This window comes from Saccostrea echinata, unplaced genomic scaffold, assembly GCF_033153115.1.
Source record: "Saccostrea echinata isolate AGI-Se365-2 ecotype Australia unplaced genomic scaffold, CSIRO_AGI_Sech_v1 ptg000038l, whole genome shotgun sequence".
Taxonomy (NCBI): Eukaryota; Metazoa; Mollusca; class Bivalvia; order Ostreida; family Ostreidae; genus Saccostrea; species Saccostrea echinata.
In genome coordinates, this window is record NW_026889787.1 from 2,602,897 (window position 1) to 2,674,985 (window position 72,089).

Sequence of the window (72,089 nt, forward strand, 5' to 3'; positions counted from 1 at the left end):
CACATCATAGATATCTCTTACTTAACAGGTATATAAACTCAAACATGAATAAAACTTTATAACTCTAAGGAAATAGGCATATATATATATACTAAGCCAGTAAACAATATAGATTACATAGACCCTTATGCACCTATATAAATTTTGTCCCAAAACAATGAACAACAATATAGGTAAATCTGACCCTTATGTACATAAAAACTCTAATCCACAAGAAAATGTGCTTCATAAGAACCCAAATGATTGTCGCTATGAACAATAAACAATAGATAACTGTGACTCATTGGTACCTATAAACTCCGTAACAAAACAATAAACAATATGTGTAACTCTGACCCATAGTATCATTAAACTCAGTACCAAAATATTAAACGGTTATGGGTAAATAAAACCATAAGTGCCAGTCAATCAGCTCTGTTATTAACAATATGGGTAACTCAGATTCATTGGTACAAAAACTCTATCATTCATAACAATAAACCACATGGATAACACTGACCCATAAGTACATGAGCTCAGTAACACTAGCCAATTCATACAAATAACTGTGCCAAAAGACAAATATGCTACATAAGACGCCATTTGATTGTCATTATGAGCAATTAACAACAAACAATAAGGGTAACTCTGACCCAACAATAAACAAATATGCTATGTAAGATGCCAATTGATTGTCATTATGAGCAATTAACAAAAAAAAAGAAAACAATATGGGTAACTCTGACCTAATAGGTACAAATCTACTGTGTACCAAAAACAACAAACAATATGGGTAACTCCGACCCATAAGGTACAATCTACTGTGTACCAACCCAACAAACAATATGGGTGACTCCGACCCAAAAGGTACAATCTACTGTGTACCAACCCAACAAACAATATGGGTAACTCCGACCTAAAAGGTACAATCTACTGTGTACCAACCCAACAAACAATATGGGTAACTCCGACCCATAAGGTACAATCTACTGTGTACCAACCCAACAAACAATATGGGTAACTCCAACCCAAAAGGTACAATCTACTGTGTACCAAAACAACAAACAAATATGGGTAACTCCGACCCAACAGGTACAAATCTATTGTGTACCAAAACAACAAACAATAGGGGTAACTCTGACCCAACAGGTACAAATCTACTGTGTACCAAAACAACAAACAATATGGGTAACTCCGACCCAACAGGTACAAATCTAATGTGTACCAACAACAAACAATATGGGTAACTCCGACCCAACGGGTACATATCTACCATGCACCAACACAATAAACATATCAACTTTGTACCAAAACAATAAACAACTTGAGTAACACCGACCCAATAAGTACATCTACATATACTTTGTACCAAATAAATAAATTTAAACAATGTAGAAAACTTCAAACAAATGTTACATGTATACAAACTCTGCACCAAACTGTGCAAACAATAATGGGCAATCCAAGCAAAAATACCACAGTATATCTGTACATATGAACCATGCATAAGCTTGAACCAAAACCCTTCAACTCATGAGAACACGATATTGTTATTAACATGATTAAAGTACACATTGGTCAACTAACCTACATTACCTATTATCATATGCCTTTGGGGGAAGGGAGGGAGGCAAGTGTCTAAATATTGCTGCTTGTTATACATGTTAAATGCAAAACTTGAAGCATGAAAATTATTATAGATAATTCTCCTTATATTCAACAGAACTGAATAACTTTTGCATAATAATGCTATCTTAAAAGCTTACACAATGGCTATATTTACCAGTTAACTTGATTTGAGTGAAGCAGTGCCTTTGTTTGCAATAAATGAAAGTGATAACTTATAGACATAAATACCATTAGGAAACCCAAAAAGGTTCATATGTAATATAATGCACCTATATTTAAGAGTGAACATGCCTTAGTCAATTAATTCAATGTGAACAGGACACTGGTGACGGCAAACTTCCTTATGCATGTGGTAAAGCAGCACATGTGTACGCCATCTGGACCTAGAGCGCCCAAGTCGTTGAGGTTCAGGATCACCCGCTGTGGCCCCAGATGTGAAATAGTCATGCTTGTAGCCGAACCTTGCAGGATGCTAAAGGCAAAGCAAGTTAACACAATTTCTTGCCGATCAAACTCTGTGTCCACTGATCATGCTGGTCGATAAAGAGATACAAATGTCTCCAAAAGTTTCGTTCAATCAGTAAAAAATACTCTGAGTGAAATCATTTCCAAATCTCGATCTGGAGGGAAACTTCATTTGGCGACGCAATAAAATAAAGCTCCGTGGAATATTAGCACTCTTCTAATGAATCTCTGTTCATAAGATCGCGTGGAGTGCACATAAACACAAAATGAATAAAGTTCATATCGTCAGAAAAATACTGATACACCAGATGCATCATATAGTAGGGCCTAATATCTATGTAAATAACCCGCGGACATGTACCACCGCACCATAGGCCAAGAAAACAATAATAAATAAAATCCACACAGCACAAACTGCTCTTCACAACACGTTGTTGTTTCCTATTCTTTTGAAAGAAATCCAAAGCACGTCTAGCTTAGTTAAACAATCATAGAAGTTGTAACATCTTCAAAATAAACGTGCCTCGTGTAAGCGGTGGTCAGCATGCGGGTATCAAAATACAACTGAATGCCTCGCTGTTTTGACCACGTGACCTTACACCATCATTGGCTAAAAGCTATTGATACATCAGCCAGGGCGTGGATCTAAGAATTTTCACAATTTACAAACATAAAATCCTACAAAAAAGCTCTAAATGAATTACCGCATTAAATACATAAATTCAATTATTATTCTAATAATTGTTGTTTTATTTTAAGCCACTGATTGATGAAAACAAAAATCAAAAGTAGAAAATGAAACAGATTGGGACTTTTAAAAAAGGTCATTTAAAAAAATGGCTTGTAGAAGTTTTGGTCAGGTGCATTTTAAGTGGATCAGTAGGCAATTTTAGGCCTTACTGAGTCTTCTGTTCAAGTGAGCTAATAAATCTATAAAAACCATATCTTGTATATGTAATTGCACTATATGCAATTAACAATTGTTTCAATTTTGAAAATGCAATAGGAAAAAGAAATCTACAAAGTTTTAATGGAAGAAACCATTCACCAGTTTCGCCACTTCTGTTATAAAATGGATTTCTGTGAACGGTTTGACGGGCTTGATGATGGTTGCAGTTGTCCTGCATGTTATCAGGTACATGGTTCTACAGTACACATACTTGATTGATCTATCATCCAACTGGTTATTATATTTTTTACTTATTAGAATATTGTTTAAATTAAAATTTTAAATTAAATTTCACCTTTTGTGTACAGACAGACACTCCATTTTACTATTTGGATGCAGATTTCCAGCTTGTTAGGAAAACCTCATCTGGGAAAAGCTGGCTCGATCCAAAGCATTCCGAAAACTTTTTTGTGCAGCAAGATAAAGTTGATGACTTTTTTTTCTTCTTATGAGGAAAAGACTGGATATACTAAAACCAAGGTGTGGAATGTTCATCAATCACTACTGCATCTTGAGTTACAGTTTTATTGATCTTTACTGGATACTGTGGAATCATTTTAATTCGTGGGGGTCAATGTTCGTGGGCAAGCAAAATATTACTTGTTCGTGGGGATGTAATTTCATGGGTTACTCGTTTAAATGGTAGATTCAATGAATTAATATCTTTACAAAATAAACGTTCGTGGGGATGTAATTCGTAGGTAAGGGTGACCCACGAAATCCACGAACATTGGTCCCCCACGAACAATGATGATTCCACAGTATATGAAATTCTCACTTGTAAGTCATTGCTATTACTGTTATGAATCTTAAATGCATAATGTAAACTGCAACCCCAAACTTACGCTTTCAACTTGTTCAGGACTAGTGGCTATAATGGTTTGACTCAAGAATCAAGATACAAATATATATATTGAATTCTAATGCTTACTGTAATAGTCATGATTTTAAATTGATTTTAATTATAACAACAATTTTCTTTCAGATGCCATTGAAAGTTATGAAATAACTTTCAATAATAAACTTGATTTAAAATAAAAATGTTTTATTTAAATATTAAACAGTTAAATAAATTTATAACAACTACCTCTAATTAAAGTCTAGAAATCTCTGGAGTTCTAAAATTACAGTTAAACTCTTAACCTTGAATAAATGAATAAGTAAGAATTGCCATTGGTTAATATTTTCCCACCAAAACCTTTAACCCCCTTTGTCCAGAGTGTCCAGATAATTACTATACCTAGGAGCAGTCAGTGTGTAATGTTGTATTTTTGATATTTGGAGTATTTTATAGACCACTGACAATATTAAATCCATAGCAAGACATATATATACACTGTATTAGAAATAGAGATGGATTCATACCCATAGTTAGAATCTGGTACTTAAGTATATAACCCATGTAATAAACATCACACTGATTTCAAAACCATCTTGTCTTGATTGCTGCTCCGCTATACTTACAAATAACTTCAATTCATAGTTTCCATATATTTGTAAAATTCTATACCCTTATATATATATATTCTACCATTTCACCTTGTATGGAGAATAAAATTGACTAAAAAAAATAATATACTATTCATCTGAAGTTTGCTTTTGTTTTTTTTTTTTATTATCAAAGTTTTCCCAAAGGATAATATTTCAAAAAAAGTTGATCATTGTCAGTGATATAATTATATGCTTTTAAAAATGTTTAGAACTACTCAAGTAATTCTTATAATGCTTATAAACAGCAAGTAAAGGTCAATCATGTGTTGCAGTAAATCATAAGTCATCTTTATCTTTAAAGTTAAAATTTTATCGACAACCAGTCTTTTTAATCTTACCTCTTCACATCTTGTGTACTATTATTAGGATTGCAGTAACTTCCAAGCAGGAGATAACTTACGATCTAAGAATAAAAATGCCAAGCTGTCTGAGAAGGCTGTTTTTGGGGCTACATGTCGCCATGATTTCCCTCAAAAATTTTTCAGCTTAAAACATGCAGAAAGGTATTTCTAAAATTAAAAAAAATATATTAAACAATCTTCTAACAATGATATGAAAAATTTCTACCTGCACTACCAGGTATACATTATTTAAGAAGATTATTTTTGTAATTTTCATTAGCTGAAAGTACGTCACATGATATTTATCCATTTATGTTATTGACCCAAAAGCATGTCCGCAGAAACTGATGTCGCATGACTCGATTTTTTGTCTGCATCAATGTGACGTTAAAATATAATAAGCATGTTTTTACCATCGTGACATAATGGCAGCCCAGGCTGTTCAGTTAGGACTGTGTCATTCTGTTAGAATATTCACTCTTAGTGATTATATGATACAGCTATAATGGACATCAGTGAAAAGTCGATCAATATGTGGTTATAAGGACCCATATCAAGTTATATTGACCTCAGACATGCAAAATGATAGCAACCTCCCAAGCTCGGTCTCTGTCACATTTTGTGTCTTCTGTCCATATCACTTCATATGGTTCCTTATAACTTAATTATAACCACATATTGACCGACACTGGAGTCCATAATTTTATAAGATATACATACATACATACATACATATATATATATATATATATATATATATATATAACTCATAAGCTTTCAGCTCAGGTGAGCCAAAACTTTTAAACCAGACACATTCACCAACAGACAGACAAACATGTGCAAGAAATATGCTGATCAGCAAACTTAAATGCAGCCTTAAATGCATTATTACCTAAATAACCTCTTTCTTTGTAGATTAGGATATGCTGTCTTCCTACTAGAAATGATTAAAGAAGAGCATTCAGGGAAAAAAGTCCATATTTCATACGATATTGCCTGTTTACTAAAGAAACATCTGGAGGTATATTTGCATTAAGTTAGCTACCCCCTTGTCTTAGCAAATAGCAAAATGTATACTTATTCCTTATATATGTTTTTAGTTAATATTCTTATATTATCAAATTTATTTTGTAAATTTTCCATGAAATAACTATACATGGATTCTTTCTGTGGAAGATCATGAAAAAGTGTTGATGATGCCAAGTTTTAATATGCCAGAAATTAGCTTTGATTCCTTCCCAAAAATGAAAATGTTACTAAAATACCTATTCCTTTTTCACAGAAAACAGGCAATATGGATTTGCTGCAAACTTTTACTTTCTGTGTTCCAATATTCCATTCCTATGGTCATACAGCTTCCTGTCAGGCAAGAAATAATCATACAGTTAAAAATGACCGAAGTTCTTTAAAATGACTTTAATTCTATTACATGGATTACACCAAATAAAAACTTATTTCATTCACGATTGATGCCAATTACTTGGTAAATACTTTTATGTTTTTATTTTAGTTTTCTTTTATTCAGATGATCATGAGTCCATGTCAAACTCCAGGGAATGGACTAACTGATGGAGAAGGGATAGCGAGACTTTGGTCATACTTGGGCCATTTCTCCTCTATTACAAAGGAGATGACTCCCGAAAACCGAACTGATCTCCTTACTGATGCATTAATACATTATGGTCAGAAGATTAGAGAAAAGCAAGGTACAAAACCAGGTCATGAGTGCATAGAATATACTATTGAAATTTCAGGTGTCAATGAAAATTTTGAACCTAGGCCCCAATGCTATCGAATCCTTTATGCAATAAAAATTCCTTATGTATTTTCAAAAATTCTAAAAACCTGTATTTTTAAGTGGAAAATTCAAATTAATTGTGATAGCCTATGCACATCTTTTGACATGTACAATTCTCTTATAAGCATATCAGTACTTATAATTGACTTAGGAACCCTCATTACACTGCACACTTAAAAGAGTTATAATTTAGTGGTATTTTTATGTAGTTAGAGTGATCTGCCTTAAGATCTAAAATAAAATAAATTGAAATCCACAGTTTATCAATCAATTCTTTTAAGCAATAGATTTTAACATTATGAAAGGCCTAGATAGATTAATTCAAAATTTATGCATGTTTTTATTGACTAAGTGTGCAGGGTATGGAGAAACCTTAAAGTAATATTTTTCTATATCGATCTCTCTTAAGCTTACCGACTAAGATTTTATATTCTAAACTAGACTTTTGCTCAAATTATAAGGCATCATGAGTTATACAATATGGTATTAGGAAAGAAACATAAAATGTTCTACCGTTTGGTTGTGTTTTTTGGAGAGGGTCATATCAAAATGTCCAAATTAAGCTTCCTGAGAATTGTAGATTCTAATGGCCTCCCGGGGTAGGGGAATGCCACAAAAGGGATTCAAAGTTTTACACTGAAATATAGTATATAGGAAATTATTTGTAAAAATCTTTTTCTCAAGAAGCACTGTGCCAGAAAAGCTGAAACTAACACGAATGTTTCCTGGGGTAGTGTAGATCCTAAATTGTTTAAATCCCCCCTCCCCCCCCCCCCCCCCCGGGTAGGTTGGGGTCACAAAAGGGAACAAAAACTTTACATTGAAATATACATGTATAGGAAAAATGTTTTAAAAATCTTCTCAAGAAGCACTGTGCCAGACATAAAGATTTCGTTGGGTAGTGTAGATTCAAAATTGTTCAAATTGTGACCCCCAAGGTAGGTCAGGGCCATAAAAGGGAATCAGTTTTACATTGAAATATATAGGAAAAATCTTTTTCTAATGAACCACTGGGCCGGAAATGCTGAAACCTACATGAAAGATTGCTGGGGTAGTGTAGATTCTAAATTGTTCAAATCATATGACCTCTGGGCTGTGGAGAGGGCTCAGGGAATCAAAGTGTTACAATGAAATACATAAGTAAAGTCTTTAAAAATCTTCTTCTCAAGAACTGCTTTAAACCAGAAAAGCTGAAACTAATGTGGAAGCTTCCATAGGTAGTGTAGATTGCAAATTGTTCAGTTGGTCCCCAAGGGTAAGGTGGGACAACAATATGGATTACATAGGGGAAAATCTATACAGAGCTATGATTAATTATATAAAGTGGAAGCATCCTCTGCTTGTGTTGATTCATTTTTGCCCACTTCATCCATAAACACGTCAAATGAAGGATTCAATTTAAATGTGTAAAAGATGATACTGAAAAGAGAATTTAAAAAACTGAACCTTTAAAATTCAAAAATATCTTTCACAGAGTGGAGCATGACCCTTGCCTTGTTCTCCTCTATTCCTTCACTCTGATTTATCCTGACAAATTGGTATATATAATTAGCAAGAAGTTATAGCAATATTCAATTCCAGCGATCTCAAAAAGTTCGCTTATAATGCCAAATTAAATCCAAGCTAAAAATTCTGTTTATACAGTATGACTTATCGTGATTATGGTTTTTTTTTTAAAGAAAAAGATTTTTACAATTTTTCTTTCTATAAATGCCAATGCTAAATCTCCAAAATTTATTTTGTATTCCTTTCTATCCATAATTTTCCAATTTTGAAAAGAGAAATCGGTCAGTTTTACCATATCAATCTTATTTATCTGCATAGGGGAAGTTTTAGTAAGGAAATATAAAAGAGCTACAGATTTGAAGGAAACCAACCAAAGGGCTCTTGATGATATGTTGGAGAAATTTGAAGGTAAACTTATTTTGATATCAAAATTCTCTTAATTTGTGTCTAGAAAACATTTTAAAAGATATTTCCCTGTATACATAAATTGTCTAAAATTCATTAAATTATATTTAAATCAGACCAAAACTGTAGAAAAAAAGAAGCGTTTTGAAAGTATTTCAAACTAATTTTTATTTTTAGTAACCATGCCAACAATGCTCACAAAAAAGCAAAAATCTATTTTTAAAAAAATATGTATCAGCAGTGATTAGTCATAGTGTGGAATCATCATTGCTTGTGGGGGACCAATGTTCATGGATTTTGTGGGTCACCCTTACCCATGAATTTACATTCCCGCTTACATTTATTTCATAAACATATTGATTCCTCAAATCTACCATATGAACGAGTAACCCACGAAAATACATCCCCACAAACCAAAAAAATTTTGTTTGCCCAGATTGACCCCTTGAAATTAAAATGATACCACAGTATATGGAAATATATTCAGGGAGTGAAGATTATCTTACTCCTGGATAATATTTTTCTAAGGGAGCTTTGCAATTGTGATTATATTTATGTTTTTTACCTTTAATTATCTTTAGATGTGTTGGATTTAAACAAAGAAAAAAAAAAGTTAATATGAAATTTTTACTATTTGTCCGTATGGAGGAATGGGGTGATTGGTCATGTCATATGACAATGACAGAAAAGATTATCTTCCCGCTGTTCATTAGTTTTATGACTGTGAACTTGAAACCTTTATAAGTGAGGTTTAAAAGAAAATACTTTCATAAAAAAATTTGGAAAAAAAGTTGAGTACCCCAACACTTTCGAAAAAGTTGCCGGACAGTTTCTTTCAGTGATGATCTGTCATCAGATTTGTTGGAAGAAGATGCTACAGTTGAACTTGTTTGCTCTAAAAGGATAACAAAGGGATTTTGATTTAATGCAAGATGAGCAAACGAAATTCCAACATAAAAAATTCAAACATAAATAAAGATTGGCAGTGTTTACTGTTCAGAGTATATAAGAAGAAATTTTTCGAATATGTATTGATTAATTCAATTGTATTCTTTGGTAGGAGTATATCAACTTTGGAAAATCTTTAACAGCTAGGCTATATAAATTATATTCTCTGGTTCTCAGGCCAATTTTCTCAAAAAAAAAAAAAAAAAAAAAAAAAAAACAGATGCGGAAGGGAGGCTTCTTCTTCTTCTTTTTTTTTTTTAATCATTTTATTGGTGATAAAGTAGATGAGGGAGAGATATTTTTAATACCTGAATTTTCTTTAAAACATTGATAAAAATTCTTTGTTCATAGATATACTTTTCATACTTTCTATGTCTGATCAATAGGTTTGCATTATCCATTCCTTATTAACATGATTAACATGTGAACATCGTAGGCATTATCAGGTCCTCGAATGTATTTTTAAACAAAGTAGCCAAATCTCTATGAAAATGGCTACTGGAAGTGATAAACGAGTACTAAACTGTGAGAAAATGAGGGTGGACTTTTTTTTTCTAGATTGGTCTCCGCATTACATTTACCAATTTTTTATTTTATCAAAAGTACGATAAAATTTTGAATGCGGCTACCTCAAAACAGATGCGTGCTGGCCTGAGAACAGTAATTTCAATTTTATGTGGACTTGTCCAGACTTAAAGGTTATACCGGTAATGTAACAATATACTGAGGAATGAAGAATGTAGTTGTAAGAAGTAGATGATGAAAAGTTTACTTTTGCTTTGTTGATGTACTGCTTAACATTTGGGGTATAATCCAAGTGAGGATACTTCTGTAAATTCCAGGTAATAAGGATTTAACGTACATTCCCCCTCCTTAACCCACCTTAATATTCCAAGTGAAAGTGGGGGAGCAAGGGAATACACCTTAATGGTACATATACAAGTATCTTTGCAGTGGTTCTTGGATCATTTAAATGTGTCAATTCTGACCATGGTACAAGGCAGCAATTTCATTCAAAGAAGTTTAGAAATTGTTTTCATGTTTGATGCCAGTGAAGCCTTTCAGGCTTTTGATTTTTTGAGGGGTGAACTTCCAAGGGAAAGAAATACAACAAACTTAGTTTTGGTGAACATTTTATTTTTTTTTTCTACAGAGGTGTATCGGGATAGTCTTTAAACTAAGTCTTGAAAGCAAAAATAACTGGTCTCACCTTTACAAACACATCTGGTGAATTCATCAAGTCTTTCAGTGATGAAATCCACTGCATTGGATGAGCCCATGATGTGGGGTGGCTCAGAGCCATTTGATTTTATCGCAACAGTAACTATTTGGTACCCAAGGCTTCTCAGCTGTTCACTCTGAAATCAAATTGTAATGTGTTTATGAAGTAATTGATCAGTGTGTATACATGCGTATGTGTTGTACTTATTCATATATGTATCTCTCTGGGGTTCAGCTGTAATCAATAGTTTGGCCTTCAACAAAACATCTTTGCCAATTTTAACTTAAGTTGTGACAAAATCAAGCCAGTAGAGCTTTTGTATTTGGAAAAAGTCATGGCTTATAAAGATGATATACTTACGGACTTTTTCATCTGAAAGAAGTGATGCTTTGATGCATTGGCCTCTGAGCACGTGCACCCTTTAAGTGGATCTGATCTTATATCCCTGGCTTTCAGGAGATAGGTGGATTTTCTCTTCCTCTCCAAGAGTTGCCCATTGATGGGCAACATCCTTAAATTGTTGCTCGCGCGATTTATCACCTACAAATAAATAACGTATGTATAGAGAAATTTGAAACTTTAATAAGAAGGTGAATTTTCAAAACAGTTTAATTGTTAAAACATTCTAATTATATATATATATATATATATATATATATATATATATATATATATATATATATATATATATATATATATATATATATATATATATATATATATATATATATATAATTATGAAAGGAAATAATGTATGGTCCAGAGGGGGTATTGTGTAAAGGGATTGTCAAAAACCAGAAAATGACATAGCATGGATATATCTGGTTAGCAACTATTGTGTGTGAGGGTGTGTGTGTGTGTTAATGAGGTTGTGAGAGGGTGAGGGTGTGTGTGTACGTGACCTCATATTGTGATAATTAAAATCAAATATATTCTGGCAGGAATTGGACAAAACACTTTTTACATAAATTATGTAAAACAAATATTTTTCATGTTGATCGCTGTGGCTTTGGCTGCTTTAGCCTTAAGGTCTTTGTTGATAATAGCATGGAAGCAATGATTTTATCATTCATTTAGTTGTCAAATAGAGCAAGTGATGCCATTAATTATCCAAAAATCCAGGTGACAGAGCATGCGTGACGGGGAGTCGGCGGTTCTTTGTTTCCATCAAAACTTTCTCTGACAAACTCATGTACCTGCGATCCTGTTTAGTATCCATCGATGGATAACAGACTATTTAGTATCCAGATCAAATGTTGACCATGTATAAATGTTTGATTTTCAGGAACAGAATTTTCTACATTGAATGATACGTATAATCTACAACCGGAAGTAAACAAAACCACTTTCACTTTAATTTCGTGAATGAAAACAAAAATGAAAACAACATGGGTAACATAGTCATAATTATTAGCTTAGCTATTATATCAGCACGAACTATCTTATGTCAAAATTATGAAGAGAACTATGAAATTGTGAGATCAGCGAATTATCATAATTTCTATATATGTGCCAGCATATTCCCTTGTCCAGTAAGTATTGTGGAGAAACATCAGTTCAAAATGACACCTAAAAAGAGTTTTGAAAAGCAAGCCCTTCTGTATTTATTTGCCCTCGTCATGTTAAATGCAAATGACTGCCACCCAAATCCAGGACCCAGACCACCAAAATTTCCATGCCAAATATGTGGCAAAGCGTGTAAATGGTCAAGAGAGGTTCATTCCATAGCATGTAACAACTGTGAATTATGGTTCCACAGGAAATGCTTAAATATGAACACCTGTGTTTATGAAGCTTTTGGTAAGACCGACGTAAGCTGGTATTGTTGTCAGTGTGGGCTCCCAAACTTCAACACTAGCCTCTTTGAGGATACTGATTTGACCAGCATGGAAAATAGCTGTGGCACGCCGTCGCACTCATCACATATTTCCATGGCGTCTGACTTTGACCCCGACACGGTAGGACCACCTCAACACACGTCGTCACCACAAGCTTCTAACAGAGCCATCAAACATGAGTTTGACAAAAGAAAGTTACGTGTTATAATTGTCAACTTCCAAAGCATCAAAGCCAAAAGAGAGTCTCTATGGAACTTACTGTCGGATATTGACCCTGACATTATTATCGCCACAGAGACCTGGTTACATGAGGGAATCACGGAAAAGGAAGTCCTCCCAGAAAACTACCAGTTCCTTGCTAGGAAGGATCGACTAGGCGACCCACATGGAGGTGTGCCAGTCATCGCCAAATCCAACATTGCTGGGGTCCAAGTTGATACAGACACTACCACAGAATTTACAGCAGCTGCGATCACCTGTAAGCACAGTAAAGATCCATTGATCGTTGGTTCGCTATATCGACCACCAAGCAGCAAGGTAGAATACATAGAGGAGTTGTGTTTAGCTGTCAGAAATCTTGCCAGGAGATATCAAGGTTCAGTCATGTGGATTGGAGGCGATGCCAATCTGCCCGACATCGTCTGGAAGTCTTCCAGCACCTCTTCTCATTATAACCCAGCACATATCAACACCACTTTTATCAACACTATATTCGACATTGGAGGTGAGCAGGTGGTAGACTTTCCTACTAGAGGTACCAACACCCTAGATGTTTTCATCACGATCCGCCCCTCCTTACTAAACAGGTGCATACCATGCCCGGGCCTAAGCGACCATGACATGGTCATGATTGACACAAACATAGTGCCGTCCAGACAGAAACCAGTCAGACGCCTCATCCATTTATGGAAGAAAGCCAATGCATCGAAGATGACAGAGGATCTCGACCATGACTTGGCACACTTCCTTGACAACTCAACACATAACACACCCATAAATGATCTTTGGACCGCCTTCAAGACCATCTGCCTCAACACCATCAGAAAACATGTACCAACCAAATGGACCTCAAGTAGATTTAACCAAACATGGTGCAACAGGAAAATCAAGCAGCTTTCTAGACAAAAGCGAAGAGCCTTCAAAACATATAAAAAATCAGGCAGGGATAAGGACAGACAGAGATACAGGCCCCTACAGAAGTCAACCCAGCAGGAATGCAAGAGTGCCTATGACACGTATGTATCTGACATGGTGCAGGAGGATTCCAACAGCAAGAAACTCTACTCCTTCATCAAGAGTAAGAAGTGTGACAGTGCTGGGATTGCTTCACTTCGCTCTGACGAGAATTTCCATGGAGACCCACAAACAAAAGCTTCTCTCCTGAACCAACAATTTTCGTCAGTGTTCACCACAGAGGATACATCTGACATCCCATCCCTAGGTACTAGTACCACCCCATCGGCACCTGATATCAGAGTCACGGAGAAGGGCGTGCTGAAGCTCTTGCAAGGTCTCAACCCTAACAAGGCGTCTGGCCCAGATGAGATCTCCACTAGATTTTTGAAAGAGATGGCTCATCCAGTTACAACAGCACTCACCAAGATTTTCCAGGCATCCATTGACCAAGGTCAAACACCAGAAGACTGGAAAACAGCAAATGTCTCGCCGATATTCAAGAAGGGTGACAAGAGCAAGCCTGCGAACTACCGTCCAGTGTCCCAGACCTCTGTGTGTTGTAAGGTAATAGAGCACATCATCCACAGCCACCTGATGAATTTCTTTGAGAGTCACAACATCCTAACCGACTACCAACATGGGTTCAGGAAGAAGCGATCCTGTGAGTCCCAACTAATAACAACAATCCAGGACCTCGCCATTAGTATTGAAAACAACACCCAGGTTGACGCAGTGCTGTTGGACTTTTCCAAAGCATTTGACAAGGTCCCACATGAGAGGCTGCTCGCCAAACTAGACCACTATGGCGTACGTGGCAGTCTACTAAATTGGATCAGGAGTTTCTTGTCTGGCCGAACTCAGAGAGTACTGGTCGAGGGACATTTCTCACCAACCGCACCTGTTACATCAGGAGTGCCCCAAGGAACGGTCCTCGACCCACTGCTTTTCTTAGCATATATCAATGATTTACCCTCCAGAGTGAGATCAAAGACCAGGCTATTTGCAGACGACTGCCTTCTGTACAGGGTCATCAATACAGAGGCCGATGCCAGACAACTCCAAATGGACCTTGACAATCTCCAAAAATGGGAATCTGACTGGCTTATGCATTTCAACCCAGACAAGTGTGAGGTTATCCGTATCACCACCAAACAGAAGCAACGCACTATCCATATTATATCCATGGGAAAGAGCTAGCCGTTACCACCAAGGCCAAGTACCTAGGGATTAACATCTCCAACAACCTATCGTGGAACCATCATATCGATAGTGTTTGTAAGAAGGCAAACAACACTACCGCCTTCTTACGGAGAAACCTCTCGTCCTGTCCAAGGAACATCAAGGACAAATGTTATAAGACCTTAGTAAGACCCCAGGTAGAATATGCATCCACCGTCTGGGACCCTCATACAAAGAAGAACATTGATAAATTAGAAGCGGTGCAAAGAAGGGCAGCTAGGTTCGTGACTAATAACTACAACACCACCAGTAGTGTCACGAGAATGATCGACAGGCTAGAATGGGAGAGTTTACACCAACGTAGAATCAAAGCAAAGGCTATAATGATGTACCGTGTTGTCCATTCCCTTATTGCCATAGACCTGCCTCCCCAATTCAGCCAAACAGGAGCAGCCACAAGGGGACACAAACACCGATACAGGATCCCATTCTGCCGTACCAACATCTACAAGGAGTCGTTCTTTCCTACTGCCATCAGGATATGGAACCAGCTACCTGAAGACACCATCACGGCCATGTCCCTGGAGTCCTTTAAGACCAGGATCCAGGGATATAAAGCACCTTAAAGGAATGCAGTACATGTTTTTATCCGTTTTTTTAAATTGTATATAGATGCGTGAACTCCCCCTCCCGCACACGTTTTTAAAACATAGTGAGATAATGCCGCAGTAGTGGCCCTTCACTTTAAAGGAAGAAGAAGAAACTTGTTTATATTTTGATCTATATAGAGCTGAAAGCTTATGTGAGCTTTTGTGATCACATTTTATCTGATCTCAGTCCAACCGTCTGTAAACTTCACATTTTCAGTTTCTTCTCCAGAACCACTGGGCTAGGTTGAACCTCACTTGCTACAAAACAATTCTTAAAGAGGAATCAAGTTTAAACAAGGGCTACACCCTCATTCAAGGGGAGATAATTAAGAATTAAAGAAAATTTGATAGCATCTTTTAAAAACAAGAACTGGTCCAGAAAAGTTGAAATTTATGTAAAATTTGCATTACTCGGTATAGATTCAAGTTTAAAGTGTTACCTATGTGGGTATGGTGCGACCATAATGGGAGATCAAAGGTTAACATAGGATTATACTGGAAAGAATCTTTAAAGGTCATCAGAATGACAAAGCCATTATTAATCATATTGATATGGAGCATCCTCAGGTAGTTTCAATTTTCAGGATTCAATTTTGCTCAAATCATGACTGCGGTGGATAGGATGGAGCCACAATGTGGGGTACAAATTTTAAATAGGAATATATTGGAAAGATTCGAAGACACGAGTATAAAGTCATATAGTTTTAAAAGTACCCTCATGTAATGTGATTCAAATTTTTTAAACTAAGTTCCAGGGTCGGTTAGACTAGTTTTATGAATATAAAAGCATTTTCATATAGTGTAGAGTGATGCTTGTTCAAATTATGACACATGGGGGGTTGGGTGGGGTCAAAAAAGGGAATGGAAATCAACATAGGAATATGATATATAGGGAAAAAAATATGCTGATGATGAAAACAGCAGGCCCATATTGACTCAGGTGAGTGTTGTGGTTTATGGATCTTTTGTTTACTTTTTTGAGCGATGTCAAAAATTTGTGATCTGTGTTCTAGAAAACTGACTCCCCCCCCCCCCCCTTCTTTTTTTGCGGGTATGTTGAGGAAATTTATTGTAACCAATAAAATCGCAAAGATGTTTGCACATGTCATTGTCAAAAAGTGTTTGACATCTAAATATTTGGAAGGAAAAAAGCTTGTATCCTGATGAGTTTAATTCAGATGATATCTGAAAATATAGTTTGTAGAAAAAGGGAAGATATATTATTAATACAGTAGGCAGGAGGTGAGGTAGTGCAGAAGACTTCAACCTAAAGTGATAGAGTTAACATGCATGTTTACACTCTTACCTCTCTTAAATTTTTTAGAAAAAAGAGAGTAACCAGATGGTCCCCTAATGCCTGTAGGTGCTCTTGTATATTTCTTTTTTATATTTCGGAATCGCTCTTGGGCATTTCTGTTTCCAATCCATGCCTATAATGATTGAAATTACAAACTCTTGGCTTATATTAACATAAACATGGATAATAACTTTTAAAAATAGAAAGGGGCTTTTTGTTGGGCTAAAATTCATATACAAGTACCTTTACTCGGTCTGCACCAATACTGAGTTGGGAAGAAATCTCCTCAATTTTTGAGCTGCTGGCCCTATTAGTAGATTTCATTCTTGCTGTCCATGCCTCTTCCAACTTTTCCAATTCATGAGGCAGATATTCTTTTCTTTTTGGAATCTATGATTTGATACATTACCAATAAATTACATTACAAAACAGTACTAAGCCACACTCAGGTAGCTGTTATTTTAGTCAGTATTTGTTATAAGTGCTTTGGTTGCAAAGTTCTCAAGGTATTTATCTTCAGTGAACCAATATTTCAAATGAGTTTATTATACTAGTATTGTAAACATCTTCATGTAAAAGAGAATTTGCATCTCTGGGACCTGAGGCCAACTTTAAAATTATGTCTGTTTGCCCTCCCAATTGACTCAGGATGAAAAAAATTTGGTCGGTAGGTAGGTAGGAGTTTATTTTTCGCAAAAAATTCAACAATGCTTATAAATTTTCAAAATCTGTTTTCCAGAATGAATAAAAAAAGGTTTCCTGGAGAGTTAAAACAAGTTTTGAGTCGGGCGATATTTAGTCAGTCGGTCCGGAGAGGGCAAACAAACATTTTGTTTTTAAAGATGACCTAAGGGGATTGGTTTTATTGGTAATGATCAAAAATGGACAGCTAGGTTCATGCAGGGTTCAAGGGGACTGGAGACATTTACATCAATGTTAATTTTCTATTTTCAGTGAAATATGATTTCAGTTTATTAAATAGAGTTTACACGAAAGTTCTTAAAGTTCAGTGACAATGACATTATCTACAAGATCATGTCAAACAACTTTGTGAACATGAGCATAAGTTCTGTTATTGTTATGCCCCCTGCAAACAAAGTTTAAGGGGGGGGGGGTTATATTGAATCGGTATGTCCGTCTGTCTGTAGACAAGATGTTGTCTGGACCATTTCTTGGAAACTGTTGCAAGGATTTGTTTGAAAATTTGTACACTTATTATTCACCATATGAAGGTGTGCACCTGGTATTTTCATCATGATTGGATAATTTGTTTTGCATTTTACAGGTGTTTCTTTTCATTTCTATTATGTGGTTTTGTCCAGATCTGTTCCCAGAGACTATTGCATAGATTTGTATGAAAATTTGTACACTTAGTATTTTCCATATGAAGATGTGCACCTGGTACTTTCATCATTATTTGATAATTTTTCTGCATTTTACAGGTGTTTTTTTTTTTTTTTTTTTTTTTTTTTTTTTTTTAATTTTTATTGACTTAGTCATTTTGGGTTCATGTCTAAGGTTTGAGACATAGAATCTAGAACATCTGTAGAAAAAACAAAAATGTGAACTACAGCTTAAAACTACTCATTAGAACTAAAAAAAATCACAAAGTATTATAAACAGTTTTTACATTACACAGCAGATAGTGTAAACCATTTGTCCCTTGGGAGTAAAGAGTTGACATGCATCCAGTTAAAGACTAATTAATGAGTTCAGGGTGGGAAGCTGTTAGGGCATCTCTGATCAAGCAGGTCTTAACAACTCCTGGGAATTGGGCAGAAAGAAATAAAGATCTCTGTTGTATAAGTCTCTTAATTGTAATTTATGTCTGTCAAAATACATAGTTACTGGAACCAGCCATTTATTTTTAAAATAAGTTTGATATAAAGGTATTAAGATTAATTTGATTTTGTGTAATTAATTATGATATTTTTTTTTTCAACAATCAATTTGCAGAGTGCCATGTCTCACAAAGATGACAGATAGTTGCAAACTATTTTTTCAATGTAATAAAAACACTTTAATTATTAGTATTGATGTTTTATTAGGCTGCACCTGTCGCCCGCGTGGTGCAGTGGTTAGAGCGTTCGCTCTAGAGCCGCGGCATAAAGTCGCGGGTTCGAATTCCACTGTGGGACGTGGAGACCGGTCCTTCGGACAGTATAAACCGAGGTCCCGTGTCGCAGTAGGTAGTAGGTACTGGCACGAAAAGGATCCCTCACTGCTCAATGGCCGTAAGTGCCGAGTATAGGACAAAATTTGCAGCTGGCATCTCCATATGAGTGAAAAATTGAGTGAAAAAAAGAGAAACGTTAAACAAACAAACAAAAAATTAGGCTGCACCTTAATTTCATTCATTAAAAAAATGTAAAGAGTAGTTAAATTTTCACTCTAAATGTTTAAGCAAATTGTGAACACCTCTCGCATCTAGAAAACATTAGTGATTTGATACCTTCCCTGAATCACCCAGCAGGGGGTATTTGTCCATTTTGGACAGTTCTAGTAGAAATTAACTTTTAATCGGATGTTTTCAGTTTGTTTACTCTGCACAAATCACAGAGCTCGGACTGAAAACACTGGGGAGTTGGTTTTCTACTATGAATTTTTTGATTATATTTATAATTTATTCAATTTAATTCTAATTATTAAGGATAAAATTTTTTCAATGAAATTGCTAGGGTGTGTTTCAGCCAAAAAGCCATAGAGTCAAGTAGAATATATGTGTAAAATATCAAATCCATACCCCTTACAGTTCTCTAGATATAAAATTTGACAGAAGGGACAGACAGATATGTACCAAGTAGAGTGGTCCGCAAGTGTTGCTTTGCTTTGCAGTCAAGACAAAAAATCAATGCAGAAAGGGTGGGGGGTCAATATGCTTTTTTTGGCTCTACAATGCATTTAATATGACCTCAAGCCTTGATTGGTCATATTTATATGGAAGCATCCTCAGGTAGTGAAGATTCAAGTTTGTTCAAATCATGACCCCCGGGGGTAGGGTGGGGCCAAAGTGGGCAGTCAATGTTTTACATAGGAATACATAGGGAGCATCTTTAAAAATCTACTTCTCAAGAATAGCAAAGCCTTGATTGGTCATATTTACATGGAAGCATCCTGAGGTAGTACTGATTCAGGTTTGTTCAAATCATGACCCCCGGGGGTAGGGTGGGGCCACTGTGGGGGATCAAAGTTTTACAAAGTAATATATAGGAGAAATCGTAAAAAATCTTCTTCTCAAGAACAGCAAAGCCATGTTTGGTCATATTTATACGGAAGCATCCTCTGATAGTGTAGATTCAAGTTTGATCAAATCATGACCCTCAGGGGTAGGTAGGGGCCACAATGAAAGTTTAAACTTGTAGGAAAAAAGTCACAGTCAAAGAATTTATGTAAGCATCCTTAGTTAGTGTAGATTCAATTTTGTTCAAATCATACCCCCTCCCTTTTAGGGGTAGGTTGGGACCACTTATGCATTTAAGCATTGCAATACTTAACTGATTTTTGCTTTTTTCCTTGCGACAGTGCTCAGGTGAGCGACGTTGCCCCTGGGCCTCTTGTTTTTTTTTTTTTTTGTGTGTGTGTAGTTGCCTCTGTATTTTTGTCAGCTACTGTCCAATTTCTATTTTTCTTATTTTTTGATTTGTGTATTTGCCATTGGGATTGAATGATATGGATTGTTAAACAGATAATCAAGAACCTAAAGGTTGCACGTGTTATGCTTGTTTTAATATTAGAACATTTTTGCATGTTTGGTAGATTATTTTATATTTATTTTTGTTTATTTGTTTTATATATTATATTATTTTAAACATTCTATTTTGTGCAGTGATTAAGGTAATTTTGAAAATAATCATAGACTGTTTTTTAAGTATTTGATATAGATGTTAGGGAGAAAAGAGTCTGTACTGTTGAAATTGTAAAGATTCTATCTAATTGCTGTAATTTTCAAGTTAAAATTGAAATCTAATTTATTCTTGTAAAAATGCTTGTAAATTAATTGAAAAGAAAAAGAACTATTAAAAATATGGAAATTTAATTTTAAATTTTTTCGTGAATTTTAATTTTGAATTTTAATTTTTACTTAAGGTGCTTGTGGGATGGGACCACAATGGGTGATAGAAATTTTAAAGGAAAACATAAGAAAATTTATAAACATCTTCTTATGAAGTACTTCTCAAGTAACAGTAAAGCCATGCTTGGTGAAATCCTTATGTAATTTAAATTTAAGTTGTTCAAATCATGACCCCCGGGGCTAGGGTGGGGTCACAATGGGCAAACAAAGTTTTATGTAGGAATATAAAGGAAAATTCTTCTCAGCATGGCAAAGCCATGATTAGACAATTTGATATAATATAGAAGCATCCTTGGGTAGTGTAAATTCACATTTGTTCAAATCATGACCCCCAGGGCCAGGGTGGGGTCACAATGAGCAAACTAAGATTTACATAGGAATATATAGGAAAAATCTTTATAAATCTTCTTCTCAGGAACAGCAAAGGCATGAATGGTCATATTTACATGGAAGCATCCTCTGTCAGGTAGTGTAAATTCAAGCTTGTCAAAACCATGACCCCTGGGAGTAGGGAGGAGTCACAAAGGGGAATAAAAATTTTAAATAGGTTTAAATATGAAAAATCTTATCAAGAGCAGGAACGCAATGATTATATAGACGTATTTATATGGAAGCATCCTTGGGTAGTTTAAATATAAGTTTATTAAAATCATGATCTCTTGGGGTAGGGATTTTTTTTTGTTCAAAGTTTTAAATGGAAATGCATAAGAAAAATCTTCTGAAGAAAAATAGCAAATCCATGCATAGTCATATTAATCCAGAACCATTCTCATATAGTATAGATTCAATTTTGTTCAAATCATGTTCGGGGTGCGAGCGGGGGGCACAATAGAAGATAAAACATTTAGTAAAGATCTTCTAAAGACAAGATTAGTCGGAGAAATTTGGAAACATCATCAGTTAGTGTATGTATAGTCTGTATTCAAGTATGAACAAATCACGTCCCCCTTTCATCTGGAGGAGGGGGGGGGGGTTATTTAATATTTTCAATGCTAAACGATTTCTGCTTTTTCCTAGCCAGTGCCAGTGTGCTCAGGTGAGAGATGTGGCCCATGGCCAGTTGTTTATTATATTTGTCACCAGTTGATAGACGGGTGAAAGTAGGTCAATTTATGGGTTCTCAATAGCTCAGTGGTAGGAGCGCTGGCAGGGTAGGCCAGAGACCTTGGGTTCGAGTCCAGGTTGAGACTTGATTTTTCGCTACCTGTGACATATTATCAATAAAAAAGGGGGGGGGGGATAAAAGAATACAGAATATTACAGACACAAACTCTCTTTTACACACACAAACACACAGAGAGATTTCAATGAGACAATTTAAATTTCATTGGTGGGGATGACCTGTATTACCCTGAAGTGTTTGTAAATGTGAAGAAATGTCGTATTATAGTGAAGGTTTTATCATTACTAGGATTATGTACATGGATGGGGGATTAGGTAAATTACCCCCCCCCCTTTTTTTTTTAATTTGAAGAGATTGGAGTTTGAAGAAGAATGAGTTATGCTGCAAAATTGTTCAGCCTCGTAAGTGACTAAATATGAGCAAGGAAATCGGGGTGTAATGAATTACATTAAACTTAACTGAGAACAAAAGAAATGGACTCAAAATTTCAAATAAGTAATAATTTTAAAATAAATTACAAAAGGAAACAAAATTTTGAAAGTGTTTATACAATTTAAACCTCTAGAAAATGTAAAGGTCTTATTGCTAGATTGATGAACTTCTCTTTGAGTTTAAATACTGACGATGCTGCTCACAGATTCTCGGGCACGAGGGGGCAAAGTTTTTAAGGTTTAGCTATTCTTATTGCAGAAATTGAAATCCAGGATGGGTTTGTTTTAATCGGGATCGAAATACCAAAGTTTACATGATTAATATAGGAATATTAATAATAATATTTGTACAAGTTGAAGAAATATGTTGACTGGCAGTAAATTTATATGGAATTAAATTCAAGAGAGATTAAAGATTTTTAAGCAAATATAGTGCTTTGGCTTTTTATAGGTATGTGAATACTGATATTCATATGACGTCATTTTAGTGTAGACTACGTAAGGGCAAGATGGATATTTTATTAAGTTTAAGATGTGGTAATGGTGTGATCCATTTACGTAAAGAGGGATGTAGTTGAAAAGATAAAAGACAGAAAATATAAGGAAAGTCTTTGCAAAGTGATAGAGGAATCACTCACTGAATACAAGTAAGGATTCTAAATTTAGAATACTTTAAAAAAAGGATTAAATAATTTACTAAAGTAGACTTAGCTGGAGTACTGAAGCATTTGAGTTGGCATATATGCAAAAAGTAAGACCATGAGGAGACATTTGGCTGATTTTTTTTCTTCAAATTATTAGGAACAAATTATTCTTAATGATTGGTGATTGTCGTGTTATCATATTTTGTTTAAAAAGGCACTTAGAGATAGTAAAATAAAATTGCAAACAAACCTTTTCAGCCATAATTTTGAATGAAGAAAAATCTCCGGGAGGGATTTATGGATTTAGAAGAGCTCTCCAAAAACAGGAAGTTTGGGTCCAGAGAATGGGGTCCCTAACAAACCCTTAAACATAACGTCATTGGAAAAAAATTAGTGAACTTAATAAAAGAAGCTATTAATTGACCGTGGTCCAGTTTTATTATTTAATATATAACAGCTAATATTGTACCGCAGTAGACCGTGCGGTCTAAAGTCTGACTTTATGAGTTTTATAAGCATGCAAATATTGCTAATAAGTTTGTTATAGTAGCAGCTAATAAGTTTCGGATCGGGTGTCATTTGACCATCTCGACAAATTCAGAGAAGCTCTTTGGTTGGAATTATTAAGATCGTTTGTTTCACAAACGAAAAATCCCTCGTTCATTATGAAAATTTCACTAAATGGATTGAGTCTCAAAATGATAAATTTTTGTCCTTCATATGGTAAACACAATTATGTCCTACATCGATACTGATTTTATGTTTCGCCAAGGTGTTAGGTTTAATAATTCAAATCTTATTCAAACAGCACGATCCATCTTTTCAGAGGTTTGGATTGCCATAAGACACATTAAACATCACATTATCATTTTGTTTGAACAAATTCAAAGAATATTATTCCATCAGCCTTTACATTTTTTTTAACAAAAACGTGGATCGTTTTCGAAAAGCTGCAGAAGAGATGCCCACCAAGGTTAGATTTTGTATTAGAGGAGTATAACAAATCGGTGATTTCGGGCGCTGCTTCATTTGACAAATGGGAGAAGGTTATCATTAATGTTGATCACTTGTCCGAATCAAAGTCTGTATTTTAATCTTTTAGTAACTTAAAAAGCTAATTCTGGTCCTAAAATGCTACCCTCTTTCCATCAAGAGCGAGATGCTTTTCGGTTATTTTTCAGATCCCGCAATTTTTTTTATTTGGAAATAATAATAATACAATTTGTCTTCAGATAGATCTTCATCTAACATGCAACTTTCACAATTATTTTATGACATCAGTATTCCTTCCATCGTACGCAGGAAAAACTTAACTGAAACCATCAAAAAGATCGGTTATCCACATTATAGGAAATATGAATCTGTTACAAAACTTCAAAAGACAGAAAACGAATCAGGTTAGTTGATAAAAAGAAAACTAAAACTGAAATTCGAAACGAAATTGAATCTATGTATTTAATCCGATTATTTTAGAAAGTGAAAGGTCTTCTTTTCAACTCCAATACTCAAAAATAAAAATAATGGTACGAAAGAACTTTTACTTCTCCTTCATTCAATTCGTATCGAATATGCATCATTTGAAGTCGAGGCAATGGAGGATAAACTACCTTGATGTACTGTTTGTTATGCACTTAGATTTAAAAATACTCTAATCCGTGGAGTAATTTAATTCATTTTTTATGTGTGGATTCAAAAAAATCTTCTTCTTTTTTTTAACAAAAAATGAAAATCCACTTGTGTTTAAGTTCTCTGTTTACGTTTATTCGTAGGTGTGTCAAAATTCTGTTTTTTTCTGATCGGACAGAAAACCTTCTCATGTGTTTAGTAGGGATGTCAATTTTGTCAATAATTCATATTCGAATATTCAATGAAAGTATTCGAATATATTCGAATATTCGATAAAATAAATAAAATCTGTTTTATTTTAAATATGCATCATCCTACTCTCGTAGGTAACTATACTTATATAGGAAGTAAAATTGTATGAAGACTTTTTTAGGTGTAAAATAAGAAATTCCATTTGATATTTGTCAATGTTTGAAATAAATAATTGATTTAAGGAGGCTGGGGGGTCAACAAATTAACCACAAATTAACCACCAGATTTAACTTAATTTTTTAGATATATCTTAAGCTGTCAACTATCATTTGGCAAAGAAAAATTTCAAAAATTTTAGTTTAAAATTTGATCATTTTCTATATCTTCATATGGAGCTCTTCTTCTAAAGGAGATCAATATAGTCTAAAAATGGCCACAATCCCCCAGCCTCTTTAAATGTAGAAAAGTATAATTTTAACAAATGAAACGTGTATTTATAGTAGCCCCACCTGAGGAACCAGTCGTCTCACAAAAAACAAGATAGCCGTAACGGTATACTGTTCAGATTTCAATACGTGTAATAAATTACAATTATCTGCCTGATAAGAGATATGATTATAATCTTTGATACAATGTAAACAAATATTTCCATAGACAATTTTCCTAGGTAATTAACTGTTTTCCCGATAATGAATATAAATTATGCACAACCTGAGATAATCAAGTAATTTACACATTTATTCTGAAATCAAGCCCTTTACAATATTAATTACAGATTAATTCTATCGGACATTCATTCAATGATCAATTGATTTTATTTTGATAAGTATACTCTTCGCGCCTTTTAGATATTCTTAGATTTCATTTGTTGTCCTCGATTCTAGATCCGATCGTATCTTTAACTAATAAAAGCTATGAAAGTACGTTTTGTATTATACATAAAGCATTATTGCACAATTCTTTACAACACCTTACTCAAAACAAAATACATGTAATTTAGAAGATTTATAAGATAAGAAAGTTGACTTGGACAGTAGATAACTTGTTGCTTTGTTTCTGGAAATGCTTTGAACTTTTGATAAACTGGGTACACGTTGGAGAATGCCCAAACTTTTTTATTCCACAGAACATGTTTCGACTGAAAATCATCGGATTTGTCCAAACTTTATTGTTCAGTAAGTTGTATGATTTGTATACTAGGGGATATCCTGTTTGCTATTAAGTAAAACCTTGAGACCTTACCTCAGTAACGCCATATTAAAAAGAGAATTGACAGTCCGTACAGAGCAAAGCAGTATCATATCTAGCATCGCGTTCGATTATAGCTTTTGTGCAGGATTTACATTTGAAGATTATATTTTTAGTATGAAGGAGTTCTATTTTTTCATGAAACAAATTGAGAGGGTTAAAAGAGGAAGACTGACACAATATAAGGTAGCCATATTACAAGTTATGGCATCAATGGTGTTACGGCACACTTCCATCTTGATATAGGACAGTATATGTCCGAATAGAAATCGTAATAAGCTGTATTACAAAGCAGCTACTAAAATATATACATTTCTAAAACTGTCATGTTCATTTGGATATGTGTCAGACATTCTGTATCTTACTATGTATTTGTACAGAACATTTAGATATGAACATTCGCTTAATTGTTTACATATAGCACAAAAAAGAATGTCAATGCCATATGTAATGTATAATCCTGAATTAAATGAAGATGTGTACAGACACTGCATGTTTGGGGTATCGTTGGGGAGGAAATTAAGAAAAACTCAAGTAGCATGTATTATATTTTTCAGTGAGTGTACATACATTGATGAACTAGTACTAGAGAAGAAGATAGGTAAGAAGAATGGCATGCCTACGTTATCTATCCCACCTCTTGTGATGTTACACATGTTGTTAATACTGAGTTACCACAGACTTGGTGACACAGTCAAATCTCAGCAATATGTACGGGATCTACAGACTCTGCTGTTATTTGATAATGGGATTTATATACCCATTGATTTACGAGATATTTCTTGGCAAATTATCGGAATTTGCCAACAAATTAGTGGTGACATTTGTGGATCGCGAGAGGCTTACCTTATTTCATTACAGCAAAAGCCATATCACAGGATTCAGGAAGCGACAATGTTAAGAATGAACACACCTCAACATGAGGTGATGTAATTTATTTCTATGTCAGTGTAACTGTTTACAGATCATATTTAATTCATTTTTCATTTATATTCATGATTTATCTTCTGTTTTCAGTTTCTTCTATCACTGATATTGTTTATGTTGTCTAATGTAAGTGAGGATGTTTCTAATTTAAAAAAAAAATGTTCATTTAGATTTAACTGATGGTGATGCACCAGATGGAAAAATAAAGGACTATTCATAGTGTCTCATGTATCAATGCCCATCTTTCTTAAATGTCGGTCATATATATTTTTTTTCGGTTCGTGATCGGGAGGTCGTGCGTTCGAATCTCGGCCGCGAATGACCTAAGTCGATAAAAAATGGGTAGCAACTGTTCCTTCGTCATGCGCTCGGTACTTTGAAGTAAAAGTTGCGGGTCCTTCGGATGAGACCTTAAAATCCGAGGCCTCGTGTCACTGCTCAATGGCCCTGAGTGCCGAGTAAAGGTCAAAATTTAAAGCCCCTCACCGGTATATGGTGACGTCTCCATATGAGTGAAAAATTCTCGAATGGGACGTAAAACAACATACAATCAATCAATCTTGGGCATCAATCAAATCGTTAGCAGGCTTATAAAAAGTAATTGAGTCTTCTACCAAAAATTGTGAAATTCATGCCCTTGGTTCAGGGCTCAGACTCCAAAAAGGGGCTTTTTTTGGTCAAAATATATTTTGTGTTCAGCGACCAAATAAAGTGGTCTAAATATATAACTCAAAGTGATGGCTTGTTTTTAAAGTATTCTTTTTTCTATCTTTCAACACTTTATCTATTTGAAGACATTTAAAAATACATATTTCAACTTTAGATTGAAAATTAACAAAAGAAAGACACTTACAGATCTTAATCAGAAGACTACGTTTTGAGACACATGTTATACATATTTATTTCTTACATATTTTCGACACCGTGTTATGGATATTCGTGTCCTCCATAGTTACGTGGGTTAGTATGTTCATTTGTAAACGCTGAACAAGTAAGATATCACATCGCAAGTCAACGCTAATGACACATTTTTCCTTGCTTCTTTTTTCATATACTTGAGATCTTAGGTAATAATGTGCTGTCGAAAAACTGCTCAAGTAAAATGTTATAAAACTACTCTTGGAAGATATTTTAAACATGGTTTCGTCTGCAGCTTCACTTTTTACGCATATTTCATCTTGAGAAGTGTTAAAAAATTCACTCGACTTTAGTTGGTCAAAAATTTCTATTGCTTGTGCACTTGTTAAAGTATCCTCTTTATTGTAAGTTTTTTGCCGAATCTCATTTAAAATGTCCAGGTATTCTTTCTCAGCAAAGTCAGGAGTTCCAGAGTCAGAGCACATGAAACAAAATAACATAGAAACTTCGTCCTCATTGAGATTTGAAAAAGAATCTGAATAGAAAAAAAAGAATCTTGCAATTTCTAACAAACTGCAACTGATACTATTGATACGACGGTTAATACTTTAAAAGAATCATATCTGATGATCATTTTAAATATTTTTTTTCATAACTTATATTTCTTGTGTCTGTTATTAATTTTCAATCTAAAGTTGAAAATGATTACTTGTCATGTAATCATTTTCAACTTTAGATTGAAAATTAACAAAAGAAAGACACTTACAGATCTTAATCAGAAGACTACGTTTTGAGACACATGTTATGCAGAAAATACTGTACCTCGAAATGACGGAAAATAAAATAAAGATAAGAAAAAAGATCCTAGATATCATCATTTTGAACTAAATTTGTCTTTTGGATGTTCATAACTGTTAGATTTTTTCCCAATACATAGAGAAAAGTATATAATAAATATTTTGGTCATCTGCGTCAGAGGTTTACAATCAGTCCAAATATGCACAAGACCATTGTACTTCTGCTGATGGGTTTCTTCTTACACTTCGACATTCCAAATAACAATTCTTTAAAATGTTTTACTTAACGTCCCCTCAAACGATGTTCTGTTTAAAGTCAAACAAAGCATGGTTCTGAACGATTACGATATCTTCAACCATAGATTAAGACACGTTTAAATAATTTTTGACAAAATCTTTCAAAAAATGTATTATCTTGTTTAATTATATTGAATGACAATTGCAGAAGAATTGATCAGATGAATACAAGAAGTTTTCTACTCAGGAATTATTAATCAATTGTGTACTTTTTGACCTGTATTATGTAAATAAGGGCCCAAATCACGTACTTCAAATGCACAAAACACAGAGATCTTCATAGAACTCCGATCGATAGCAATCCCCTGCCGCCTACTTCCAAGTCAATTTTCAAGAGTTAAAATATTTCATAGATATTTATGTGAATTTTCATAAAACATTTGGGAAAACAAAGAGAAATAACTCTTTTATTTTGCTTAAACTTTTATTGATCACTACAGAAATCAACGGAAAATAGACATCTTCCCCCCACCACCCCACCCATGAAATAAAAAATAGTCTTTTTAGAGTATTATGAATTCTATTTTGAATTCTTATTTTAAAAAGTTTCGCTTCTCTCTTTCAATCCGGAAATCATTTTAAAAAATTACACTTCTCTCTTTCACTCCGGAAATCACATATAATGAAGTATAAATTATTGACAGAAATCCTAAACAGCGGAATGAACAGATGTGCAGGAACATTAAAAAAAATCAACGCCTCTTAGTTATTTAAGTCTTTATTCACAATATTAAAACATGAGGGTTGTCCATCCTGTTGATGAAATATATCGAAGTAAAGCAAGCTATACATTTAAAAATGAATATCTTTAGTCACTGTCCGTCAAGGAATAAATTGATGAAAATGAATTGATTTATTAAATTGATTTCTTAGAATTAAATCAGAGGAAAGAATGCAGTACAACAATTTTAAACATTTGTTTAAACCTGATTCGAATGTTATTATTTGTATATCGCATTAGTTATGAATTATTTTACAGATAGCAATAGCACATATAAAATTATTATTTTAGACATTTTAAATGTCTGGGGATGCAGTTTTCTATAACAAAAGACAAAGCAAGACTGTTCTTAAGGACGTACAACACACACACCACCAAAAATTCCTGTTGTTTAATTTTCGCTATTTTTGTATATTTTATACATGACTATACATACAATGCGTATGCATATTTTGGACAAAATAGTTTGAGTTGTATTTGGACAGGAAGTTCCAAAAATTACCCCCCCCCCTTTGGTTGTTCACGCAGAGAATAAATTTTCAATCGGCTAGCTAAAAAATCCTTGATTTTCAAAAAAGTCCAGCTAGTCTGGCTGTCAAATTTCATCGACTCATTCATTTTACCATTAACCACACAAATAAAGTATTTTTGTAGAGGTACACATCGCCAAAATATTTTTTGAAGAACGCAAACTGAAAAACTATGGTTCATTTAAGCCTTGAAAAATGCGTATTTTTCAATTTTAATATTTTTTTTACGAAAAAACCTACCGTTTAATTTTGGAAAAAATACTTTTTTCATGTAACTGGGTACAAAAGTAATCTTGATAATTTTTTCTAATTTTTTTAAGCGAGCCGTTTTGAATTTATAGCGAAGAATCACCCTCCCTCTCCTTAAGTCACGTTTCTCAAGCGTCTTTCAGACGTGGGACGAAAACATTGTTAGATTTACAAATACACATGACAAATTCCAAGCTAGAAAATATCTTTTGCTTTTAAAAAATTATTTACATTATATATCAGAGTTCTTAAAACTTTTCAATTCATTGAAATGCAGATATATAGGCAATTTTTGACGATGCCAAGCCCCCCCCCCCCCCCTTCCCCACTTTTTGGGACGCAGTCATTAAAGCTTGATGAAACATAGGCTACCCTCGAGATATATATTTTCTTAATCTTTTAAATCCCTGAAGTACCATTTAATTAATTAATTCATGCAGATTTAAATTCTGACACCTAGAATAAGAGTTAAACTATCAACTACTAAAATAAATGTAAAACTTATTATCTAAGGATTTTATGTCCACGTGTCCAATATGTAGTCCATACACATGGCTGATATACTTAAATTTTATACCTGCGTATGAATTCAACTTACATTGCATTTTAAGGAGGCTGGGGGTCAACAAATTAACCATCAGATATAACATAATTTTTCATACATTTTAGTTTTAAAATTTGATCATTTTTGTATATCTTTATATGGAGCTCTTTTTCTAAAGAAGATCAATATACACTGTAGTCTGAAAATGGTCACAGCCACCCAGCACTCTTAAGTTTATTTTTCATTAAAAGTGAACGCACAGTGTTGAAAATTCAACTCTTCTAATATGTAAACAGGCTGGTAAATGGAATATATTGTTTCTTATTTATTTTAAACAAAAGTACCCCCCCCCCCCCTTGTATGCATCCTTCTGTTGCTTTTATAGATAAAATGGAAATTTCGTATTCGTCTACATTAACTTCAATTTATCAAACTGTAAATTCTCCATCTATGTTTAAATTATTCATGTGTCAAAATATTCATGTATAGTGATACATGTATAAAACGTTTTGTTTTGATTCGAGGAAATGCGCACTGAAATTGTTGACAGTGGTATATATATCTAGATGCTCGGATAAGGCCAGTTAGTCGCATACATTTTCGGTACTTACTTAGTATATATTATAGTTTTCAGTTCCTGATTTCGTCAGAATTCATTGTGTCTTCATAACTGTTCGACAAACAGGAGGAAATAACTCAACTAGGGGAGGGGGAAAATCTCCCACATTTTTAGAGTTGTTCCTCTTTGATCAGTGAACTTTTGGAAACGGGTTGTAAAACATTTTTTTCTTAAAAGGAGAACAAAACAGTATTTATATGGCTAATTCTTAATTTGAAGATAGGCCCGTGATCTGGTAATGCAAATGTTACATAGACAGCTATAACAAAAGAAAGCAGTGTATCATAAAAAGATAAAGAATATTGTTGTGCTAATATTGATCACGGATACGAGTTTCATATAAAATTAAAGAAATTTAAGACGTAATCTTTCTTTTCTTCCCTTTTTATGGAGGATGGGTGGGTTTTAAATCAAAAGCGCAAATAATCAAGGATACGATTTGGTATTTCTAAAGAAACCAAGTCAAGCCCCTAATCCCATTTTCTTATAATTACGTCGGGATCGATTCGGTCGTCATTTTGACGCTTTATTATAAACGTCAAATTTGACGTCAAGTTAAACGTTTAATTGAAATCGCAAGATTTATCTCCCCCAGTGTGTTGTACGTCTTTAAATAGAAACTATAATACACACATATTTTCACACCATGCATTCTTCCCCGAGAATGAGAACAATAGGGGCAATACTTATGAGTAAATGTCAACACATTTCTACGCTTCTCAGCAGGGAAAGTAAAACATATGATATCAGTAAATGTCTCATTTAGGTTTATCAGCACCGACTAGAATTGTTAGCACTTTTCAAAGTTTATCAAAAAGGTCAGTAAATGTATAAGTTTCGCAGTAAAGACACTCCAATGTCAGTAATTGTCTATGTTTTTTTTTTTTTTTTTTTTTTTTTTTTTTTTTAAAGGGATATGTTGTCAGTACATTTCTAGCTTAATAGTGTGAGAAATAATGAGTATCATGTTTGGCATGCTTATCCTACTTTTCTTTATATGCGTGTCCTTTTTGACACTTGACTGTTATTTTTGTATATATGTACCTCTTGTACCAGTGATCTGGTTTTGAGAGAAAAAAGAATTGAATTGAGAGATATGAATACCTGACAATGACGTTTTCCATTCACTGTACCTATTTGTTCTGTGTTCATCATCACCTGCGAAAATTAGAGGTAAAACATATTTAAATTAAAGGCATTTTTGTCCATGTACTGTAAATTAACAAATTTTCTCGACACTCTTTTTTAATTATTCCTTATTTATGTGAGACAGCATATCTATGAATTTTGTAATTTGTAATTAATGTATTATCATTTCTTGAATAATACATACACGAGGGGTTATTTATTAAAAAGTTCGTGGAGTAGCGCCATAAAATGAAAACCACTTTAGGTACATCAATGAATTTTAACACATTTAGCTAGCATCTTCTTTTCAATCTATAGAATAAACCATAAAACAATAGTTTTATTTTTAATAAATTGTTAATGTTTTTGTAAGCAATGCCATTTCCAGGTGGTGCAACCTCGAACATAACAGTTTTTTTTTTCTACATGAGTGAAACTGAGAAAAACTCTTTTGATTTAAATATTTGTCATCCAAAACTCTTGTTAATTCAGGTATGTAATATGCCGCAATTGTTCCGTAGAATTTGAAATTTTTACCTCATTCTGTGATTTCTATGAAATTTTATCGTAAATTTTATATGGAGAGTCCAAACAATTAAGGACTTGAAATTGATGTCAAAAAGGGGGAGGTGTTTCTTTTTCAATATTCTTTAACGTTTCGCCACTGGGAAAAAAAAACAGGTATAGATCTAGGAAATGTTTAAACAGACTACAGAGAAATAAAATCCATCCAAAGTACTTGTTTTTAAATGCCGAAAAAGATTCAGAGAAATGTGAGATGCACAGTTAATGTCGATTTGTAGCTAGGTTGTCAGAGTCAGTCACGTCTAAAAGTGATGTTGATCACGTGTGATGGATATTAAAGAACATATATATATATATATATATATATATATATATATATATATATATATATATATATATATATATATATATATATATATATATAATAATAATAGAAATAAATAAATTAAAGAATGATCAATTGATATTTTACTTTGTACTTCGTTGATATCTTACGTAATAATCCTGGTAAAGCCACCCTTTCAACAACTGTAAAAGATAAAAATGAATAATAAATAAAGTTTAGTTGCAGATTGATTATTTGATAAATCTTAGTTTTGGGATACATATAACATATAAGGGAACCCTTCTAAATGATTCAGAAAAAAATTCGTCATTTGACTTTTAAGTTTCAATATTTTTGATCACTCCAAACGTGAAATATGTTTATTTGAGGGTTGAACATTCTCTAGGCCCAGATTTGATTCCTCTTCTCTGCGCTGCGCCAAATCTAAGACATAAACATTGGTAGTGACTTAATTCACTTATTTTAAAAGAGCCAAATTTTAGGGAACCTGATCTTTCAACTGGCGTAAAAATTTCATGAATATGATGAATTCTGTGGAAGATTACGCCAGGCGAGGGCCAGACATATAAATGAAGTCTTTGACATTTTGTAGGAAAAGATTAAATACATCAAGTGTAACCATGTTAATATCTCGCATAAGGCGATTGAGGGGCAATATGAAAATCAACTATCCTCCTGTGTTCAATAATTCAGAAGTGAAAAAAGAATTAGATAGACTACAAGATAAGTATGTACTGGTCCCTTCTGAAAAAGCAGGTAACAAAATTTTGCTCCTTTCTAAGGAGGAAATTCTTCAAAATCTTATGTAAGTTTTGAATATTTTTAAATATTCGGAATTTCCCAACAACCAAAATGAATTTTAATTACCAAATCTATATTGGATTCCGAAACTTCATAAAAATCCTTACAAACAAAGATATATAGCAAGTTCCTGTAAATGTTCTACCAATTCTCTCTCTTTACTCATCACTAAAATATTAACAGAATTTATTCAAAATATTATACCTAAAAAGAAGATAACACTTGCTGTGGCCTTCATCTCGACATTTAGATATATCGACGACGTATTATCAATTAATAATATTTATTTCCAATGATATGTCGACACCATATATCCCAGTGAGCTTGAAATAAAAGATACCATAGGATCTGACACATCTGTTTCATACTTGGATATTTACTAGAAAAAGACGTTAATGGTAATATAACAATAACGTTTTATGATAAACGTGGTGACTGTAACTTTTCAATCGTTATTTTCCTTTACTTATGCAACTTATGCAACAATATACCCTTATCAACTGCGGATTTCCCCGTTATTTCCCGATCATGACAAGGAGCACAAGGCAGTTGTGATCGGTCGGCAGGGGCTGCTCACTTATCCATAGTACCTGATCCCCCCTCTGATGTTTCGGAGGTCCGTGTTTGCTCCTGAATTGTATTGTTTGAATGGACTTTTGTGCTTGAATACTGTTCGTTATCTTCATATATTTCACACATTTAACTTTTATAATTCTCGGGTAGCGAGTTTACCACATTGATCAATAGCGATCTTCGTGCGCGCACGCGCGTGTGTTTTTATTCCAAATAGTTGATCAATAAACGGATTCACAATTTTATCTCAATCTTTATTTTGAAATAAATAAAATGACTACAGTTTAAAGTATGTTTAAACTTGACGTTTATGAAACACAAAATTAATAGATAAAAATAGAGCTAATTCAATTACAATTCTCAACAAAATCAAACAACAGTGTTTAAAATGGGATAGGAAAGAAAGAACTTAGAAAAGTTTACTTCATTATTCTTTTATATTTATCAATATTAAAAATTTATAAACAGGACAATATATTTCTACTTTTTCTATTTAATACGTAACTCTCCGTATCCTTCTGCGTTGAGAAAGTCTCTTTAAACGAAAACGGATATAAACAAACATGATGAAAAATGGGAATGTCAAAAAAGGAATCAGAATGTAAATTAACAAGTTGATCGAAGTTAAAGTCCAATGGTCTGAAAAAGTAATTCAAAAAAATCATCCAAGATGAATCATACAGAATTATTAAAATATATAGATTATGTAAATATCTGCATATGCATAAAGAATTTACTACTTCTAAAAGTAAAATACATGTATCTATCTATCTATCTATCTATCGATCTATCGATCTATCTATCTATCTATCTATCTATCTATCTATCAAAAATCATAACATCGAAATAAACTCTGAAATAACGTAAGAAAATTATTACGTGAAATTAAAATTTCCCATACAAATAATACAGATATATTATTTTTCTTACGTTATGTCATTTCAAAATTAACTTTGCTAATGCTTTAATTGATATTAGCGCTTTATGATGTCACAGTAAGAATGTTGATTTTGTATTTATGTGTAACTAAGCAATATGTTGTCAAACTCCTGAAGACTAATAATGAAACCGGTAGAGTTTATTTCGCTCTTGTTTATATATATATATATATATATATATATATATATATATATATATATATATATATATATATATATATATATATATATATATATATATATATATATCTATCTATATATATATATATATATATATATATATATATATATATATATATATATATATATATATATATATATATATATATATATATATATATATATATTAGGGATGGCAATGAATATTCGAACATTCGAATATTCATTCGATGAGTTGATATTCGAATATGAATTTAAGATTCGAATATTCGGTGTTTTCCAGATTTCATAAAAAGAAGTACTGTTATTAATAAATTTGGATTAGAACAGTGCTGGACTTATCCCTGTTTAATTTACTAGCGATCAATTTCGATCGCCTGATTTCTTTCACTACTTTCTTATCTTATAAATCTACTAAATTACATGTATTTTGTTTTGAGTGAGGTGTTAAAGAATTGTACAATAATGCTTTATGTATAATACAAAACGTACTTTCATAGTTTTCGTAAGTTAAATACGATCGAATCTAGAAATGAGGACAACAAAATGAAAACCCTCTTCGAATGTCTAAAAAGTGAAGAGTATACATACTTATCTAAACAAACTTAATTGATCATTAAATGAATGTCCGATATGGAATTAGTCTGTAATTAATATTGTAAAGGGCTCAATTTCAGAATAAATGCGTAAATTACTTGATTATCTTGGATTGTACAAAATCCTGAGTTCTATATTCATTATCGTTAAATTAGTTAATTACTTAGGAAAATTGTCTATGGAAATATTTGATTAATATATTTAAAGAAAACATGGTATCAAAGATTATAATCATATCTCTTATTAGGCAGATAATTGTAATTTATTACACGTACTGAAATCTGAACAGTATACCGTTACGACTATCTTGCCTTTGGTAAGACGACTGGTTCCTCAGTTGTAGTTATTATATATACACGTTTCATTTGTTAAAATTATATCTTTCTACATTAAAATCAATTATTATTTCAAACATTGACAAATATCAAATGGAATTTCTTATTGTACACCTACAAAAGTCTTCATACAATTTTACTTCCAATATAAGTATACCTACGCTAAACCTTTCACGAGAGTAGGATGATGCATATTTAAAATAAAACATGTTTTATTTATTTTATCGAATATTCAAATATATTCGAATACTTTCATTGAATATTCGAATATGAATTATTGACAAAATTGACATCCCTAATATATATATATATATTTCCATTTCTATTTGTTTTCTCTATTAACGCTTTGGTAGTTAGGAGAGACGATTTCTTTATCATTCTAACGGAATGCAAATTTTGCCAAGCGAAAGGTCAGTAGCTAAGAAGGCATAATTAAGGAATAACTGTCTAATTTTTTGGATTCATGATGTGATCAATCGAGTGGCTTGCGTGATAATTTGCATAAACGCCGAAGGCGTTTATGATTAAAATTATCATGCAAGCCAATCGATTGATCATCGTCATGAATTTTTAAAAAAATCTGACAGTTATTCCTTATATTGACATGCTCCTGATTCTGCAAATTCCCGTGCTAATAGCCCCGCTTCTGTCTCTATTTGCCCCGCCCCGCACGTGATCTTTTTTTAACCGCGCCTATCGATGAACCAGTAGATTTATGTAGAAATAAAGTATATTTACAATTTGTAATTTTATCTCGGACAAACACATTGGAAATGTAAATATTATGCATGTAATTCTCGTGCGGCTGTCTTTGTGTCTGACTCTAAGGAGGCCTAATATGCATGTAATTCTCGTGCGGCTGTCTTTGTGTTTGACGTCAGTGGGCGGGGACTGTTAACGTTGAAATTGACATGTAGACCTCGTGTAATTTAAATCTATTAGTCTACATTTTTTAAAATATAAATTTACAATTTTATTTCAAAATGAAATGGAAATATAAGGAATCACTGTCTAGTTAGTAGAGTATGCCAGTGACATCAACGATACTTGGAAACGTGGGATAATTTACGCATAACGGGCAGCCCGTTATGCAAATTGTCCAACGTTTCCAACTATCGTTGATGCCCTGGCATACTTTACTAACTAGACAGTGATTCCTTAAATATATATATATATGTTCTAGACTCACATTTATACAAGTCGGTGCTTCTGAAATGCTCTTTTGGACAACCCTTTGTAAAATTTTTGCAGCTGACTTGGTCCAAAAATCCATTTCCAACACACACTAAACAGTTACCTTATAAATGAAAATGTAAAACAAATCTTTGATTAAATCAGTGTTGTTCGGCTTATTTGTGTGGATTGGGTTTCATAGAAACTAAGGGACTAATTTTGTTAACAAATATTAAATCATGAATTTTTATATAACACTAGTACATTTTTGAACCTCTGGTGAGAGTATCTGTTAAAATCTTCATCAAGGGAAGAGAGAGAGAGTTAGTTGTATCAGAAAAGAAAAAAGATATATATATATATATATATATATATATATATATATATATATATATATATATATATATATATATATATATATATATATATATATATATATATATACATCTTGATTTATCATGTCGTCACAATTAATGAACTTTTGCTTTTGGACGTTACCAGGTAACCTACCTGACATTTGTATAACTACCTGAAGAGCCTAACATGGCGAATGGGTTTGTAGAAAAATATATCATAAAAAGGTGTGCATATTGAGACTATTTAGTTCATTTTCAACATAAGGTACCTGCCTTATTTCTACAGGAAAAATGTTCAAAGACAATGGACTATTCATGAACAGAAATCACTGTTGTTTACTTACAGTGGGGAAATCAGTTACGGAAATAATGAATTTAATTACTTAATCTTGTTCTAAAATAACGCTAAGAGTATTTTAATCTATTCTTAATTGTGTAATTATCAAAAAAGCAGAAACAACACCTATTAATATTAATAATATGGTTTCGTTCCTTGAAATGTATCCTAAAACTTCAGATGCTATCGAATTCAGATATGGCTTTTGTTAAGGCTTTAAAATCAAATATTCAGGATATCGTTTTTAATCAATATGTACCAATTTAGTATCAACTCTGCAACATCCAAACGAAGTTAAGCAAAAAAAAAAAAAAAAAAAAAAAAAAAAAAAAAAAAAAGAAAGAAATTGCATTAGGTCGAGTCGCAGGTCCTTTTGATCAAGTACCCCCTGCACAATTTTAGAATATCACCTATAGTATCGTTGCTTAAAAGACTAGGGTTGGCGCTTAATACATCATTTATCATTCTCCGAAGGAAATAGTGTAAACGGTTTTATTGACCTTGATCATTGTACGGTTCATTACACACCTTTCGATGAAGTATTAGATATGATTGCAGCATTAGGTAAAAACACTCGTCTTGCAAAAATGGATGTCAAGTCAACATTTCGTTTATTATCAGTACTTCCTTCTGATCATGAAATATTAGGTTTTAAATTTAATAACAAGTTTTACATGTATTATATGTGTTTACATATGGGCTGTTTTGCAAGGTGTGCCCTTTGGGAAAAATATGCCCATTTTTACAATGGGCAACTATTACAAAAACAGGCATAGAAACGATAACCCATTATTTAGATGATTTTATTTTTGCTGCTAGAGATTTCAAAGCATGTAAATTATTAATGACTAACTTTCAGAATACTTGTCATGAATTTGGAATTTCGCTAGCAGAGGGAAAAAACTGTTGGTCCTAAGCATTTGTTGTTTTTTTCTCTCGGTTTAGAAATTGACACAGAAAAAATGATTATAGGTATAGAGGAAAAAAACATTGAACTTAAGAAAACTATTGAAACAATTTTGGGAAAATCTAAAATAAGATTAAAAGAGCTACTGTCTTGAGTAGGTTCTCTGAATTTCTGCGCTAAAGCCATTCCTGCAGTTCGTGCCTTTAGTCGTCGTTTTTGTGCCAGCATGTATGGTATTAAACATTCGTCTCATTTTATTAGGGTTAATGCTGGGTTAATGCTGAAATAAAAATTCGTGGCCACGAAATAAAATTCGTGGGAACGAAATAAAATTCGTGGCCACGAAATAAAATTCGTGGGAACGAATTTTTATTTCGTGGCCACGAATTTTTATTTCACAATTATATGTACATATAGTGTTAAAATGATAATTTGCTATGGACCTAGTGAGAGTCTGTCCCATGACACACAGACACAGTTAGATTATTGTAACTGGCCCGCACTGATAAACATCATTATAAATACCCATATATTTAATTTGCATATATATTAGAAGCAGCTGAGAATTGGTACATGCATTATGAACATAGTCTAGATGTAAAAAAAAAATAATAATAAACTCTCTCTTTTGCTCTGTGCCCAAAATTAAAACAAGACATTCAAGCCGATTCAATTGACTGTTCTGGAGTTTAAGGCAGTTCAATGATACTGCATCCAAAATGACATCCTAACCAAATGATAAAACAAAATGAAAGTGTTCTCTTCAGCTTGTCATCATGCTACATGACACAGCATGAAGTCACGATTTTTTAGATGATATGATACACAGGGACAATTTCATATTAGCCAAATTATGTATTTTTCTTAACTATAATAACTCTGGCAAGTTTTGTTCCTGATATTAGTCAAGGCAACCCGAACATTAATGACTTTAAGGGCTTATTTGCTGTTTTCTCACATTTTCTATTGAATCCTGTCACATAGTTGTAATGAAATAAAGACACAAAATCTTAGCATGTTAGGAGTATAACTTCTCATGTGAAACATGTTCTACGTAACAGCATCGAATCTCATTGCTCATTACACATATATCCCGTTGGCTCATTCCAATTAAATGATAATTATATATAAGTTCGTTCATCTTGAATGACATAAAACAGAAGAAGCTAAAAATGGCATTATGTAGCACAAATTTATTTCGTGGCCACGAATTTTTATTTCGTGGCCACGAACTTTTATTTCGTGGCCACAAAATTTATTTCGTTCCCACGAATTTTATTTCGTGGCCACGAATTTTTATTTCGTGGCCACGAATTTTATTTCGTTCCCACGAATTTTATTTCGTGGGCCACGAATTTTTATTTCGTTCCCACGAATTTTATTTCGTGGCCACGAATTAATAAAAAAATTCTCATACCATGTCCTATACCAGCCACAGTAGGATTCAGACATGATATCTTACATAATTATCTTAGAATTAGTTCCAATAGGTCTGGCAGTCCTTTTATTCAAAAATCATTTCCAAAATAATAAAAAAAAATGTCTTATATAGAGAACATTGCTTTAGTATCTATTCTAAAAAGGAAGACATCTAAATATAAAAGAGTAATGGAATTAATGCGTCCTCTAGTACTCCATTCAATGGTTAACAACATGTATTTTAGAGCAAAACATATCTGTGGTTGCAATAATTCAATCGCTGGCTTTATTTCGCGAAAACAGTGGAAAAGATTCCGGGCACTCGCACCAAGAAGCGCACAAAGATCCTATGCCCATCTCAGAAGATATTACAAAGATGATATTAGAGCTCAAATAGAGCATTTAACGCTTAGGTCTATAGCCCCCAAAACGAAATTACAGTACTCAAATAGTTTAAATATATTTTCTACTTTCAGGAATGACTACGGTTTAGATGATATTTTGGATCCTCCCCTCTCTCACCTGTGTATATTCATCGCTCATCTGTCCCTTCGTGATTTAGCGTACAGCACACTATCATCTTATTTATCTGGTATAAGTTTTAAATGCAAGTTGACAAGTACCACTGACTGTACACAATGCTCTCTGGTTTGAAAATTATTAGAGGGTATCAAACGTTCCCGTAAATCTGTTGACCGTTGTTTACCAATTACTGAAAACATTTTGAAAAAGCTCATACCAAATTCAAGTCTAGTGTGCTCCTCTAAATTTGAAACATACCTATTTTGCCCTGTCTTTTCATTGGCGTACCATGCCAATGAGAGTCGGTGAACTTACATGCAATAAAACAGGTGAAATTCACCATGTTATCGGCTTCAACGATATGCACATTTATTCGATCAGTCATTAAATAAGAAAGTATTAAGGTAAACAGTTCCATATTCCAATACTGACCAAACAGGAAATGGTTCAAGAATTCAGTTGAACGAGTCACCTATGCCCCCTATTTCATTTGCAAAGATATTTGGTTCATTTTTTGTTCAGGTAGACGGCAGCCCACTTACCCGTTATCAATTTACGTCTGTCCTAAATAAAGCAATAAATCTTTTATGTCTTTCAAATTCACGTTACTCTTTCAACTCGTTCCGAATTGGGACTGCCTCGGACAGTTTTTCTAAAGGCCATTCTGAATCCGAAATAATGAAAAAAGGTAAATGGATTTCACATGCTTATAAATCTTAATTAGAAATCAGTGAAATATATTTTTATCAAACAGGGCAAGAAAAAAGAATATGGATAGTTGGCTCATCCATTATCAAGTAGGCTTTCCAACGCGCAAGCTTTTCAACTGAGAAATCCCATTTGGGACTTAGACGACTAAATTATCACATCCTTTGGCAGGGCAAGGGTGCTTTAACATGGAGAAAATTGTTTAACCGTATTCACTTACTTTTGAGGTACTGAGCTACTGATATTTTAATTATTCACTGTGGGGGTATTGATATCGCTAATGTGCCTTTACTTGAGCTATGCTAAAAGATGAGAGAAACATCTCAAATGATTTTGTCTAAACTTCCAAACACTGTACTAGGGTGGTCTCATATTCTTCCCAGAAATTCATGGAGCTACAGTAAAAATGTTAAATTTCAAAACCTTGCAGTCAAAAGAATTGACAGTTTTATGAGCAGTTTTATGTTTGTTGTGAATAATGGTTTTTATATCAGTTATCCGGAGATATCTTGGGATTCTAGCGGATTATTTGTTAAGGATGGAGTTCATCTTTCTGAACTTGACAATGACATCAGGGTTCTCCACATTTGAAAATATAACCATGGAGGAAACTATGTGAAAGCGAAATGTGATCGAAAGCACGAACGCGTGTTAGACCCTCTAAGCTTCATTAATCAATGGTTGATTTCACGAAACTTAACCATTGCAAAGCAAAAAAAAAAAAAAAAAAAAAAAAAAAAAAAAAAAAAAAAAATTGAATACCCCCCCCCCCCAAATAAATAAATACATGTAAAAATAAAACAATAAAAAGGATTATGTATATGTATTTTACTTTACAAAAGAACCAAATGTACCAAATTTTGACCAAAACTGAAGGAGCGTTTAAGAGTTTCATTTTTTTTTAATAGAAAAATTAATATTGTAACCATTGCAACACTGTTCGTCGGATTTTATTCAAAAACTAATATACAAAATTGATCTTGCCTGTTGCATGACAAGTTTTATGTTAATAGGAAGGAGTAGTATTTTGAAAAAAGAGAAGTTTACAGACACACAAACGAACACATGAACGAACACCGACATCTTAACATTGCCTGAGCTTTTAACTGCATGTTCTTTGAAAACTTACTGATGGTGTAAGTATCAAAACTTAATATAATCTGAGGGGCATAAATGTGACATAAGTGTAAAATTGTTATCTCTGTTCTGTTCTTTCTAAACGATTTTGTTTTGTTTTGTTCTTTGTCTTTGTTGTTGTTGTTGTTTATTCTTCACTGTGTTTTTGCCGACTTTCCTCATTGTTTCCAGTGCTAAAAATAGCGCTATGCAACGTTTTATAAACACTGGAGGTAACTCCAAAACTATGACTTTGTGATGGCGTTCATATGTCCATTTCATCAGAAATATAATAAAATTAAAATCTAAAAAATGGAGCAAGAGGAATTAATTAAACGCAAGGATATAGGAAATTTTAGAAGGGTGAATTCTTTTTGGCCATAGAAACTTGATTGTCGATTATTGGATATCGTTAGTTACTGCATGTACTGTGCGCTGTTTCTTATCATTTGGTAAATCTGTTATCATATAGGGAACACATTGGAGTTCCCCGAAATTACATGTGTACAGGAAAATTAACATTCAAGATATTAATTATCAGCTGATTGACTCGCAATTGTCTTTACGGTTCACGGAACATGGATATTCGCCGATCAACGACCGTGTTTGTTTAGCACAGTACACTTTCTCTCCAGGTGCATGCCAGTCGTTGTATAAACACAATTAACTACTCAAGTCATTAAAAAGTAGGTGTCAATACTGAAATGCTAGAAAAATTTAATCATGGCGGCCGCCGATTTTAACCATGGCGCACATAAATTTAACCATGGCGGGCCGCCATGGTAAAACCCCTTGTGGAGAACCCTGGACATACTATTATACAATTTACAAAGTAAATTACAACAAGTCTGCTCTCTCAGTGGCGAACGTAGGTGACCGGCCAATGTAAGCGTCGCTTATCCTCCAATTTTATTGGCAGTGGTTGTTCTCCCATTGCTTGAACAACCATGTGGCGATATTTCGCGACGCTTTTGGCTTTTATAGATTTGATAGCATTATTATACTGAGTATTTGTTCCCAATACCAGTATAGTTTTGTTTGTCTTTCTCAATCAAGAAGCCAATAATGTATAATTATAGTGTCATATGTATAATGATGAAATGAATAATGTTTGAATAATGAATAATGTATAATGATATCTTTGAGGGCTCCACATTGGACAGTGGTTGAAACTAGTAACCCTCAAATGATAATGTGGCATACTGTATAATGTAATGTTTAATGATTTTAGGGCTAGTCAATTTATCATCCGGCAGCCCTATTAGGCGGTGGCCTCGTTCGCCAACAACAAAAAATAAATCTTATTTAACTTTACATTTGCCTCCATTGTCTATTAATAATACTATTTATTTTCACAACAAATAAATCAAATTATTATAGCAATGTAACCTTAAGTATAGTTCACTTGTACTCAATAAAACTGCCAGGAAAATTTTTCCTGTACCTAGGCATTTTGTCGTTATATTTTTTGACTTACATTACGTCAGGCTGTAGTACAACGGTTATAAACATTTCACAAATCAGATGTGCGAGGACTGTTTTCTGAAATCCCACCCACCCACTCCATATAATTGATATCAATTATTTCATTTCTTGATATCTTTATTCTTTAATGCGTCTGCATTCATAATTAATTTCTTAACCAATAGTAAACCTTTTTCTGCCGTAGTTTTATTTGTATCGTTCAGTTTTTAAATCGTTCCATGCAATATACTTCAAATGCTGCTGAATTGACTGTGTGCTTTGTATTGTGCTTGTTGATTGTTGCTGTCTTATGAAGAAGGAAACTCAAGTTGAAGAAACTTTCCATCGTCAAAACCGCAAAAAACATAAGAACAGTATTATTTTACAAAGGTGTATTCTAAGCAAATTATGCCATATTTCGCGAAGCTGTTGGCTTTTATTGATTTGATAGCACTATTATACTGAATATCTCTTCCCAGTACCAGTATAATTTTGACTATCTTTCTCAATCATGAAGCCAGTAATGTATAATGATAATGTCATAATGTTTAATGTCATAATGTATAATGATGAAATGCATAATGTATGAATAATGAATAATGTATAATGATGGTTGCCACAATGTATAATGATAATGATGAAATGCATAATGTATGCATTGTGAAAAGTGTATAATGATGGATTGTCTAATGTTTGAATAATGAATAATGTATAATGATATCTTTGAGGGCTCCACATTGGACAGTGGTTGAAACTAGTAACCTCAAATATAATGTGGTATAATGTATAATAAAATGTTTAATGTAATGCATAATTGATTTTAGGGCTAGCTTATTTATCATCCAGCAGCCCTATAAGGCCGTGGCCTCGTTCGTCAACAACAAAAAATAAATTCTTAACTTTACATTTGCCTCCATTGTCTATAATAATGCAGCTATGTTGTTTCTATTGAGACGACAGAGAAAGTTAGGACTGTCAAGAACTGTTACTAACACAAAAGCCTACTGGTCTGGCTGCCAGTATCAGTAAAAGGTGTTCAGTATGCCAAAATTGAAAACATTGACTTCTCATCTGCAAAATCAAAGAAGTTTATGGACATGCAGTTCAGTGACACACCTGCTGCAAGACGGAGAGGCATGCAAAATCGCTTGGTGGAGCCACCCACTGAACTTGAGTTAAATGACCTCTTACTTAAGTTTGACTGGAACACAGTTAGTCATTCTTAGTAGTCGGGACCCCTTCCAACAACCATTCATTCCAGAAGCTTTGAGCGAACAATTTCTACAATTGCTACGTGATCTCATGGAGAATGATTTGCTTTGCGTCGATTACAGTGACATTTTGAAACATAGTGCAAATGTGAAAGTAACTGTGTCAAAAGAAGAAGCCGAGAGTATTGAAAAGGCAACTAGACAACAATCAGAAAATAAACTGGAATCGATTCAGATATGGACGTATAACAGCCTCTAGGATGTATGCAGTATGCCGCAGTAGTCCAGCAGCACCCTCTGAGAGTCTTTTGAGAGCTATTTGTTACCCAACAACAAAGTTCAAATCAAAGGCTACGGCCTGGCGATGTGATTATGAGAGGGATTCTCATGAAGCATATTGTGAGGCCATACTAATTTCACTGTAGAAACTGCAGGACTTTTTCTCAACCCAGGATACCCATTATTTGGTGCTTCACATGATGATCTTTTGTCGTGTGACTGTTGTGGAAAAGGAGTTTTGGAGATAAAATGCCCCTTTTGTGTACGGTTCTCCTCACTGGATGCTTGGAAAGGAAGGAATTCTTGTCTTGAAGAAACCGAGACAGGACGTCAATTGAAACAAAACCATCCTTATTATTACCACGTACAGACACAAATCCACTTGTGTAAGAAAGACTATGCAGACTGTCGTGTGGATTGAGAAGGAGATTTATGTGGAAAGGATGAGATGAAAAGGAAAGCTGCAAACTTTAACAAAATGGCAGTCATGCCTGAGCTTGTTGGGCAGTTCTGAACGCGCCAGGGTATGTCTGCTCCTCTAGCAGTACGACTGGACAGCAATACAGATGATGCAACAATCAGTAATGATGTTTTCTGCATTTGCAGGGTAGGGGAAGCAGACACTATGGTGGCCTCTGATAACTGAAACTGTTCATATCAATGGTTTCATTAAGCCTGCCTAAAACTGACCTGGTCAAAACTGCCCAAAGGTAAATGGAACTGTCCGGACTGTAGTCGCCTTCCTGAGTTCTGGAGCAAGAGAAAGCCTAAGTCTCTCAGGAAGTGATGCAACATTTAGAAAAAAATAATTCCTTGCTTTAACAAGAACTGCAAATTTCAAACTTTCATACTAGTTAATTAGGACCACGTGTAATTTATTGTATTTCTGGAATGTTTTACCAACTGAAGAGACATCATAAAAATTTATGATTGTGTGTTATTATGTATGTTTCCTTTTCTATTTACCAAGATATTCATAAAGAGTATTTGAATGATTCTTTTTTTTTTTACTTTGTTCCATTAATTATTGAAGCAAAAATTATTATGTTCTTTATCTTTGCATTGTCAATCGTGATAAATGTTATGATCATTGACAAGTCTTGTCGACATATTATCTGCTTAAAGTTTAGAAATCAACAAATTGACTCAAGGTCATTCTTTTAAAAAAATTCTTTGTAGTTGCTGTCATTTTTTTTCTTAGGTAATAGACTTTTTTTAAAAGAGAGATTAATGTAACGTTAAAAACACCATAGCTTTAAAAATGTTTAGGTCTGAGAAAAGTGATAATTCAGCAACATCAAATATTTTTTTAAATTTTAATCCCAAGGACTTGCAGATACCATTTCCCCATGGAAAATCTATATAAACTAGTCAAGTCTATAAAGGTCAAATTGAAGCCCTTGAAAGGTTGATAATAAATGAGTTATATATTGCATAGTAGACAATAAAATGAGTTTACCCTATCTTATTTTAAAATTCAATACATCATGGTCAAATGAAAAAGACAATTTATTTTGTACTGTGGATAGCATATATTAAACAGAACAGTGTTGAACACAAGTAGCAAATCTACATGCATATTTATATATTTATAGACATATTAATCTGGCATTTCATTGTTGCCATCAGTCCATCGGGCTTGCTTATCTCAACACAAAATACAACAAATTATTTACGTCAAAACATACATACATACATATATATATATATATATATATATATATATATATATATATATATATATATATATATATATATATATATATATATATATATATATATATATATATATATAGTTATAGTTATAGTTATGAAATATATATATGTGGACCTGTACCTGATACCAGAGAAATTTCGGATTAAACCTAAGCTAGATCTATTTTACCATGTTATCATTAAATAATCGTTACGACATGTAAAACTGTCGTGATATCTAGCTATTTGTTATTTCATTTAGAATATTATTTACAAAAAGTTGTAATACAACAACTTCACCACGTGTTGGAAGATGCAAACACCGGATGTAGTTTGTTTACATTCAATCTGGAGGTCGTCTCCACAGTTTGCAACCAGCCATGTTAATAAAAACACATGACAGCATATAAATATGCTTATCGGTGTTATTTGCCTTTAATTTGTGTAAGGAACTATGTGTGTTTCCTTTTCCCTCCATACTTCGGGTTGAGTCTACCGCGTGCTACCTCTTTAGTAAGCCGATCTCTGATTGGCCAGCGTAGTGTTTATAAACAGAGAGGCGCTGCGAAGGTAAAGTCTGACAGTCCCCTTGTTCCAAATTCAGCAGCATATCTCAAAAGCAATTACTGCACGACCCAGCGAAGGTGCAGAAGGTGATCATTTATTAAATTTTTGGACTCTGCACCTTCTCCAGTACCGACTATTTCCCGTGTATTGTAGGATGTTGATCCGCCCCTTCCTTGTTATTGTTTACCTTCACCAGAAACCAATTGAAGAATATTTTCCTATAACCTAGGACTATTTAGATTGTTTTAATATTTATTCTAAACCTTATTCCTGACGAATGTATTATCCCTTTGATCTACCGCGCCAGCTGCTGACCAGGAAGTTACCTGTTCGTTTTATATACGTTGTCAATTTGTTGCAATAAATTTATGTTTCTTTTATACAAAGACTTTCTCTTGTTTTGTTGACTGTCAAAATGTACAGAGCCTACGTATTATTATAACGAAATGCTGTAGAGTATAGGAAAAGTAATTATTTATACCAGGTTTTAATACAAGTATTTAAGCACAGCCTTTCACATTTGCAAACAGTTTTGCCGTTTAAGAAATTGTACGTGAATATGTGTGTGTGTGTGTGTGTCTGTGTCTGTGTATGTGTGTTTGTGTGTGACTTATTTCAATAAATACACAGTGATAGAAAACACATAGGCATCAGTTTGAACTTTGTCAATTCACACAAATGGCACTACATACTTGCGCATGATTGTCAAAGCACAACACACTGTCCCTATTTTACGAATCATAGGTCTCGAGCCATCAGTTGACACCAAATAGTCTAATGAAACAGTATCCTGTAACATTTCGTCCTTGATTGGTACTAATCCAATGACACGTTCCACCTGGATTCTTACATGTCCCAATTTCCTGGTCTTTTCCACATCCATAGCAGAGAGCTGGTTTTTTCCCATCGTGAAAGCTGTTTCAAAAGCATCAGCACCAGAATAAGTCTTTGAAACTTTGAAAGTGCACTGGTATGTCCCTGCACGAGAGACGATTCCAAATATGCATAAAGAGTCACTGGTACGGCAAAGGAAGGTGAGCCTTTGAATAACTTCACTTTTTCGTCATCTTCTCTGAAAGTCTCCTCTGTCAGAGTAGTACTCTTCAGTTGTTCTCTCAGGGAAATGTTATCCATGGTTAGGCGGTTCAGTTCTGTCTCCAAAGAAGAAATGGTTCCTCCACACAATTCGGTCTGTGATGACAAACCCATTTCAACAGCTCTCGTCATCTTCAGTCCCCCGGCTCTCAAATAAGGAAATCAAAGACGTTGCTGCTTCAAAATATTTCTTCTTGTCCACTCTGCCCTTTATTCTGATGATTCGGTCTGGGGTATGCTGCACTGACTGGCTCTTCTGATGGCTGTTTGGAAGGTGCCCAGTCTGGATCACAGTCTTTATACAGGGAAGTGGGCTTTCCTGTAAGAAATAAAAATTGTCAGTAATCTTATATAAGTAAACATCTCTCTTGACCCTCCCTTCAACGCTGTGATCGTATAAAATAAATACATTTATAATTATGCTGTTTTGTATCTGTATACGTCGTAGTACCCAGTACTGTTTTTATGCTATAAGTATACTATTTATATAATATTACTCTGTTATCTAACTTATTTTCTACATGTGTAAATTTAAATATACTGACATATTTATATAAATATCCGAATTTTTGTCAGATTTTCACGTTTTCCGTTTCTGCAAGACAGGAGAAACACTCGTTTACATTAGCCTGACTTACCCTAAAACACTTTCTAAACATAGCTTGTTAGTGTTTAACATGGGTATAAATAATAAATAAAATACTGTTCATTTATCTTGCGTGAGTCGCCCGTGTGGCGCAATGGTTAGAGCGTCTAGAGTCGCTGAGTAAGGAGTTGATCCTTACGTCGCGGGTTCGAATCCCACTGCGGGACGTGGAGACCAATCCTTCGGATGAGACCGTACAAATGTAACGCAGTAGGTGCTGGAACGAAAAAGATCCCTCACTGCTCAATGGCCCTGAGTACCGAGTATATGTCAGAATTTGTAGCCCTCCACCGGCAAGTGGTGGCGTCTCCATATGAGTGAAAAATTATCGAGAGGGACGTCAAAATAACAAATAACAATCAATCAATCAATATTTAGCATGAATTTTACACGAAGAAAATAATTTACATACCTGTAATGAAACGATGACAGGAAATTCGCACATAGGGGTATGAAGACGGCGCAACATCAGCTCTACTTATTCGAGATAGCCACACTCTCTTTTGTCTTTCCGATAATTCGTAAGTTTTCTCCACCCGATTGTTAATAATAGCAGGTAATCGATACAATGACACTTTGTCCCTCCCCGTGGTGTTCGTACAAGCAATGATAGCACAGTAGTTCACACCAAATTTACATAATTTTCTGCTCGACTGAATTAGCTGAATGACATGCGGTATACCTCCAATATGGTCGCCGACCTAAATGGCACCCTGATTTCTTAGGTCTTCCAAATATATTCTAAATGTTTTCAAAGAAACGCAATTTGATTTAAGGTTGAGATGTCTGAAATCCTTTGCAGAAAAAAACCATCTGAGCTTACTGGAGACTAAATCCCAGTAAATGGGAGATTAGCATATGCTTGAGTTAGAGCGCTTGCTCTAGAGTCGTGAAGTAAGGAGTTGATCCCTACATCGCGGGTACGAATCCAACCGCGGGACGTGGAGACCGGTCCTTTGGACCGAGTTAATCGACGTCCCCTGTCGAAGCAGGTCCTGGCACCAAAAGGACGAAAGCACGAAAAGGATCTCTCACTTCTTAAAATCCGTTAGTGCTGAGTACAGGTCTAAATATGGATCCCAACTGAGAACGGCTGATAACAAGCAGCACCATCACTCGACAATTCGCAGAGCAACAGATAAGAAGTGTACAGCAAGTGTTAAGAAGAAAAGACAAACAAGGATAGGTAATATATTAATTTTAAATAAACAAAAGCCGCTGAGGGCTATTTAGCAATTCCTGCCGCTGAGGGCAGAAGTTAATGCATGAAATTTTAAGCCGCTGAGGGCTATACATTTTTCCTGCCGCTGATGGCAGATGTTATTGCATGAAATTAAGACCTGTTAAGGGCAAAAGAAATGGTTCCTTAGGGCTGTACATAATTATTCCTGCCGCTGATAGCAGAAGTAAAATGCAAGCTATATAAAACCACTAGGGTGTGTTGCAACGCATGAAAGTTTAGAAGCCGCTGAGGGCTGATATTAATGTTTGAAATTGAAAACCGCTGAAGACTGATTATAAGCTAATAACATTTAGTACTAGTTTGTAAAGTCAAGCTGCTAAGGGCTGTTTAATGTAAATTAAAATTTTCCTGCCACTAAATGATTTAAAAATTTCAAAGCCAATGAGGGCTGTCTATGGCTATTGAGATGAAATCTTAAGTATAGGAGAGTTGTTAAGAGCAGAGATAAATATATTGTTAATAAATTATGGCTATCTGAGTATTGATGCGAAAAAGCCGAATTATAAAAATTCATAGGCACAACGTGTTTTAGTCAACATATAACACAGTTTTGGTAGCTGTTTACAAATGTATATGCGTTCTACATAGTTTGTATAGTGAAAAAAAATGTACGTTCAGGCTTTAAGATTTAACTGTCTAGTATCAAGGTAAAATTTAGTAATCATGGTAATTTTTTTTTCTTATTACTAGTTGCCTTCTCCTACCGTCTTAAAGCGGAGACACTCTCTGCGGGGGAAAGACTTGTTCCCCGTCATCAAAGAGATGAGAGGGCTGGAACAGCCGGTGAAACAGTTTGCACGATATAAAATAAACACACCGCTAGAGGAGATGGAAAAGGATGAAGTGAATAGCGCCTTTAGGAAACGGACCGGAGAATCTGAAAAAGAGTGCATGCAGATGGCTGGTAAAGAGATGACAGAACAAAACCTAAAGACGCTTCTTCATCTAGTAATTCTGAGGGCGAATGAGTTCGGCCAACCAGCTGGCCAAGAATTAAGCACCGAGAACAAGGTATACAGTTAACTTGTACTGATAATTAATGTAATTATTGCTAGCATCACCACCATGGGATATAATAATCAAATTACTAATTCCATGAATCTATTATTTAACTATATCTGCTTTAAGAAAAAGATAAATTTATTAACGGATGGTATTATAATGAATTATTTCCACACTTTGTGTATACAGGACAGTGAGCCGGAAGAGCCACCTGCAAAGAAAGTGAAGCCGACCCCGAGTGTTGAGAAGAGGCTACAAGAACTTGAGAAAAGTCAGAAAAACGAAGACAAAGAAATAGAAAATGTAAAAGAAAAGGTGAGGAGTTTAGCACTTCAAAGTAACCCTAGTATCCCACTTCTCCTTGTTACTTTGGATGAGCTCGCCAGAATAACTCGGCGGAAGGGCCATGATGAGGCCTCCGTGTTTGATGAGCTTTCCCGACAAGCTAATCTGAATCAAGATAAAATTGATGTTCCAAACATTTGTTTGAGTGTTCTCGGGGGCAAGGCTTCAGATATCGTAGGTAAAGCATTGTCAAAAGCTGTCAAAATAAAACCTGAAACGAAATCTACAGAAACAGTGATAATAACTTCACTAAAACTCAATCTCCACTTTTGAATCTATACGGACAACCAAACTACATGGGGTATATTCCACTACAATACAATTTTGTACCTGGTACACATGCAGTGGGAACCCAGTATGGGTATCGGCGACACCAGCGCGCTCCATACAGGCAACCAAGGACTGGCTACCTTTTCTGCGGGGCAAATGACTATTACATTCGTGAATGTGCAAAAATGAAAGCAGCAAGAGGAAAAATAAATTCTCAATGACTTTTTTAACAATGTGAAAGAACTGATTTTAGTCAAGTTGAACCAGTTTCTCAGATTTGAATTGTACATTTATCGGTAATTTCTTTAGATATGATATGATATGTTTTAGATTATTTGTCTTTAATTGACTTAAAAACATGTAGTGTTTTTCAATCTGAAAAAAAAAAATAGAATTGATTAAATATTGGCATGGAATGAGTGTTATCGGTGTTTGTTATCCCAATACCTGATATCCGGGGACACTGAAGCCCTAGTGAGGACTCTCACGTGGATTGATGGTTTGGGATCATGTTTTCCCATGTTATCCTAGTAGATGATGCTCAATCCGAAATATTTAGATTATTAAGAATAATAAATATCTCGTGTTTGCATGAATTTAACATTTACGTTCCTGACTGTGAGAAAAGTGACGAATTTAACCCAGAGGAAATTGTTTTACGTAAGAGAGAGCATCCTACCTGGACAACACTGCGGGAATACGGTTCCAAACCAACAATCCATGCAGATGGACAAGTATTTATTGATTCCTATAGCGACTTACTGCATTTCTCTGTAAGAAATCCTGATCGATTCGTTTCGGGTGAAATTCACAAACACAAAGATGAATGGTTGCGTATAATTCAAAGAAATTCAGACGACATGTCAACTACAATTCAAAATTGGGTCAGTAATGGCATTGATGTTAGGTCCTTCCTGCTTCGTTCAAGGGAAACTTCAAAGGGCAATCGTATGATAACAGACTCCCACCAAAACAGTATTTTCAAAATTCTAAGAATTGCAAAAACTTTGTTCATTTTATTAGAAAAGAAATAAGTGAGAGACTAGTTAATGGTTTGTTGAGATTATGGGGAAGGGTGGGAACAAGCTGTCTCCCTAAGATTATCATGCCTTTGACAGTGGAACCAAATAAGCCACGACTATGTCATGATGAGCGTTTTTTGAACTTGTGGTAAAACGATTTACCCTTTACGTTAGATACTCTTAAAGACGTTCATAGACATGTTGGAAAACATGCTTTCATGGTGTGTTGCGATGAAAAATCGGGATACGATCATATTAAGCTAACCAGAGAATCAGAAACGTACTTTGGAATTCAGTTTGGGGGATGGGTCTTCAAATACACGACTCTACCATTTGCCTGGAAAGCCTCTCCTTATTTATATCAAATGATTGGGATGAAGATCACATAATACCTTCGAGAGAAGGGTCTTCATATGGTCCAATACATTGATAACAGGCTCGCAGTGTGTCAGAAATATGACAAAATTGATCAATCAGAACTTAAAGAACAAGTTTGTCCGTTATAAATGGTTAAATTTATCGTGACCGAATTAACAGCCTTAGGATGTACACTGGCTATCAGAAAGTGCCAGCTAATTCCATCTACAGTAGTCCGATACTTAGGTTTTTCTAGTTGACTCTTCTAAACAGGTCTACTTACATCCATTGGATAAAAAGGAAGCATTCATCAGAATACGAGAGGGTATCTTGCAGACAAATGAAGTTGATGTTAGAACACTTCAACGATTTGCCGGAAAATGTATATCCATGGCAATCGTTATACCAAGTGCCAAATTATATACAAGAGAGATAAATTTTGCGGTATCACGGTGTATGAAGAATAGTAAACAAACAACCATTTCTCGTGAGCTGCGACAAGAGATCGAACATTGGAGGTTTTTAGACGACTGAGAAGGCTTCGCGCCATGGAGACAAGGAAAGCATCTTCAGATGTCACTGTCAACGGACGCATCCTCTTTCCGCTACGGGATTTCCCTAATGTCAGGCCAAGACAATGGTCTATCTTTTGGAGACTATTGGTCAAGCGAGGATGATCGAATCGATTCATCTTAAAGAAGCATCAGCTGTCGACATTGCTCTTCAGTCCTTGGCACCAAAACTCAAGGATCACAGATTAGACATTCATGTTGACAACACCGCAGTCTTGCATGCTTGGGAAAATCAAAGGTCTCGTGACCGACAATTGGCTGACATCATGAAAAATATATTCCAGACAGTTTGGAAATTGAATATCGACCTAAGATTACACTATGTGCCATCAGCAGAAAATGTTGCAGACGCTCCCTCTAGGACTATTTCTTACACAGATTGCATGTTACGTCCCAAAACATGGCAGAGTGTTGATGCTATATTTGGACCACATACGGTGAACTTGATGGCGACGGATGCGAATGTTATGATGTCCAACTCTGGAGTACCACTGAAACATTTTACGAAAAACTCTACTCCGCAATCAGCGGGTGTTAATGTATTTGCGCAAGATTTGTCAAGTGAGAAGCGTCCCTACGTGTTTCCTCCAGTTCACCTAGTATTCCCTGTACTGTGTCTCCTTAAAGAACAAAAAGTAACACAGTGCACAATTATTGTGCCAATAATATACCTGCGACCAATTTGGTGGCCGCTTTTAAGTGCTCACTGTATAAAATTTTTCATGTTAGGTAAACAAGGTGATAAATCTGTATTGCTTATCCTATCAAAGAAAGGGTTTATTTCCGATAAAATGGGACAGAAATGGGAACTTAGAGCATGTATAGTGGACTTTAGCTGAAATTATAATAAAATTACGGACTCTTATCTTGTAGGTGGAAAATAATGAAGTTGACCTTCCTGCTATTGACGAAAGGTTGAGCCAGCTTGAAAAGAATGAAGATAATAAGAAAGCTACAAAGAAGATGAAAAGCTTGGAGAAAAGGATGCGACTTTTCTTACCGCAGTTACCGCACTCTCCGGACTTAACAAGTATGACGCCACACGACGTATGCAGATTTATGGTATGGAGTGATAGACTGAAGACGCAGGTACACGAAATCTCGTGTCGACACTTGGGTAAATTAGGTTTATTTGAATGCGCATGTCCTACTAGGCTCGCGGCAGGAACTATTCATAATATGATGCAACAGATATCTGAAATCTTGTATATTCATGGAGGAACTCGATCATGGGATGTTCATACTAAGTCTGGAAATCCCTGCTTGTCCCCTGAAGTGGAAAACTATGTAAAACTTTGTAAAGAAGAACAGGCAAAGTCCCATGTGTTATCTAAACAAGCAAAACCAATATTTTTAGGAAAGATAAAGAAATTGACATTGTTTATTGAAAGAGAATTTGCTCACCCTGACCTTTCTTTATGATTGATTGTATGTTGTTTTACGTCCCATTCGAGAATTTTTCACTCATATAGAGACGTCACATTATACCGGTGAAGGGCTTCAAATTTTGACCTTTACTCGGCACTCAGGGCCATTGAGCAGTGAGGGATCTTTATCGTGCCAACGCCTGCCGTGACACGGGGCCTCGGTTTTTAAGGTCTCATCCGAAGGACCCGCAACTTTCACTTCAAAGTGCCGAGCGCATGGCGAAGGAACAGTTGTTACCTATTTTTTATCGACTTAGGTCTGTCGCGGCCGAGATTCGAACTCACGACCTCCCGATCACGGAGCGAGCGCTCTACCGACTGAGCTACCGTGAACGGTGACCTTTCTTTAAGGGAAAAGTTCGTCTTAATCAGAGATCAAGCGATATTCAAGATCCAGTACTTTGCGGGAGATAGAATCAGCGATGTTTGCAATATTTTGTCGCAGGAAGTTAAAAAATTACAAGATAACTCCAGTTTTGTTTTCAACCACACCTACGGTAAGACGTTACGTGGAGATGGAAAGTCAGACACTTTTGTCGTTAAAAGATCTCAAGATAAGTCAATCTGTCCTGTTGTAGGGCTAGAGAATTACTATGCCTGGTCAAAACAAAATAAGGTGGATCTGAGTCTAGGATATCTCTTTAGGCCCGTATCAGGACGAGTACTGGATCAACAGCTGGGATGTTCAGCGATTAATGAACGACTAAGGTATTACCTGGTATCTTTGGGTATCTATGAAGGAGAAACCCCACACAGTCTACGGGGCGGTTTTGTGGTAACCATGGCGATTTCAGGCACTGCGGCATCTCCCAAGGATGTCGGATGGTCGAGTGAACGATGGGCTTATTATTATAGCAGGACAAAAACCTTGACAGATTCTAGCACTTTAGCAAGCAATATTGCCAACTTATCGGCAGACACAGACGAAATTGAAGGATTTTACAGGACACATGGAGATTTTTCCTCCCTTAATCCAGCCTTTAACCCAACAAATTAAAGAATAAGATGTTGTCAACCTCATATGCTAATATTTTATTTATACTAGTTATTCAATAAAATCATCATTTAAATAACCTTATTACTAAATTACTTTGTATATAATCAGGTCAATACTGTTGTGTAACATCCTGTGTATTTAAATCTCATGACTTGACATATAAAAAGCATGAGGGAATAAATTTTTTTTTTTTTGGCACTATGGTTTTTGTAAATTACCATGGTTACTGACCTCTTGACCTTGACCTTTGACCTACTTTTCAATATACAATGTAGTTCATAGGGCTGATTTACAGCATATTTTTGACATTTAAGAGGTATTCCTATGCCATTTAGCATGTGCACTGTTTGTCGTAACACAATATGAAAAATACCAGCATTACAATCCACTTGACCTTTGACCTACTTTACAAAAAATACTTCGGGAAGTTTAGTTTAATTTATGACTTTTGAAATTTGAGACACAGGATTTTGATAATTAGCATTTATACATGTTTATGAGCTCATGATACTGTAATTTGAATCTGTATGATGTTCAGTTACCACATAAACTTATATTTTAATTAAATACTATGCAAATACATCGGGATCGTTATTCCACAATGGATCATGTTAAGACAGACAATTGCTGTAAAGATAGACTGAAATCTCTTTTGGAGGATTATTGGAAACACGTTTAGCTCATGATAAAGTACTTTGAAAATGTATGAGGCCAAGATAAATAAATAGTGTGTTTCCTATTCCAACCCGAGAAAAAAATAGGGTAGTTAGGTAGGGAAAACATTTTATTTTCCCTTACAGAAAAAACCAATAGAAACTTATAAGTGTTTTATACTTCACTTATAAGCCACTTATAAGTCACCTATAAGTTTTGAAATTTACTTATAAGTGTACTATAAGTCAAAATAAGTATAAGTGAGGAACAGATTTTGTTAATACTTCACTTATAAGTGAAGATTAGCCAAATATCAGTGAGTATTTCACTTATACTTCACTTATAAGTGAAGATCAGTATGGTATTAGCCAGAATAAGTGTGGACTTAGAATTTTTACACTATACTAGACTTCTCTTGAGTTGCATTGTGGGTATTCAAGCTAACCAATCAGAAACTTTGTGTCTGAAGAGATAAACAACAAGAATTTGAAACTAAGTTAGTCTCTGTGAAAGGATGTTGTTGGAGATTTCAAATTTATTTTGAGTATGCCTTTACATCAGATTCAACAAGTAGGTTATATTCACATTATCTTTTTATTTTAGCTTCCTTTGCCTGAAATTTTGAATCAATTGACTCATTTGCTTTCAGATTTCATTAATTTGAAGAAACCTCAAGGTCATTAAATCTTAACTGATTTCTTTTTGTCAAACATTTTTGTTTGTGAGCTGAAATAATATATAAAGTTTGCATCATCAAAGAATGTCATATGAGAGGGATTTTTTTCTCTCATAAAATGTTAACTTAATTATTTCATCTTAGGTGAAGATGCATATGTATACATGTATATGTAAAAAAACTTTGAACATCATGCAACCCCTGCATGATTTGTTCTAAATTAAGATCTTAGAGGCAGTGCTGTACTTCACTTATAAGTGACTTATAAGTGACTCATACTTGATAAAGTATAAAGGGCTAATACTTGACTTATAAGTCACTTATAAGTGACTAGATAAAGTATAAAGGGCTAATACTTGACTTATAAGTCACTTATAAGTGACTATGCTTGCATAAAGCAAAAGTGGCTAATACTTGGCTTATAAGTCACTTATAAGTCAAGCACCTCATTTGCATATAAAATCCTAATGAGTCACTAATCAGTCACTTATATGTTAAATGTATTAGTGAAGTATAAGTCCAGTATAAACAACATACAAGTAAAAGAATAAAGCACTTATAAGTCACTTATCAGAAATTTCTGTAAGGGTTATTTTAACATTTTATTAGTTAAAATTCAACTTTGACAATAAACATTTCTTTTTCTAAAAAGGGCGGCTTACTAATGGCATTTCTGTTTAATGTGTATAGGATATGCATTTTTTCAAACACCGAAATGATCGAGATTAGGATTTTTAATAGTGAAGAAGAATTGTTTACTTCCGGAAAGATATCCGCGGAAAAATTTTTCAGGGTTGGCTCATATATTTTAGGGTTGATCGGGGAACCGGAAACGCACAATATATTTATCTAGGCCTGAAATTCAGTTAACACATATGTTAATACAATGAAAATACATTGGGATCGGTATTCCACCATGGATCATGTAGAATGACAATTGCAGTAAGGACAGACTGAAATCTGTTTTGGAGGATTAATTGTTGGAAATATGTCTTAATAAAATGATAAGTAGATATTCCTATTAATTAAATTATTCATTTGAGGGTTAAAGAACCATATTTTCTTTGATTGTCAGATTCTATCAGAGTCTTATACTATCCATAGGTGCCAGTTTTTCTTTGCAGGGAAATGCATGTATTGAACTATCATGCTAAAAGTAAATAAAAAGCTGACCAATTTTATAATTTTGTCACCTTTAAGGAAGCTACAGAGCAGGCGACACATGTGTTCCTTGAAACACTCTAGTTTTAATTTTATATAGTTTTCATATATAATTATTATAATATCGAGATACGTATCATATCATGTTATATGTATTGAGATACGTATCGTATCACAAGATCTACCTGTTTTGTCCCACCTCTATAAAAATGTTTGCTTTTGTTGAACTCAGTTGCTTTCAAATTGATGATGATCATCATATAGGTACTCATTGAAGAAGAAAAGAAGAACCGGGAAGACCTGTTGTTTACATGATACTTAAATTTGCACCAGTCTTGCAACTTTATTTGTTATTGACATGAACAATATTTCAATTTTTTTTTTAGAAAAGGTTTAAATCTCAAAAGTTCAAGGGGTCACAATCTTTAAATTATACCAGTACATGTATTTTTTTAAAAAAAATGTGAAAAGTTTAAACAGTACAAAAAAGATGAATGATTCAATCCCAGATGTCGGACTTGATCTCGCCCCTCCAGATAAAGCAAAATGTCTTTTAAAACTATCTAAGTTGATGCAAAGATTACATATTATATTTTATTTCTTAACTGTTCTTGTGTGTCGAGACAAGGTCAGTTGTATTGAGAGCACTAACAAATTAAATTTGCTATTGGGGTCAAAAATCGGGTGTTGAGTGATGTAGCTCATAGACTTTTCTTGTAATCATGGGTAAAAATATATACTGATGAAAAAAATTCAATTAAATTGTGTAATACAGAGCAAAACTATTATTGCAGATTTTGGAGTTTTCACAAGAGCAAACTTAAGGTGACTTTATTCTTGAAAATGTTGGAGACTGAGAGGCAGATGTATAAACAGACAACTCTGCATGGAATTGGAGGATACGAGTATATAACTGAATGCATTCTATCTGGATTTCTGTATGGTGACAGAAGGCTTTGGTAAGTCAAGATAACAGTAATAGATCATAAGTAAACAATTATCATTTAAGTTCTCATTTTGAAATCTATGCTTACATTACCATAAAAAAAACATTCACTGACCTCATTTGCTGACCTTATGGTTATTCAGTCTTTGAAATGCACTTTTTTGTTTTCAATCGATCTTACTTGAAAGGAAACTCCAATTAACTTTGTGCTAATTTTAGCCTTTTTTTTTCAAATGAAAACCTAAGTCACTCACTGACCTATTTGCTATCTGCTTTTGTCCATCCGTCTTTAACATTTGAATATTTTTAGCTTCTTTTCTGAAACTGATGAACCAATTTCAACCAATTTTGGCAAAGAATATCTAGTATGATGAAGGGGAACAAAAATTGTGAATTTCTGCCACCCCCTCCCTTTGGCCTGAGGGATAGGCTAAACTTATTAAAATTATTGCAATCTTTAAAAATCTTCTTTTTTTACTACTGGAAATTAAGCAGTTGAATTGCTGCTATGGTTGAATAAGCATTAAGCCCTCTGTCAAAATTCTGAAATTCATTGCCCCAAGGTCAGGGGTTCCGGTGTAAGGGTGGAGGTCCATTGATTAAATATGGTGAAAATGCATTATTTCTTTGAAAATATTCTTCTCTGCTCCTGGATATGAAGCAGACAAACTAAGTACAAAGTTATGATGAGCACCTCTTCCAAAATTATTAATTTCATGGCCCTTGGGTTGTGGTGTTAGGATGGGGCTTTAGTGATAATTATAGTGAAAATGCATTAATTCTTTGAGAATCTTCTTCTCTGTCTCTGATTATTAAGGGGAAAAAACTAAGTGCAGGTTATAATGAGCAAGGGTGCTTCTTTGAAAATTGTGAATTTCATAGCCCCTGGATGAGAGGTTGGAGGGTGTGGTCTATGGATAATACAGGTATAGTGAAAATGCATTATTTCTTTGAAATTTTTTTTTCTGCTCCTGAGTATTGAAAACAATATTAAGTTCATGGTTATGATGAATAAAGTTGCCTTTTCCATAATTTTGAATTTTATTCCCCAAGGGGTCAGTAGTTTTGGTGTTAGGGCAGGGCCCTATTGGTTATATAGTAAAAATGCATTATTTCTCTGAAAATCTTCCTTCTTTGATCATGTGCATCAGATTTTTACCAATCTTAGTACATAGTTATGATAAGTAACAGTGTCTCTTTCAAAATTGTGAATATCATGGCCACTTGGTTGGGGATTCTGGTGCTAAGGCATGGTTCTATTGAATATACAGTGAAAATGCATTAATTTTTTGAAAATCTTTCCTGCTTCTCGGTATAAAGCAGATAAACTGAGCCCATGGTTATATTAATCAAGGGTACCTCTTCCAGATTTGTGAAATTTGTGGCTCCAGGGTCAGCAGCTCTTATGTTTGAAGATAGAGTTGTCTATTGAATTTATATAGTGAAAATTCCTTAATATTTTTGAAAATCTTTTCTTCTCCTGGGTATTAAACAGTCAGACTATTATATAAGCAAAGTGCCTCTTCCTGAGTTCCAAAATTATGAATTTCATGGCCCTAGGGTCAGGGGTTTTTCTTTCTCTTGCCCTTAGATTTAGTTTTGCTCAAATCATGGCCCCTGTGTAGAGCGGGACCACAATGGGAAATGAAAGTTTTTACAGAGGAATATATAGCTAAAGATCTTTAAACGTCTTTCTTCTCGAGAACAGCAAAACCATGAGTAGTCATATTCATATGGGAGCATCCTCAGGTAGCACTGCCACAGATTGAAGTTTGTTCAAATCATGAACCCCAGGGGAAATGGTTGAGTGGGGCCACAATTTTGGATCAAAGTTTTACAAAGAAAAACATGGGAAAAATCTTTAAATAAAAATTAACTGTTCAAAAAAATAAAACCTTGGTTAGTCATATTCATTTGGTTGCATCTTCAGGTAGACTCAATTTTTTTTTTCAATCATGATCCCTTGGGGTATAGGACTGGCATAAAAAAACCTATGCAGAGTGTTTAAATGCCTTTTAAAATTAATTCTGATGTAGAATTTTTTTTTTATTTATCAATCAGACATTCAGCTGTATAATAGTGTACATACTGATGCATCAGTTTCTCTCAGTTTGTCATTTTAGCTCATTTGAGCTGAAAGCTCAAGTGAGCTTTTCTGATCACCCGTTGTCCGTCATCCCTCTAGCTGTCTGTCCGTCAGTCTGTAAACTTTTCACATTTTCAACTTCTTCTCAGGAACCACTGGGCCAATTTAAACCAAAATTGGTACAAAGCATTCTTGGGTAAAGGGGAGTTTAAATTATAAGAATAAAGGGCCAAGCCCCCTTTCAAGGGGAGATAATCAAGAAAAGACAAAAGTAGGGTGGGGTCATTAAAAATTCTTCTCAAGAACGACTGAACCAGAAAAGCCAAAACTTATATGGAAGCATCCTGGGGTAGGGTAGATTCTAAATTCTTCAAATCATGACCCCCCGGGGGTAGGGCAGGGTCACAATAGGGAATCCAATTTTTTCATTGAAATATGTAGAAAATATCTTTAAAGAACCACTTAGCCAGAAAAGCTGAAACTTATGTGGAAGCATCCTTGGGTAGTGTAGATTCTAAATTATACAAATCATGACCCCCGGGTAAGGCGGGGCCACAATAGGGAATCCAAGTTTTACATTGAAATATGTAGAAAATATCTTTAAAAATCTTATTTTCAAGAACCAATGGGCAAAAAAAGCTGAAACTAATGTGGAAGATTATAAATTGTTCAAATCATGACCCCTTGGGGTAGGGCGGGGCCACAGTAGGTATTTCAAGGGGGAAAATCAGATGAAGAACAGCAGGGTCAAAGTTACTCAGGTTAGCATTCTGGTCCAGGGGCCTCTTGTTTTACCCTAAAAAATAAGCACTATTTATATGATGTTACCCATTGCAAAATATGTTGTTAATGATGAGGGTAACATTACCACGATTCATTCAGAACAGATCACTTAAACCTCCGACTTACTTCAGCGAAAATTCTTTGTGAGGATATAACCATGTTGATAAATATTGAATTATCAGAAAATTTTACAATATGTACTAATAAATGATTGATTATAATTGAGAGTAATCAATTGATGCCAGGGATCAACATTTATGGTTGTCTAATTGCCCGAGACAAGTAAATTCTCAGTTTGGGCAAGTGAAATTGTCAAAGTACTTGTCCGATCGGGCAAGTGATTTTTTTCACACAAATGCACATATTTATTGAGATTACATTAATTTATAAATAAAACAATAAATTGAACACTTGATTTCCGCCACGCACCTGATTGACAATGTTTCCTTGGTAGCGTTTCTGGATTATACCATTCATTTTAAAATCGTGTTCGTTATTTTCCTTTGTAGTAAATACGCTCTACGTCTAACAAAATTTTATTAACTTCTTATTAGGAAATTAGATTATTTATTCATGCACAGAATATATGTACAGCGTAACACAATGTATCCTGATCAAGATAAGATGTATGTTTCGTAGCAACCATCTTCCATTAGCGTTGCTTCAGAGTTATCTCTGAAAATCACGATTCACAAAAGGGTCCTACCGAAAATAATTTTTTTAAAATATGAATTTTATTGCATGTATAAGGAATTTAAAAGGAAATGGTTATTGCTGCATGGCAGTGTGTGTTAGAAGGTTAAATTTACAAGTACAGTTGTATGCATTTATGTACAAATGCAGCATCGTTTTTTTTTCACTGACTGGTATATATATATTGATATTTGATCACATTTTTTCTTATCATAACGTTTACAGAAATTAATTTTTTTCTTATAAAGTTCTTTCCTTATTTTGGGCAACCAAGTTTTGCATTGAGACAAGTCAAAGTTTGAGATCACTTGCCCAAAGGGCAAGTGCATCTGAAAGTTAATGTCTATCCCTGGGTGCAGTGCCTCTGGCCTGATGTGTCATTTTTTACACTGGACCAGAATGTCTAATGTCTCAGAGTTCGGTTTTGAGCTTAACTATTTCGACGCAGTCATTTCAATGTTTTTTTTATAAGTAGAAAATATCATACAATTCAAAATGCATAAATAAACATCATTAAGACGCATGAACTGTCTACAGAATTATGTGGGAGCGATCCCTGGTAAAAGAAAAACTGTTAGGCCTATACTTAAGAGGTTTTTCGGTCTGACAAAATTTGGTTCAGTCCTTTGTATTCATTGCATTAATTAAAAATTACACAGGACTGAATGTCCAGTGTGGTCCAAAAAACTTTCGCCTAGACTGACTTATAAGCTCTGAATTGAAAACAGTTTTATGCAAGAAAAAATTAAAATCTAGTTAAGGAAAACTCTATATGCAGCATATCAAACATGTTCAATGTGCTTTGATTTAGAGAATTTATGAACATTATTTAGTTTCAGTACATTTATATGATGATTGATTCTTTAAATTTAGATTTGGTAGATATTTATATATATTATATATTATTAATCTGTAAAACCCTAAAATAATCGTTCCACACAAAAAATACCCCACTGTACATTATAAGAGAGAAAGGTATGCCACATGTTTACGTTGTTCCCCCTGCTGGTCTTTCTGGGTTTAAAAACATGGATGTATGGTGGTGGAAATGTTAAAGTAGCCCCCCCCCCCCCGATTTTTTTTTTTTAGATATTAGTCCCCTACCGGTGAAACCAGAGGGGACTATAGGTTTAAGGTTTCCTCTGAGTCTGTCCGTCCATCTGTCTGTCTGTCCCTCTGTCTGTCTATCAGTCTGTCCCACTTGGTTTTCCGCACTTTTTTCGTAAATGCTTGCAGATATTGAGCTGATTTTTGTTATGTGAGTGTATCCTGATGAGTTACAGATCAGTTTGCATTTCGTTCCACTTCATTGATTTTTGACGGAATTACGGCCTTTTCAATTTTTAAGGGTTTTCCGCAATTTTCTTCTAAACGCTTTCAGATATTGAGCTGATTTTTGTTATGTGACTTTGCCTTGATAAGTTATGGATCAAGTTGGCATTTCGTCCCGCTTCAATGATTTTTGACGGAGTTATGGCATTTTCAATTCTTAACGAGAACCAGCTTACACTTGGCGATAGGGGACTAGTATTGCTAATGCAATACTCTCAGAGTGCTTGTTAATTATTAATTTGTATGTTACAAAGCAAGAAAAGATGCAGTATTATTGGAGGTAGGTTAGGTCACATTATGAGGTCACAATTTTTCATGGAGATAAAAAAGTTTCTGAAGAACAGCAGAGCTGAAATAGCTCAAGTGAGCGTTGTTGTACATTTAACCTCTTTTAGAGCATCTTTTATTTAAGAAGACTTCAGCTTAAGGAAGCTATTGATCTTAGGTTGAGTTGACTTCTTTTTCTCGTTGAAGATATGGGGACAATCAAGAATTGGAGTGGCTAAGAATCAGATGGAGACCCAATGTCAGTTCACATGGAATACCAGGGTTTGCATAGGAGGACATTGGAACTGGCTTAAGTATTCGAATTTCTGATGGCAGTTGATGAAAGAAGATGACATACTTAGGGAAACATTAAATTACTTTGAATGGTAAGATTTGGTTATTATACCCTGTAAAGTTCAGTATATAAACATGATATACTGTAAACCAACTTTAACTTGCCTGCAAGAAAGATCTGCAATTTTCGGAACCTTCATTACTTTCAAATATTTCTCATCACAAACCAGTCATAAGTTGTGAAAGCTATTGTATTATGGTAGAATGTTTCCTTCACTGCAAAAATTAATGCTTACTGTTGCAGATGGATTTCAGGGTAAAGAATCCTGAATAAAAATTGTCGGGAATAATAGTTGATTTACAGAATACATGATTTTGCAGTTAAACATAGGTATTTTGAAAACTGATATCTCGAATACAGTGGATATGTCAGTAATTTTTAAGTCCCAATCACTTATTATATTTAATAAGTATTTTACCCTTCAGTGCTCCAAGTTGCGACTAAAATGGTCGCATTTGCCAAAAATTTAAATTTGCGACTGGAAATTAAAACTAACTCGCATTATTGCGACTGAGAAAATTTGGGCTGGCGGTTGTCAATTTTTATGATCGGGAGCAAGATTACTTTTTTCCCAAGCTTCTCTATCAAGAAAATGTGTGAGGACTTTCCTAAAACTTTGTTAAGCGTTGCAAAGACTGAGATTAGGTAATGATATGCCAGCATGCTGTACAGTCAACAGAACGGCTGTCAAAATGTTGTATTCTTTTTAAAACCTGATCTTGTTAATGGAGCATTTGGCTAATATAGCTTGAATATCATCATGTTTTGGCGATGTGGACAACAACTGTTTAATACGTAGGTTCATAAAATAAACATAACAAACAGCTGACGAAGTCAGATCTCAATAGTTCAAACTAATGCACGCATCAGTCAAACTTGCTGCAATTTCATTTGAATTAATTTTAATTCTAGGATAAAACACTTGTGTTCTTCATTGCACAACCATACTGGTGGTTCTATGAACTACTATTTCATGAGTGGTTTCTTCAGCCTAGCAAATTATTAAGTGACAGTAATAAATAATCTTTGATAAATTTTAAAAAGACATGGTATGTACATAAATGAGTGTTGTTCCGTGCTTTTACTATATGCTACATGTAAATGTGTTTTCACAAAATGTTTTTCACCATGGCGAGTGAAATATTTGTTGATTGTGACCAGAAGTTCTGAAATGGCGACCAAAAAAAAGTTTAGGTCGTCATTTAGCGACCTGGTAGGAAGTGTGACTTGGATCACTGCCCTTAACATCTTGAATCTTCCCGATATCTCCAAGTTCTTCCACAGTTCCATGGATAGTTCGAGATAACGGGGTTTGAGTATCAGGTTTGACATTTATTTTAACAAGTACTAGACATGTCAGGCTACCTTCCGTAATTTGAATTACTAAACATAAAATCACTTGCCCTCACGAAACTTCTTATATTTGCTAATTTTAATTGGTAACTTTTGAAACTATCTCTCATGTGTGTCAAGATTCTGACAGAGTATCCATTTTGAGTCTGGTTCATTAATTGGGACATGAAAATTATGAGCCTTAAAGACATTCAACAAACTTTACTAAAATTATTATCCTAAATATTAATAAATACAGAAAGTGTTATTTGGTAAGTATTTACACCATATCAATTGATACATTTCAACCCAGACTTGTCTACTACAGCTAAAAATATATATAATAAAAAATTTTATTGCTAAAAAAAAACAATTGTGTTATGAAGGGATTTCAACATACAGAGCAAAGGTTGTGCTTACATTTGTACAAATAAGATAATTTTTTTTTTTACAATTTTGTATATATTTATTCAAAAGACTGAAAAGGATTTAACAGTTATCAACCTGACCAAAAGGTCTAGTTCACATACAAATGCACACAACCATACCATTCATTTAACAAGTTGGTCTGACATGCATTAGTGTTAAACCCTGACTGTATTATTATTTTTTTAGCAAGATCGCAAAGTTCTTCATTTCAGATTACTGGTTAGCCATTTTTGGGGGACATGTATCAGTACTATAAAGACATTTATAGATGTGTCTTTAAATACAATGCATCAGAATACATGAATATGGTTAGGACAAATAGAGTTTGTCATGTCTATCTTCCGTCTTTCTGTCCCTCCGTTATGCTTTGTATTTAGCACAGTTTAAAGCTCAGTTTCAAAGAAACTATGACAGGATCTTTTTATCAAACTTCATATGCTGATACACATGGTGGAGAACTATTCAACTGCATCAACATTTCATGATCATGACCTTTCCTTTGACCTCGACTTACTTTTCTTAAATTAGTGTTTAGCTCAGTTTTAAAGAAACTATTCAAGATATTTTTACCAAACTTCATATGCTGATACATACTGATGAGGGCTATTCAACTGCATCAACATTTTTTTTTAACCTTGACCTTTCCTTTGACATTGACTTCACTTTTCTTAAATTAGTATTTAGCTCAGTTTTTAAGAAACCATTCTGGACAGTGTTACATGTATCAAACTTCATATGCTGATACAAAATGAAGTAAGCTTTTAAAGGGAATCAACCTTTTTTTACTTTAACCTTTCCTTTGACCTCACTTTCTTAAATTTGTATTTTGCTTAGTTTTAAAAAAAGCATTTAAGATATTTCTACATAAGCTTATGCACTTAAACAGAATTTGGTGAGAATTTATCAACTATATCTTTTTTTTTAGATTTCAATTTCAATTTTGAAGACCGTTCACAGTAGCTCAATCAGTAGAGTGCTCGCTCCATGATCGGGAGGTCGTGAGTTCGAATCTTGGCCGCGACTGACCTAAGTCGATAAAAAAATGGGTAGCAACTGTTCCTTCGCCATGCGATCAGCACTTTGAAGTGAAAGTTGTGGGTCCTTTGGATGAGACCTTAAAAACTGAGGCCCCGTGTCACAGCAGGCGTTGGCACTATAAAGATCCCTCACTGCTCAATGGCCCTGAGTGTCGAGTAAAAGTCAAAATTCATACACTACTATTTGATAATGACCAATTGATATTTGCCCCCAAAATCAAACTTTGACAGAGAAATGCATAATTATATTCTAAAACAGGTGGATATATTTTCATCAGCCATGACATCATATGTTAGATATGACATCAGGAAGATGACCTATAGTCAAATTTTCAATAACTTTTGTAAAATGATAATGGACTGTATCAGTGAAATATGTTAATATTGTTATGGAGCAGATGTGCGCTTTTTAAATTTTGGAGTAAAAATTGAACAAATTGTGTACATATTTCCTCTTTCTGAAAAATAACACAAAATCTAAATAGTCTGTGATATCCTAGAAACAAAAATTGTCAATGACCTGCTTCAAAACCATGATATTTTTTGTTAATTCTGATTTTTCTGCCCCCGCCATAAAATGGCCAGGGGAATATAGTGTTACTCTGTTCTGTCATTCCATCATCATTCACTTCCCATTCATTATCTCTGCAACAGTTGCACACATTCAACGCAAATTTGACATATGGATATATTTGTAAATGCAGGTCAAGGTCGAATTTGGTTATGGTCCGATATTTTTGACAGAGTTATTCCTCTTGAACTTAGAAAAAATAGAAATGTTCAGTTTCCACATTCTTACTTTTGTAGGGATGTATATATAAGGTTGAAATTGCATATGCAGGTATTTTATCAAAAAATACAAGTCAAATTCAAATTTGGTCATGGTCCGATGATTTTTGACAAAGTTATCTCTCTTGAACTTAGAAAAAATTAAGAAATTAACTGCGGAGGCATTCATGGCATTCGAGACATTCAGTTCATGCAATATATACAATTCAGGACATTACAAGAATTTTTAAAAATATGACATTTAAGGGGGGGGGGGGTTATATAGCTCTTTTAATGTTGCATTACTAATATACCCGCGACTGGGCATTTATGTCCTATGGAAATCTTTGTTGTCTTTTCATTCTGTGAGATTTATAATATTTAAGTTTCTAATATGCTTATCATTTGAATGCCTACTAAGTTCATGATTTTGTAGTTGGTATTTCACAAATACTCTGTGCCATTTGACAAACTTAGAATACTGCCAAATGCAATTTACATCTCGGATGCGGGGTGTGCAATTACAAAAATTGGCAACTAGTTGTATTTTTTGTTGATATTTCCTACATTGCTTTAAATGCTCATGACCGATGCTTTCTTTTCAGATATTACCTAAAAACATCAAACGACAGGGGAAGAAAGAGGACTGCCTATTTCTGATATATCTTCACATAACAACACCCAAAGCACTACCATCAAAAAATTAAAATCAATATATAGGAAGAAAAAATGAAGACATTGATTAAAAGAAAAGAAGTTGAAAGAGTTTCGAATATTATGTCAAGTTGTCAACAACAACACAGATCTGGAAATGGATTTTCTTGCCTAATAATTATATTAAATGTATGTTCATGCATGACTTTTGTTTCAACTGTGTTCCCTATATCACATTTCCTCCATCATGTATACATGTAGAGCAAGGGCAATATTGAAAAAACCATCACATCTTGTGTAACACCAACAAAACAGCTTTTTATTGTTTGGACATTAAATTAATGCTTATGATTATACTTAAAATTGCAAGAAAAAGGACTGTACCTGTGTAAAGTACAATGCAGCAATATACTAAAAAAGATTGTCTAACAATATTTTTGTCTCTGTTATTTGTGTTGTACTAGTATACACTTATGTATTGGAGCATGAGAAATAATAAAAAAAAATTTCTTGATTTAAAGATGAAGAAAGTTTGGGAAAGTCTTGGAATTAGTGTTTGAAAGGTATATATAAACTATGTTGTGTATAAATCTCTATATACTTTTGTTAAATCAGAGTGCATATTTCTTTAGATAACTAAAGAAGTTAAATAGAGCAATTTATCAAATAATCATTCAATAAGTAATGCATTCATTTAATAGGTTCATTCATGTTAAGCGCTTTGATAGAAACAGTTGTAAAGGAATATTTTTTCATATATTGAGAATTTAAAGAATTTTTAAATCAGTCAGTGAAAATAATTCCTTATCTTTATACAGTCATGTATGTACAAATGCTTTCACGATGAAATAACTATGCAAAGAATGGAATAAAACATGTCACTGTCTTGAATTGTTTACTTTATGCATTCACAAATATCAATGTTGGCCTGTGTGGAAGGAGAAAGGTTCATGAAATAGTATCCTTAAGGAGTATATACAGTACTTTGAAATATTCAGCAAAATTTCTTTACTTGCATGTTGCCAGACATTAT

At 34.2% G+C, this 72,089-nt stretch overlaps 2 protein-coding genes and 1 pseudogene across 2 annotated transcripts in view; all 3 read left to right on the forward strand.

The window, feature by feature from the left end:
• Positions 1 to 3,474, forward strand: part of LOC133200337 (uncharacterized) — a 12,967-nt gene extending 9,493 nt beyond the window's left edge. The window contains exons 4-5 of the mRNA XM_061336155.1: positions 3,080 to 3,208; positions 3,331 to 3,474. Of these exons, the coding sequence (XP_061192139.1) occupies positions 3,080 to 3,208; positions 3,331 to 3,474 (273 nt within the window). The remainder of the gene's footprint in view (positions 1 to 3,079; positions 3,209 to 3,330) is intronic.
• A 35,395-nt stretch (positions 3,475 to 38,869) lies between these two features.
• On the forward strand, positions 38,870 to 44,592 carry LOC133200310 (uncharacterized; annotated as a pseudogene).
• A 7,148-nt stretch (positions 44,593 to 51,740) lies between these two features.
• Positions 51,741 to 57,883, forward strand: LOC133200311 (uncharacterized). Its single transcript, XM_061336130.1, has 6 exons — positions 51,741 to 51,834; positions 52,582 to 52,902; positions 53,083 to 53,208; positions 54,102 to 54,242; positions 56,333 to 56,864; positions 57,222 to 57,883. Exons 2-6 carry the CDS (start codon positions 52,654 to 52,656, stop codon positions 57,881 to 57,883), a joined length of 1,710 nt encoding a protein of 569 aa, XP_061192114.1. The 5' UTR covers positions 51,741 to 51,834; positions 52,582 to 52,653.
• Positions 57,884 to 72,089: the final 14,206 nt, after the last annotated feature.

Bases quoted from the DNA above. Each gene is read 5' to 3' on its own strand.
- LOC133200311 (XM_061336130.1), top strand. From the start codon at position 52,654: ATGAGAGGGCTGGAACAGCCGGTGAAACAGTTTGCACGATATAAAATA. The intron at 53,209-54,101 runs GTGAGGAGTTTA...TCGTGTTTGCAT, and splicing joins TAGAAAATGTAAAAGAAAAG to GAATTTAACATTTACGTTCC. The intron at 54,243-56,332 runs GTATTTATTGAT...CTTATCTTGTAG, and splicing joins CAATCCATGCAGATGGACAA to GTGGAAAATAATGAAGTTGA.